A 69,836-nucleotide genomic window follows, 5' to 3' on the forward strand; every position below is an offset into this window, starting at 1 on the left:
TGGCAACATTGGTCAACGTGGGATCCATGGAGGATGTCCTAATGCACAAGGTGCATCTCAATTAATAGGTGAGGTAATGCTATAGATGTGGATCTTCAGAGCATTGGTTTAAGCACTAAAATGCGAGTGGAAAAACAAAAGCTGCACAATGCAAGGTGTATAAAAGATATAAGAGAGCATGAGGCTCATCTCGCAGCCGAAGGAGATGATGGAGATGACAATGACGTCAATCTCATCATTACAGACTTCAAATCTGGCAAGGAAAACAACAATGTTGATGCAGCAGATTTTGATTAAATAGTCTTTCATTTTCCAAGAATTATGTAATGACAATTGTGCCTTAATGAATAAATGACATTTGGTTTTAACTCTTTCTCACTAGAATATGATGTCTAGGAAAGTAATTGAGATGTGGTACTTAAGAGAGCCTCGCTCCACCAACATCTCTCTCTACTTCCCTGGTCAGATTTGATTGGAGTTACCAAACGGATTGAGTGACTACGATTTGTCTAAGTTTGATTTTTATTATGGATTAGACTTTGGAAACTTTGATGTAATCATTGGCTATTAATAAAGTGTCGATTCTTTTACTTAATGTCTTGGACATACCTTATTTAATTCGAACTTTGTTACATATATAAGAGCCAATGGTTTTCATGTGGAAACACATTATGAGAATGGACAGAGTTCCTTTGCATTACCTCTAATGACTACGGACATAAACGAGTATTAGAGAAACTTATGTGTCACTCTAGTGGGTTGTATGCAACCACTATTCGAGTTACTGAATCCAACCATGTCATGAGAGACAACTTATGGGATTCTGACACATATAGGTTTTGGCATGACCTTTTGGGACACCCAAGTCGTGACATGATGATCCGTGTATTAAAAGACTTCATACGGACATCCATTTTTAGAACGAAGAAAAGTAAGAACCAAGAATTGGTTCGAGGAGCTGCACATACGCCTCATGGCGCCATGATTGTGCAAGACCGGCCACACATGTCCAGCGTCGCCTACCCCCTGCGGCAAATACATGGCATTGACGCCATAAACTCCTCTCTCTACTTCTCAAGTCCATTTTGACATTGTGGCTTAACCAAAACTTTCATTGGTTGATTATAAGGCCCATGTTTCATTCTGTAAAGCCTGTTCTTTAGGATTAAGACCATCCTATGCAAAGGAGATTGAGGAAATAATTCCATTCTTACAAAGAATCTAAGGAAATTCTGTGGATTAGATCAACCAACTTGCGGACCGTATAGATGTTTTATGGTGTTGGTTGATACGCAAACACGCTGGTCACGTGTTGTGCCACTATCCACTCGTAATGCTGCTTATACTACACTCCTAGCACATAACATATGGCTACGGGCTCACTACCCAGATCATCCCATTCAGTCAATTTGACTTGATAATGCTAGAGAGTTTACATCAAAAAATTTTGATGACTTTTGCATATCATTGGGTATTGATATCAAGTATCATATTCCCATGTACACACCCAATTGGTCTGGCGAAAAAGCCACCATTAAAAGACTACGATGGTAGCCCGGACTTTGGTAATGCGCACCAATATTTCAGCTTGGGTTATGCAATATCGCATGCAGCTATGCTAATTCGTCTACGACTCATAGCAGTCACTCAACTTTTATTTGCGTTACAGCTAGTGACTGGGTTCGAGTCTAATATCTCGTACTTATGCATATTTGAGTGTGCGGTTTATGTGCCAATTGCGCCGCCACAGCGCATCAACATGAGTCATTGCAACGAAAGCATATATATATTTGTGTTGGACATAGGCCTTGACAGGCGATCTTTATTTCACTGGACTTGCGAATTGTCACTTTGATGAGACAGTCTTCCCATCGTTAGGGGGAGATTAGAACGTCAATGTTCAACAGGAACGACAGGAATTGTCGTGGTCTGTCCCCACTATGTCTCATCTTGATCCCCTAAAAGTGACGAGATCACATATACCTTCTGCAAACATGCCTACAAGGATTGATGTCCCCATAGGAGGACATGGTGCCACCCAGAGAAGATGGGTACGACACCACCACCATGGATGGTGGGATGGTGACGCCACAAGGTGGCATAATGGCGTCATAGGCCATGGGTTCCGCTAGAGAGCGTAGGAGACCCATAGGTTCGATGGATTCTCGCCCTAAGAAGAGAGCGAGTTTGGCACAACTTGATCCATTGATCATTGATACTCAAAATCCGTCTCATGAGAATATTTTGGATTGTGGTTATGTCCAAGAGACATCGTTGGGGGACGCCTCAATGTTAGAACCAATTCCTGAGAATATAGAGATCTCTACGAACTACACTAGTGTACATGAGGACGTGGAATTGTTGAGAACAATGACATCGAACCTTACTCCGTTGAAGAATGCCAAAGTAGAGAAAATTGGCCTAAATGGAAAGATGCGATCCAGGCTGAATTGGATTCACTAACGAAGAGGAAGGATTTCGGGCCTGAGATGCCAACACCTCCTAACATAAAACCTGTTGACATTAATAGGTCTTCGTTAGATAGCGTGACGAGAAAAAGAGATGGTAATCTCACCTTATGGCGCAAGGTTTCTCACAACGCCCTGGAATCGACTACGAGAAGACATATTCTCTTGTAATGGATGTCATTGCACTCCACTACCTTGTCAGTTTGGTAGTTTCCTAATAACTGAACATGCAGCTTATGAATGTGGTCACTACGAATCTTTATGGGGATCCAAATACGGAATATAATGAAGGTTCTTGTGAACTTCATTTACCCAAGTCAATTTGCTCTAGACCATGGAGCGCGTTTGCAACAAGATTGAAACACTCACTAAAGTGACTACTTGATTGGGAAGGGATATGATGAACTATGCCCACGCGTTTCCATGACAAGTTCCGGATTTGCAATTGTCGCGGTTTATGTTGATAAACATAATTGGAACCCTTGTGAGTTAAGGAAAACCGCTGAACACCTGAAATCCAAGTTTGAGAGGAAGGACCTTGGGAGAACACGGTTTTGTATACCGTGTCAATAGATGCTTAGGCATTTTGATAAAGTCAAAGATGCACTCCCATGGTGGTCCGTAGTCTTGGCCCTAAAAGGGATCCGTTTCGTCTCAGGGATGATGACGAAGATGTGTTAATTGCAGAACTGCTTACTTATGTACAATAGGCGCATTATTGTACTTAGCACAATACAAGACCGGACACCTCAATTATTATGAACTTGTTGGCTAGATATAGCCCCGCGCCAACGCAACGCCATTGGATTGGCATAAAGACACGATACTTGAGAGGTACGATTGATCTGGGCTTGTTCTATCCCTATAGAGAGAAAAGAAATAACGGAAGTATGGGATCGGACTCCACAAGGCAAAACGCCACCTTTCGTGCTCCTCCTCCCCTCCATCAAAATGACAACGATGTCTTGATGGGTTTTGCTGATGCAGGGTATCTCTCTGACCCTCACAAAGGTCGCTCCCAAATGGGTTATGTCTTTACCATGGGAAGCACTGCGATATCTTGGAGGTCTACAAAGCAGACCCTTGTTGCTACTTCCTCAAATCATGCAGAGATTATTGCTCTACATGAAGCCGTGCGAGAATGCATATGGCTAAGGTCCATAGTTAGACACATTCGAGGAACTTGTGGTTTGAAGTCTACCACAGATGAACCTACATGCATTTATGAAGATAATGCAGCTTGTATTGAGCAAATGAAATTAGGTTTCATCAAGGGCGACAACACCAAGCATATATCGCCTAAGTACTTTTACAATCAGCAACAACAAGCACTTCTAAATATTGAGGTGAATCAGATCCGATCAGAGGATAATGTAGCGGACTTATTTACTAAGTCATTACCTAAATCCACCTTCGAGAAACATGTGAGAAGCATCGGATTAAGAAAGTTATCTAAGCTCCCATGATTGTAGCAATCAGGGGGAGATAATGACATCAGGGGGAGGTATGATGTCTACATGTTCGATCTCGAAGAGTGAAGGACGTGTTGTGCTCTTTTTGTCCTTCGACCAGGGTTATTTTTGTCCCACAGGGTTTTTGTTACCTGGCAAGGTTTTTAACGAGGCAACGATCAAAGCGTCATCACCAAGTTTGAGCGGCACAAGGGGGAGTGTTGAAGGATGTCGACATAATGTGTGCCTCTACAAACTAGGGTTTAGAGTTGTAATAGGAATGTGTTCTAGGTATTCAATTGTAATCGGATTCTATTACCTTTTAGGTACCTTGTAACTCCCTATTTAAAGGGCTCCTATTATCAATAATATACACAATTCCATTCTCCTACAACACCTATTTATCTTTTATCTTTTCCTTTATTACAAAGGAGTAGCTCCCAAAACTATCACAGCTCTCAAAACCTCCTGCAAAGAAGTAGATCGAGAGGCTTGAGAATTCTTATATACCATTGTGCATGTACGACTTGAGAATTTTCAATATGAGATTTTATTTTCGATCAGTACACCCTCTAGGAAAATTCTACAATGTGTTAACGTATGATATGCATACAATTGCCTTAAAAGTAGTTAAATGAGTCCTCAAAATAGTAATATTAGTCCTTAAAGTGGTAACATGAGTCCTTAAAGTGGTAAATTTTTTTAGTTTACATATGAGTCCTCAAAATAGTAATATTAGTCCTCAAAGTTGTAACATGAGTCCTTAAAGTGGTAAAAATAGTTGATGTATGAGAAATGTAAACATACCATAGCTTTACCCCTCTCTTTAACCTGTGGGTGAGGATAAAAGTTCAAACAGCGCAAAGCAATCAAAAAGTTTTGGTTTGGTTCAATTTTTTTTGTTCAAAAGTTGAAGTGTGGTTTACGTGTACTCACGAACTAACAGTTCGCATCGATTTGGTTTAATTCTTTTCACCACTTGTATATTACTTAAGAAAAAGAAAAGAACGAAAAAAACAAAACAAAGAAGACTTTGCTAGAGAAATTTGTAGTTTTTGAGAAAAGGTTATTATTGCAACATTGGGAAACTACAATTAAAAGGTTTTTATGTTGACTTCTTAGGTGTAGACATAGCTGAAAACTACACCACAAATATCATTTAATTTCCGTGATTTAGAAAAGTAAGAGAAGTATGTGCGAAATGGGGAAAGTTCTATAGTACATACCGGTAGTATGTCATATCCACATTTATAAATGTGACAATAAATTTGTTGTCATTGTGTTAACGAGAGTTTTATTTTGTGTCATCTTAGTTCTATTAATGATAATTACACCACCTATGACCTTGTTACATATTTTTAAACAGATTTATTGTCAATATTGTAATTTTGGTTTAATTATAAGTAAATAGTGCAAACGAATGTGGTAATTTTGATTTATACAAATTGTAATATTTGTTCAAATAAATGTAAAATCAGTGTATAGTGAACATCACAGTATTATAGCTTGCATATCATTTTCATAGCTTACCTAAAAGAAATTTAAATTCATTTCTTCATAGTTTGCATATATAAGTTTTAAAAATTATAAGTTTCAGCATTGACTTAGTTTGTTGGAGTTAAAATGAGAGGATAATATTGGCTTGAAAGTAACTAAATTTTGATACATGCTTTTGCAAGAGGTTCACTGAGTATGACGCAGTCGATGATCTACAAAGAGGTTGGACCTCTGTGGCTTTTAGATTTGATTAAAGCAGAGTGCTGTTAGGATATTCAATAGGGCAGCTCTTTGGAGTGTTTGTAGTCCCATATTGTATTCAAGTTTATATATGAGAATTTTATTTTGATAAAAAAAAATGTTATATAAATTAGTTTTAAAATTAAACTACCTTTTTTTTTTTTTGAGAAAATAAGAAATTCCATTAATTCAAAAGATTACAATGATGGGGATAACACCGTAAAATCCCAACTACTTCAACTAGAGAAAATGACCTACTCATACCCCTACTATAGAACCGGCAGTTACATATACCATGAGCCGATAGGGGGCTCAACTCTAACCATATGAATCGTGATTTCTTCCAGGCTACAATCAATCAACTTTTTTCAGGAGTCCCGATACATCCTTCCAGCCAAACTCAAGAAGAGACTAATCCCCTTCCACACCATATACCAATATCGCCAGTTTACGTGCAGGGACATCTCCCCATTACATTGACAACAAGAAAACATCGAAATTAAAACAGCTAGTCCCTGGAGATGACACTATAACAATGGCACAACCAATAGGGAAGACCACCAAAACCCTCGCTAAAAGGAGGAGGGACTTATTAAAACTAACCAAAAACCAAAACATAAAAACCTAATAAAAAAAAGTACTAAGCTATGTTGAACCACTTCCATCTTCCTCACCATTGACAACAAACCGCCTGTAAGCCACCAAGAGTGTAGCCAAATGAGCGCGCCCCACCGAAGACACCCAAGCCATGTACCCTGCCATGACAAGCTTGGGATCTCAGGCCACCACCATCCTCCTTGGCTAAACTCATTACAGACCCATTGTGCAAATCCATCCCAAATTGACCTGAAACCAAACAAGCTTCCATCAATTTGGGAATCCCTTTCAAAAACTCAAACCTCCACCCAGCCACACGCCTCAGAAAAGAGATCAGTGCCATACAATCCATGGCCAGCCGCCGCCACAATCTGGTCACTGGCCACCTTCCTATTACCGATAGCCAAACACCCTTCACCAACGTCTGCGCCGCTGCCTGAGATAGATGAAAAAGCATACACAGCCAAGACCACCTAAAACCAGAGAAAAAGAAGAATCCTAAAGCCCCAGAACCCGTCCAGCAACACCCACCACTCGTCGACGAGGCAGGAAGCCGCCGTCAACGCGAGAGCGCTGCTGGACATGCCACAACGCCAGTCTATGTCTTTCCAACCCTAGATCTCTCTCGCCTGTTTTCTCGGAGCAAAAATTGACAAGAAAGATAACACAAAGTAAAATTAAACTACCTTAAGACTGTATATCCCTATTAATAGGTCAAAACATAACAAACCAAACATTAGAGGTTTGGCATAAGGTTTGACCATAATATTTCGATATAACAATAATCACCCAAACCAATTCAAGTTACATACATGTGATACAACCAATAGTCTTCCCTGTGACCAAATCGGGTCTTGTGTGCGTGGGAATAGGTCGATTCATACACAACCCACAATGATTTGGTATTGTGTAAACTTATGGACTATTTATGGAATTATACGATACACTGTATCTCTAACATAACTACATATGTCGATATACAATTAAGTGTAGGGTTCTACCTAAAATACCTCGTTGTTATTAGTAGTGAATCACCGAATTTTTCATATATAAAATCATTTTTTTAACAACCAACAATATCATATGTAGGATAATGTTATTACTCTGTATCTCTAACTTAACTACATATGTCGATATACAATTAAGTGTAGGGTTCTACCTAAACTACCTCATTGTTATTTTTTTGAAATAGAAGTTGAAATTCATTAGATCAACAGCCAAAAGGCTATAGTCTACAAAGCTTACATAAGAAGGCCAAAGCAACAGATCGACTGCCCTATCTAAGCTATAGCAAACTATTACAATCTCTGGGACGCTCACTGTTTAGCAAGCATATACAAGAATGATCAAACCTCGCCTTCTACGGAAAAGAAATCATTCAACTAGTCCTCACTTGCCAGGCACGCAATTGTGGTACAAACAAGAAACTAGAAACGTCATAGAAGACTTATAGAAGCTTCACCAAACTCACACAGGCTTGAAAGAAACCTCTCATCACTAAGACATAGGGCCCAATAGCACAAGTTTAAGCCCAGGCTCGAAAGCCCAAGCCTAAACCCAAACCGTCACCCTAGCCCGCATTAGCCAACCTGCTGCTGCCACTGACCTTCTGTCCGGCGGCCGACCGGTCCACCACAACATCAGATCCGGCAGAAAAATCCAAGCAGAGACCGCCAAAGGATCGAGCAATCCCTTACAGCAGCACACTCCCTACGCAGCCGGCCGGAAACAAAGAGAGCGGCCTCAAATCTGGCCGCCAACAGCACTCAAAGACCTCCGAGATCTGGTCCACCCACAGCCCAAAGCCGTCGCCAAAAACCCAGCCACGAACGCCGACTCCTTCGCCCACCGAAACGCTAGCTCAGAAGCCAACAGCGAGGCCGACTCTACTCGAGGTGGGGAGAGACTTCCGTCGTCGCTGGTCTCGAACTCTAGGGTTCGCTAGGTACTCTTTTTATTATAGTTATCACCCAATCACACACACTGGTTGATTCTTAAATTCCAACAGTAACTACCTCATTGTTATTAGTAGTGAATCACCCAATTTTTTATAGGGATATTGACCCAATACCCTAATTTAGGCTAATATACTCTCACTTACTCCACTAAGAGTTTTTTATTCCCATTTATCCCATTTACCCACTCAATTAAACTCAAACTCATCGATCTCTCTCTTCTCTCTCAGATCCCAGTCTCTCTCTCCCCCTCTCTCCCCCTCTCTCTCTCCCCTCAGCGCCGTCATCGAGGCCCAGCCACCGAAATCGCGCCGTCGTCGAGGCCCAGCCACCGGAATCGCGCCGTCGTCGAAGAGTCACAAATCTTCCAGCTCCCACTTCAATCCAGCAGTAGTATGGACATAATCAATCAAGTACTGCAAGCCCTTAACCGGAAAGTACGAATCAGCCGCCGCTATCGCCACCTCATTCACCGCCGGCAGCTGTGAAGTCACATCTTGCACCGTCGTGTCCGATAAAATCTCCGGCACATCACTGAACACCCCAATCTTATCCGCCCCTCCCCCACCCGCCGTCGACATGTTCCGAGCAAACCCGAATCCCGCCGGTGACGAAAGCAGAGCATTTGAAATCTTTCGATTTTGAGCAAACCCGCCAAAGCCTGAAACTTTATTATCCAAACTGAAGAACTACTTTTGGGTGAGAAAATGATAGATTGGTATTTGGGGAAGGAGAAGGTACCGAAACGACATCGTCGTCGTGGAGAATGGGAGAGATGCAGGGATGGTGGCATGGTGCTGCTTTCGCCGAGCTACGATGCTCGCTCTGGACGAAAGGCCTCGCCAGTAAGCCATGGGAGGCGTATAGTACTCTCGAATTGGGTGGGTGAAAAATTGAATCTTTAAACCCTAATAATATGATTATTGTGGCAAATCTTCCGACTCTCGAAGGGGGCAATAATATGTTTTATGTTTACTGGGAGACAATAATATATCTATTGCTGCTAATACTATGATTATTGAGGAGCAGTAAAATGTTTATTGGGAGACAATAGTATGATTATTGGATGACAATAATATGTTTATTGGGAAATAATAAGATTATTGGGGGGCAATAATAAGATTATTTATTTAGATAAACCTATTAAAACTTTCAAAATTAAAAACATCTTCATTTTTCACTAATTATTTATCCCTAATAAACTTGTTATTTGGGGACAATAATATGATTATTGGGGGGAAATAATATGGTTACTAGGTATTATTAGAGGGCAATAAATCCAGACGTCGCCGGATTCCGGTCACCGGAGTCCACGGCCGGCCACTGGTCACCGGAGTCCGGCAAGGTCTCCGATGACTTCTCTCTCTAAGAGACAAAGAAGGAGAGGGTAAAAATGTCCCAAAAATAAATAAAAAGAAATAAAAAAATAATTAATTGGGTATTTGGGAAATGATCTCTTTGAGTTTTTTTTTTTTTGAGTAATGCCACAGGGGCGAAATAATATATTCATCACAAGCCAGAATAGGCTGTTACATACCCTTCCGCTGTCATTTAAGGACATAGACAGACAAGAAGCTAGTGGTAGTACCCACAAGTGGTACGTACATATAGTCCTACTCATTATACATTCAATACGTAGAACTAGCGGATATCCTCCTTCAGTACTACTCCATAGACGCTAGAGAGACATTCGGTGCACATCAGTGCTTAGGTTCCTAAATACAAGGAATTTATTGTAAAAGACAAGCTAAAACATAGTAAAGACCAAGGGAAACCCCTAGCCCAAAATAGCAGGCCCAAAGCATCCAAATGAATAGCCCAAACTCCAGAGCCCATCAAGCTGGATTGGCCCCAGCCCATCACCCTCGACGACATGTCGTACGCCACAAGCTTAGCCCTCCTGATGACATGTCACACTCCACAAGCCCAGCAGCACAATTCGACCCGCTCAGCCACGACCCGTGCCGCTCCGATCTACGCCGTCGCAAACCGCCACGCCTCACGTCGCCACAGCTCACACCTAAATCATGCAACCATAACTCGCGCCGACCTGAATCACGCCGTCCGGAATCCCACTGGTTGTGATCAGCACACCCACGCCGCTGGTTGAGATGCAGCCAGAAACAAGCCAAGCCGTCCGGAAACATTCGAAGCGCAAACATCCATGAACAACTTCGGACCAAATCGGATCAGATACCCGTCCGGCAGCAAACCCAAGACGACGGCAAAGCCGGAGCCAGCACCGGTCGGGGCGCCGCCGGACGAGATTGAATAGTGAAGCGGAAAAAGACCGGTCTTAGGGTTTTTGGGTCTTAGGGAACTGCAAATAAAATTGAATATCTCTTAGAGTGTTTGGGTAAATGGGCAATCTCTTAAAGTGTTTGGGTAAGTGGGCAATTTTTATCCTAAAATTGTGTAAATGGTCATTATCCCTTCCCTTTTTTATAATATCATTTTTTTAACAACCAACAATATCATATGTGGGATAATGTTAGGGTGTGGCTATTGCCACCCTAGTAACTACTTTGTTCACCCTACAACTTTCTGATTTATTAAAAGACTAAAATACCCTAATATAAAATTACAATAAAAGACAATTTCTTATTAAAACACGTTCTTAATATTTCCATTCATCGTTAAACCCTAACTCTTTATTTTTTTTTCATCATCTTCAATCATTCTCATGCTATACTAGCAAGCTTTATGCCTCAAAATTTATCATATTAATGTTAGTGGAGTCTGAAAACACCTACTTGGATCCTGAAAATGAGGTAATCGCGTTGTTTGATAACACCATATGGTTTGAAATTTGAAAAATAATGTAGGGTGGGGTGAACAAAGTAGACTTGAAATCTAAAAAATATATGTAGGGTGAGAAAAGAAAGTACGGTGAACAAAATAGTTAGTAGGGTGGCTTGAAAAGGGGTATTTTGGGTATTGCAAATGCGAACAAAGTAAACTAGAAATTAAAAAAATAAATGTAGGGTGAGAAGAGAAAATATGATGAACAAAGTAGTTAGTAGGGTGGCAATAGCCGCACCCTAATGTTATTATGCCATGTAGATATATCATCATTCATTTGTCAATATTCTGGATGCCCTAGCTAGCTCATGTTTTTGTTCTTCGTCTTAACTAGAAAAGGCAACCGCGCGATGCCGCGGGAATTGGATTTGTTAGTTGTTAACAATTTTTTATGTAGTGCTTAGTTGTTAAACAATTCTTTTTGTAATTCTGATAAAAAATGTAATAGAACATTTGTTGAAATTTACAAATACAAAACAAAATTGTTCTCTCATTAAAAAAAAATAATTATAAAAAAATTTAAAAAAAAAATGAAAAGATATGTCAAAATTGAAAAAAAAAAAAAAAAAAAGACAGATTGTAATTTTAGTTAAATGTTGGGGGCTAAACCGTCATTCCATTGTTACATGAACAATGATAAACAGTGGATCCATCTTTAGTATTATGTATAATTATGATCTAATTTGGTATTAGAAAATATACGCGATTAGTTCAAATGCCATAATCCATCAAACTTTTGATCATACAAATTTAGCATTACAATTATTAGCGTCTTGGCACACTTTCACGCGCCTCCGATTGTTTTTCTTGTTCTTCGTTTCTTTTTCTACAAGAAATAAAAATTAGCTGAAATAAATGTTTTCACTCAGCTCCCAAAAGTTTTCGACCAACCGTTTACAATAAAACATCACTTCGCATCAATAAAATCCCCACAATTTATGGGGGCTCATTTGCCAACTTCCACACAGTATACACAAGCATAATGAAGATGCAGGCCATTAAAGTGTATGCCCCATATAAAATGTGGCAACTAACACAATTATTTAGAGGAGCCTTCGGGTCGCCCTAATGGAATGCTTGGACAGCCCCGTGAACCATGATTATTAATTGTACCATCAGACACGAATGAGTGTCGAACAAAATTAAGGCACAGATGATCCTTATTTGGTTGGCGGTTCGCCAAAATGTAATATATAATTTTCTTCATTACCAGCAACTGCCAAGTGCCAACCAATATGGAGACGTGAGCAAAGTTAATTACCTTGTTGGCTCTTTACATATACAAGTATTTTCCCAAGCGTTTGTCCACTTGTCAATTCATTGTTTCTTGTTTTTCTAACATTCAAAAACAGGTAGCCTTAGTATTAAGGCTATAACTTAAATTGTTCGATTTTTAGCTTTAGTATTGTCTGATTTTTTAGTTTTCAGAGATTAATCTAAGGCCTCATTTGGTTCGAGGAAAGAAAATAAAATAAATTCCCTACTCTTTCCACGGGCATGGGAAATTGCAAGTCCCATCAATTTTCATTTCCAGTGTTTGGAAAATGCCATGAATATGGTCATATATTTTCGTAATAAATGTAGGAAAGGGAAAGTGAATCCTAGGGTGGGTGGGGGGAACCATTTACCATCCTATATTTATTTCCTTTGGAGGGAAATTATTACATGGTCCCGGACCATAGTACACGTGGTGATCTCGGATGATATTATTGGCCCATGTGACTCGTAATGATTTCTGATTGGTCTCTTAAATTAATTTTTCTTTTATTTTTTAACCTCTCTGCATGATTCCCACCACATTCAAGTGAGATTATTAGTTGGAACTACCACATGGCAGTGCCACGCGGTACCCCTTTGGGAACTATTTTCCTTTCTTTTATCATATCAAACACAGGAAATGAATGAATAATTTTTCTTTCCCAAGACCTTGATTCCGCGAAACAAACATGGCCTAAGGGTTATATTATGTTAGGGTCATTTTGGTTCCTAGGCAGTGGTCCAATTTTGACGTAGCCTTTCTGAGTGGATTATTCTATAATGTTACCTACATTTGCTAATATAATAGACTGACGTCCTTTCCTACCTAAAAAAAAAAAAAAAAAAAGCTTAGAACAGTTATAAAAGTAGTTAATTACTAATTGCTACACGTCGGATTTTGTTTTTATTTAAATCAAAATTTTAAAATCTCAAATTTTGATGAAGTTTTTCCTGAATTTAAAGCCTATATTTATAATAGTGGAGATTGAATTAAGATTAATACGATTTCCATGTTGATTATGAGTCCAGAAGAAGAAGAAGGAAAAAAATCTTGAACAAGCCAATTAGCAAAATTGAAAATACAAACAAAAATTTGCGCATCCAGGGAATCGAACCCTGGTCAGTACCGTGGGAGGGTACTATGATACCACTACACCAGATGCGCTTGTTTAACCTGCAACGCTTAAAAATAATATAAGTACTTAATCTCCCTGTATATTATAGATTTAGTTTTCTAGTTTTTTCGAAGATTTCAAGAAGCTGTACGGGTTAGCTATGCTACAATGAGAATCCTGTCGATCTCACTATTAGTAGCTGAACCAATCCTTTATTTCTATAGGAGATAATTTGATTTAAGTGCAAAACTCACAACCCATATTGGATGTAGTCCGGATGAATTTTTTTGTTAATCGAAGTCCTATTTATTTCTACATGCAGTAGATATAACATCCTCTACTAACTTACAGAATTGATCTTGTGGTTCTGTCTAGAATGATGTACTTTTCGAGTTTAAGAGTTTTTCACTATTGCTGGACAACTGGTGCAAAATCCAAATGGAATGAAATGGAATTCATATATTCCCTTTATAACCTTGGAATCAAACTCCTTTGTAGTTTGACTTAGAATCTGTACTAGATAGTTCCCCCTTCCCCTTAATGTGATTCAACTTTGACCTCCAAAAGACATTTTGGAACACCAAAAATGCAAACTTCAAATATTGCAGTATAGCTAGAACGGCTTACTATGCTACAACGATCTTGTATAAATGTCTTCATGGAAAAGAGCACTCTCTGTCAACTGAAAAGGTATATGTACCAGGATGACCACAAGCTCCCAGGTTAGTTAACTCGGTTCAAATTTGGTGACCAGGTAAACACTGCTGTATAACTGACTAGAAGGGTGATCATACAGTAGATCTCTGCAAATGCATTTTGCTTCCATCAACACATTGACAACTACTAACTTGAGCAAAATATGACAGAATTCTTCGAAATGTATCTTGTCATCCTCCAAGCAACTCGTAAGCTTTGTTTAAAATATAAACCAGAACAGTAGAATCATGAATACTTGGTAAAAGAAATTATTCTTTGGTCCAATAAGCCCTGACTCAAGACTAATTCACCTTGTATTACAAATTTACAATTCAGGAAAATACTCTGACTAGTTCGGACAGCCTAATCCAAACTTTGAACTGAACCATAAAAGATGAGTATAAATCTATCAAGAGGCAGTGATTTTGATAATGTGTTCGACTCTATCTGCAATTTGATATTGAAAAACATAAAATTGTGGTATATTCAATCCTCTACTTTCTTTATTGAATTTGAAATTTCTGATTTACAAATGTCAGCCTTGAAGCAGTTTGTGGACCATTGAAATGTTCATGTTACAGATTTATTTTTTCTCGGGAAGCTTCTCTAGCAACTCTGGTATCACATCAAAAATATCACCTACAAGTCCATAGTCAGCTACCTGTAATGCATATCAAAGAATTTATTAGACTGGCAAATATCAAGAGAGAGAAAATCCATTGAACATGTCATATATTTTCCGCAAATACTTCTACATAAGAACACTACATGCCAAGAAGGGTTGCAGAGTGTAAAATCCTAGAGCCCATAATTTTTAAGAATAGTTTTCTGTTTTGTTATTTCTTTTTGGCAGCTGAGGTAGCAAAATTGCTTGAAATGGCTCTTTCATCTTTAAGCATAAAGGACCAAAATTCTTGCCTTTTTGTCATAACCTTCAGATCTGAGAGGTTAAGTGTACTAATTATTAACAACAGTGACAATTATGAAATAGAAAGAGGAGAAAATCAAGTCATCACCTGAAATATGGGTGCATCTGCATCTTTGTTCACAGCAACAATGTACTTGGAATCTCGCATGCCTGCCAAGTGTTGAATGGCTCCTGAAACACCAAAGGCCATGTACAACTCTGGGGCAACTATCTTTCCAGTTTGGCCAACCTAACAGACAAAACCAATCACATTATAAGACCAGGGGAAGAAAAACAAGAATGCCAGAACATATGACTAATTAGAACAATCACAATAGAGAGCATGAACCATTGTAAACATTTACATAGGAATTTCAGATCCTCAAGATATTGCAAGTGGTTAAGATTGATTAATCCAATTTATGTGTGTGTGTGTGTGTGTTGGGAGATATGGAGAATGAGTTCAGAAGGTGGACATTTGATTGCACAAGAGGTCCACTATTCCCTGTATATGAAGTTAAGAAATAAAATATAGTGCATATTATTATGATGGAAGCCCCAATGACTTTACATAGGACCTATCCACTTTTCTCAATGTGATGGTCAGCTGTATATGTGTCTCTGTGTTTTCTGGTATACAATCACAAACTGAAAAAATGATAAAGTTCCACTAAAATTATATTCCTTTGTTTTTTAATTTTTAACCCTCTAAACTCTGATGGAAGATGGGGACTCAAGTACTCAACAAGCTTTCTGGCTGGGATGGAGCAGCTGAAGAATTTCTCAATCAGTGTTGCAGAATGTCAACTAGCAGCGGAAAACTTTGAAACAGTTTAAAAAATATATACACAAAAATTGAATGAGAACATTAACTATGCCATGCTATTACATGTATAGAAGTATATATATGTTTTACAGTTGAGGAAAAAAAAAACAATATACACATTACCTGCAGGTCATTAGGAACATATCCTGCATCAACAGCAGCACGGGTAGCTCCAACTAAGCAAAAGAAAAGAAGAAAATGTTAAGACTTTCTTATGCATATTGCAACAACAGCATATGACCATAAAATATAAATTCAAGAACGAGAAGTTTAGATATCTTCTGATGTGTGAAATTATAGTATTATCAGAGGTCAACTGCATATCATATTCAAAGACATGAAGATGTGGGGAAGCATGGGTCATCATAAGCAAACAAACACAACATATACAAACACAAGGCAACAACAATAAGAATAAAACAGATACTGCAAATGTAGTAAACAACTGAGAAAACGTTTACAATGACATTACCAGCTGCACCAAGTTTTTCTGCAAGCTTTTCTATCATTTTGAAGTTTTCAGCACTTTTTAGCGCACGCCCACCAGTAATCACAACACGGGCATTTCCAAGATCAGGGCGCTCTATATCCTGGGATGTGTGCTTAACATATCGAGATTTGCCAACAGAATCTGCAAATGAGATACAAAACCATGTCAAGAGATGGCGTCTGATAAATGAGAATACCCAAGAGACTGTTAATCATGTAACACTAAACTATCCAGGGAAAATTTCAGAGACAGACAAAGAGGCAATCACATCAATTAAGTTAAACTTCAAAGTAGTGGCCACTAGATACTTCATTCATTGGTAACTGACAAACGGACCTTCACCAAAGGTGGAGAGATCAACCTGGGAGATGGAAGCTTCATTAGATTTTGAATCAGATGTGATGGGAGAAACCGGAAAGGATGTTGCTCTAATGGTCAACAGACAAGGGCCAACACCAGTGTATCGAACAGTACAAAGTGCATTTCCAGCATATATTGGCCTGCAATACGAATATGTAATCTTACTTCTAGTCAGATATACTCCACAGTAAACGCAAATACACAGTAAGGAGTCAACTGAGATCATCCAAAGCATGAGCAGGAAACTAACCCTATAGCATCTTGCCAAAAGTGAAACAAGTTATTACAACTAAAATGTATTTCATGATGTGTTTGCTTCTGATTTAGGTAACTCCATGCTTTGATAGGGAAATCCATCAGTCTCTAACTATTCAGCACTGGGTTTGATTAATTCAAGAAAACTTTTGTACCCAAATCACAAGGATTAAGAGTAAAAGTACCCGATTTTTGTGTACAATAAGAACATGTGTAAGAGTTCCCTGTGTTTATCTAACTAAAAAGGATCAAATATTGGGCACAGTTATGGGCTTATTTGCTAATGAATCTAACATTCAATTCTTTGACCTTAATGTGGACTGGATGGATACTTTAGCTCAAGTAAGTTATTAAGCTTTTTGTTGCCTAATATAGTGACTATGTTGTTTGTTGATGTGGATCCAGTGGCTTTGAATAATTTTACTTTCTTTAAATAAAAAACACCAAACAATTTATACTCGGATCTGGAGTAGACGTCTGCACGATCAGAACTGTCCATTTTTAGGTCCTCTTTCAAGAATCATCCTTGCCAAAAATCAGCCAAATTGGAAATGGTTTAGCTTGTCCATTTCAGTTTTTTTTTTTTGTCAGGTGGAAGGAAAAAATAAGGTAGATTATTTGATTTGTATAGGTTGGCTTTATGTGACAGAGGATGTGATCAGGATTGGTATAACTGTATTTGTTTGAATAGTTTTGATAACAAAACCATTTCCAATCTAGTGACTTTATGCAGGGATTATCCTTGCACGCAGAGGGACATAAAGCATGAACAGTTCCGATCATTGAACTACGTTACAGAGTGGTCGCGGATGGTGGATGTCTGTATTTTTATTTGCAAACGTCCACTAGAGACCTGTCCTCACCTTTTCTACATTATGAGTAAAGAGACTACATCAAACACCTGAAAAACAAAATACCTGACAAATAGATGAGGCTCGGAGATTCCAGTCACATCCGTGATTGGAGAAACATCCAAAAGAGCAGCTGCCCGTGGCATTATGTTCTTCCCAAATGATCCTGAAGTTGTGATCACATGTGAGTACCCGCCTTTCTGCTGAACCAACTGCACTAGTTTAGCCCAAGGTTCTGCCAGAGGATGACTAAACTCATCAGAATCAGCCACAAGCACCTGTATAGAACAATTTCATTTTCGATTACCCCCCGATAATCTTAGGAATTGCTAACCAATTTGCAAAACAGAAAAAACACAACCTAACAAAATCAATCACCAAACTTGATCATGCCAGAAACAACATATCTATGCCAATTTCAATTAACATAAGTTGCTTATTATACCTGAGCCACTGAAGGGTCGCACGAAGCCGCTTGTGCGGCGGCCTCATGGAGGCCAGGGCCGGACCCAGCCAACAGCAATGAAATGGAGTTGTCCTTGCTTAGAGACTTGGCTGCCTTTACTGCGCTCACGGATTGGATTTTGAGAGAGCTACCTTCATGTTCAGCTAAAACCAGCGTGCTAATCTATTCGATTATTTGAAGAAGAAGAAAAAAAAAATTAGAATGCGATATATGAAACGAAACGTTGAAGGATGAAAATTTGTGTAGCGATGAGAGTGAACTTACGGATCGAGAATTGAAGGTTGAAGCGAAGGTTTGGGATGTGAAGGAAGGAATGATTCGTTTCCTGAAAGCTCTGAGGGCTGCTCCAGTTGCCATTGCTCTCCTGTGTTTTTGAGGATAGTGATGAACTGATGATGGAGTTTGAATAATGTAGGCAACTTTGATTTTAGTTTTTATTTTATTTTATCAATAAATGGTGATTTGAAAAAGAAAAAAATGGGATTCAAAATTCCTATTCTCAATATTTGCCTTCAATTATTTTTTACAAAAAATCAGAATATTATCCATGGACACAAACTGTTTTTGTTTTTCCTATTATTTTTGGACTTTTAAAATTTTGCTTGCAGAAATGGACGTGTTTTGATGTGAACCGAACTGCCCGTAATTTTTTTTAGAAGAAATCAAATTCATTAATAAACTGAAATGATTACAACTCATTGGAATGGTCGATTGTGGTTACGATACCACGACGCACATTGCATTCAAGATCCGTAGTTACGGATTTGTCACTAATAGCGACAACCATGAGCTGAATGAGCCCAACCCCTAACGAAAATTTACACTCAAAACCATGAGCTACAATAACAGGTAACAAATCCTGAGTGTAACAATACAACCTCGCCGCCAATATTAATACAAACCAATTTACCCTCTCAAACACTGTGTCCAAATACTGCTAGACCACCTGCAAGACTAAATAATCATCACGTTAACAACTATAAGGCATCAAAAGTAGAGCACATAGTTACCAGGAATAACACCACAAAAATGGCACAGCGACAAGACCAAAACTCCTAAATCCTACCTCAATTAAGTAGGGACTTATAGAGCCTAACTAAACAAAGTACTAATAAAAATATAAAAACCCTAACAACAACCAAAACAATGTTGTCGGGACCTAAAAAGTGGATCTAACACGAAATCAAACACAATTAAAAAGGATCTATATAGAAAATAGGACCTAGGTTTTTCTCTCTAGCGAGAAAAACTTCTAAGGCCGTCTGCGTCCTCGTCTGTGAAGATCAGTTCTGTCCGGTGGCACCCGGACGTCTTGGCTGGCCTCTGGCCTCGCCGACGTACTGCGGTCTGCTGTCGGACGGGATATTGATGCTACTGCCCAGGGTTTTCATGGGAGAAAGGTTTTCCGCTTGAGGCTTCGGTATGATGGTTTTGGTGCAGGTCTCTGGGTGTCGTCTCTGGTTCACGGTGGCAGGTGCTTCGTCGTGGGTTTCCAGGACCGGCGTGAGACGTTTGGATCGTGGAGCCTATGATCTGGTGCGCTACATCGTCGTCAGTTTCGTAGTGGTGCGGACCTGGTTTCCAGGGTCGAGGTGGCGTAGTTCCATGGCAGCATAGCGGTACGAGTTGCGGAGGCTGAGGCAGCAAGGGATGTGGCGGTACGATGGTGGCGCGGTGGCGGCGAGGTTGAGCGGCAGTGCTATCTCCTGGTGTGAGAGAGAGATGACGTTTGGGCTTAAATCAATCCAGTACTGATGGGCCTTGAGTTGGGCTAGGGTTTTGGCTTTGGCCCACCACTATGTTATTTAGTTTTGTCTATTTTACAATTATTGTTCCGTTTTTCCGGGACAGTCTAGGCACTTTTGTGCATCTAGTTTTAGTATTGGGTCTTGGTCTTGTCAACTTAATTCTCAGTGTTTCTAGTTGTACACCAATTGAGGTCTCTAGGCGACTAGATTTACTGTTTCCAAGTTAGGTTGGGAGGGCCGGGTCTTTCTAGCGCCTCCGGCGTAGTATCAAAGGGGGATCCCGCTATGTCTACGATGTATTCAATGTCAAATGAGTGACATAGTTTTTATGTACCACTGTGGGTACTAACACATCTTATTGTCTGTCTTAGATGGCAGCGGAAGGGTATGTAAGGGCCATTCTGGCTTTTGATCAATATATTGGCTTTGCCTTCTTTCAAAAAAATGTTGTCGGGACCTACAATCCTGTCCTAAATGGTCGCCACTGAACTGCCACTAACCATCGTCTATGAAAAGGTATCGACATCATCGATCTCCCTAGCATCATATTTAGTCGACAATTGGCTTTCTAAACAAACCTGAAGGGTCACCACCAAACCAACCCAATCCCAAACCTCCTTCCCTGCCAGCCATCATGCCCATCCCCTAAATCTGCCTTGAACCTCCATCTCCAACTATCCAATTCCCCACTGGCAAGCCATGCCACCTGTTTGGCTCCAATTTTGCTGCAGCTGGTCAACAGTCTCATTTCTTGCGCGGGCGTGCCAGCACCGTTCGGGTGCGGTCGTCGGGGGTGTCCATTGACCTGACTTCTATCGAGCGATTGTAGACGAGGAGAGCACCAACCTCGTCGTGGGATTCTTTGTGCCTCGTGGTGAGGACTTTGCTGAAGTTTCTTCTTGTTAACACAATCGATACTCAATATTGTAGATCGAGCAGAGCGACATCACCGGGAAGTGTTGAGATCTTGCTAAAGCGTGACTTTAGCTTGGCTGGGTTGCTAGGGCGTTACCATTGCTTGGCTGGTTCTGTAACCGTTGTGGTCGCGGCACTACCGTCGGCTCCCGAGGAGACTAGGACCGAAGCACGTTGACAGAGGGTTTGGTGGCACTGAAAGTCGGCTTCTGAGAAGACTAGGACTAGGAGTGTGATCACCGGTAAGAGAAAGAGAAAGAGATGGAGAGGAGTTGCTCTTAGAGAGGTTTGCTCTAGAGAGAACTTAGATCATCTTAGAGATGTTGTTGTTGTTGTGAATGTGTTTGTGTTGGTGTTTGGTCGTGGTACTACAATCGGCTCCCGAGGAGACTAGGACCGAAGCACGTTGACAGAGGGTTTGGTGGCACTGAAAGTCGGCTTCTGAGAAGACTAGGACTAGGAGTGTGATCACCGCTAAGAGAAAGAGAAGGAGAGGAGTTGCTCTTAGAGAGGTTTGCTCTAGAGAGAACTTAGATCATCTTAGAGATGTTTTGATGTTGTGTTAGAATGAGAGGAGAATGTGTTTATATAGGGAAGAAAAAGAAGAGTGAAATGATGAGTGGAAGAAAAATAATGAAAGTAGATCTAAGTTCACTTGTAAAATATGGAAAAGATAGAGAAAAGATGAAATGAAAGCAAAGCATGAAGGTGCAGCAACATGGAAGTGGTGATGATCTATTAAAGAGATTGTAGAAGAAAAATATATCCAAGGAAAAAGAGAAAAGCATCTAGCTTTCTTCATGTGGGTAGGAAACATGAACATGTGAATATTGAGCTGGTTTTAGGTCAGTTTCAGCCCCTTTATTCCTTCAATTATTTCTCCAACAAGACTTCATTATATGCCTTCGACTTCTTCATATGAAATGTTCCACTATGAGTGTAGATCATCCTGAAAAATGTTCAGATTTTTATTCCATGTGGTTTGGCCGAAAATGCTGCTGGACCTCTTACAGGTCCAGTTTTCCAGTTTTGCTTCTGTAGAAAATTGGGCTGATTGTTTGAAGGCCTTCCACTCAAAAAAAGCTCTTGCACTCTTCATAAGAAATGATCCTTGGGCTGTCTAGAATGGATCTGGAAAGTTTTAGCACATTTAGATTTCATTTGGTTAGTCTGCCACCCCTCCTTCCTTGTCTAGCTCGGTTTTTCCTAGCCGAAGTAGGAAAATATGCTAAAGTTGACTTGTCATACTTCCATAGTAGGCTTTATTTAGCCTCTAAATATATATTTCGAGCTTGTCGACAATATATAGCTTGAGCCACTGACATTGGCTCAATTTCTCCAAGACACGCTTTGTCAGGCCAAAATGCTTATTTTGGGTCCAAACATTGCCCCCCAGACCTCGAAGTCAAAGGTCTTCGTCTTGACTGAAGAGGTCTTGAATCAACACTCCTCTTATAATGTCGTTGCTCCAAAGCCACTTGTATTGGCTTGACTAAAATTACTTGAACAGTAGCCTCTCTCCCTCTTAATTATACATAGTGAGCATACATATATTAATCGCCAGTCTTCCTTCGCGAACCATCCTTTGCGAGGCCATGTAATTAAAACCACTTCGCTGCCAACAATTCGCAACCCAGCTTTCGCCACAATTATTGGCAAAAATATTGATTTGACCTCCTCCACTGCTAATACCATACTAGGCATATTAAATGCCTCTTGTATATGTGCCCAGACCAATACCAATGGTCTCTTAAGTATATTAGCAAGTTCCAGCCACTATTAGGCAAGAACACAATTTTTTGCATCCTCCGCGACGCACAAATTTGAAACTCTTTTTGTATTTTTGTATTTTTTTTTTTTTAAATTTTAATAAGACATTGTGAATCAAGGTTTAGACATGCGGCCCAAGTATAGTCGTCTAGACACAAATTTTCTTTCAAATCCTTTGGGCAACCTTACTGAAATGGCCAGGTGGGGGAGGGCGAACAAGAGAAGTAGAATCCATTTTGGCATGAGCTACTCCCACATAGTGGTTTAGGCCCATTTGCATGCACTTCTGGATTCAAGAACCTGTCATGAACGTTGTCCCCTTTCTAGACACCATTTCACATAAGCTATACTTACTAAGATGTGAAAGGTCATAAGTGTGAAGACAGTTCAACAAGTGTTAATAAAAGCTGCCCTTAACCTTAAGGGACCTGAACTAGGCACCAATAAGGAGTTTAGGCCAATATTAACAAAAGAGACTTCACCTATTCCGTTATGATTCACAACACCTTACCAAATTCAACTTTTTTTTTTTTTTAATGAAAAGAAAACGAAAAAGTAACAGAAAAATAAAAGCAAAGAAAGAAAGAAGCTAGCAACACCATGTTTGGCTAACCTCTAGAAGACCACGGGGGAGGCCATCTATGCTTCATTCCAAGCTCCGATGTATCAAAATTTGTAGGGTAAAAATTCCTCCTGTGAGAGCTTGTAGGAAAAGAACAAAGATACTTCTCGTTGAAGAATTTGGAGGAATTTGGCTCGTGAGAGGGGTAGTCTTGCCCCCCAAGTATCCTTGTTGGTTGGTGAAGCATGATCTTCAATTGCAATTGAGGAGATGAAGATGAGTATAGATCGGCTTTGTTACCAACTACCATATCATAGAACATGGTGTCTTCAGGATTAGCCACAGATTGGCCATTATAGACGACCACTTGCTGGTCTGAATTCTCCATATCAAGAGCTTCACTTGCTGGATAATTGTAAACAAGAGTTAACTTGTATTGATGATACTCAAATTTACAGTTGCGAAGGACAACTTGGCCACTAGAATAATTGTTCTGGCCATTCATGCAACGTGGGTTGTAGATGTGCCCTCCACATATATCAAAGCCACCGCTTGGCCTTGAAGAATATATGAAGAACTTCAAGTTGAATTGATTAATAAAGCCACAAATTGGCTTCTGTAGACCACAAATTAATTGATAATTAAGTTGGCCCTGATTTTGATCACCTTCCCCATGACGTCTAGTAGCAGAGTCACAATTAAAATGATCATGAACTTGCTTCTTTTGATCAAAGGGATGATCATGGGCCATATCTTGCCCCCCATGCATCTGATCAGTGGCCACGTATTTGGCTTGATCAATGGAGAAATCACATATTTGTTCAGAGACAATTTTCTTGTCAGAAGAACAATCTTGTTGATGACCTTCTCCATGCACAGCCTCTGTGTAAGGCTGTGACTCACCAGTGAGACCCTTAGGTTGATTGCCACCTATAGGCAAGTTAGTCTCAGAAATGACCTCTTCGCGAGCAGCTTCTTGATGTTCCAATTCGCCTTGCTGCGAATTAGCCAAGATGGAACCTTCCTCGCGTAAGGTTGTGAACTCAGATGTGATGTTCGCGGCATGTTGAGTGGTCTGTTTGTCGCTGCTCAAGAAAGGCTTATAGAATTGTTCTCTAGCTTCTCGAGCGTTCTGCTCAATTTCTTGGTCCCAATCGCGAAACCTCTGCTTTGTTTTTGCGATCAAACTGGCCATGTCCCTGGCTCGCTTTTCTTTATGCCTCTCGACGTTGGCCATGATGATGGCCAGCTGTTCCTCAATGCTTGCCCCCTCTGGGATGGGAATAGGCATAAACTCATCATTAATGGCAGTATCGCCAGTGGTGGCAACATTGACCATCTATTCACTTTAGGAATTTCTTTTGGTAAAGATTTTCCTCTGGCATCCCAATGATGGTGAACACAAAAAGACTCTGGTGTAGTCCCACTAGGCGTGCCAAAATGTTTGTTTTGAAGCTCGGTGGTTGAATGTGCTTCAGGAGAAAAACTTCTACAGTAAGTCCCACTGGGCGTGCCAAAATGTTTGTTTTGAAGCCCGGTGGTTGAATGCCTTCAAGAGAAAAAAAAATTCTAACCTGGTCCCATTGGGCGTGCCAAAATGTTTGTTTTGAAGCCCGATGGTTGAATATGCTTCAAAAAAAAAAATTCTAACCTTGTCCCACTGGGCGTGCCAAAATGTTTGGCTCCAATTTTGCTGCAGCTGGTCAACAGTCTCTTTTCTTGCACGGGCGTGCCAGCACCGTTCGGGTGCGGTCGTCGGGGGTGTCCCTTGACCTGACTTCTATCGAGCGATTGTAGACGAGGAGAGCACCAACCTCGTCGTGGGATTCTTTGTGCCTCGTGGTGAGGACTTTGCTGAAGTTTCTTCTTGTTAACACAATCGATACTCAATATTGTAGATCAAGCAGAGCGACATCATCGGGAAGTGTTGAGATCTTGCTAAAGCGTGACTTTAGCTTGGCTGGGTTGCTAGGGCGTTACCCTTGCTTGGCTGGTTCTGTAACCGTTGTGGTCGCGGCACTACCGTCGGCTCCCGAGGAGACTAGAACCGAAGCACGTTGACAGAGGGTTTGGTGGCACTGAAAGTCGGCTTCTGAGAAGACTAGGACTAGGAGTGTGATCACCGTTAAGAGAAAGAGAAGGAGAGGAGTTGCTCTTAGAGAGGTTTGCTCTAGAGAGAACTTAGATCATCTTAGAGATGTTTTGATGTTGTGTTAGAATGAGAGGAGAAGGTGTTTATATAGGGAAGAAAAAGAAGAGTGAAATGATGAGTGGAAGAAAAATAATGAAAGTAGATCTAAGTTCACTTGTAAAATATGGAAAAGATAGAGAAAAGATGAAATGAAAGCAAAGCATGAAGGTGCAGCAACATGGAAGTGGTGATGATCTATTAAAGAGATTGTAGAAGAAAAATATATCCAAGGAAAAAGAGAAAAGCATCTAGCTTTCTTCATGTGGGTAGGAAACATGAACATGTGAATATTGAGCTGGTTTTAGGTCAGTTTCTGCCCCTTTATTCCTTCAATTATTTCTCCAACAAGACTTCATTATATACCTTCGACTTCTTCATATGAAATGTTCCACTATGAGTGTAGATCATCCTGACAAATTTTCAGATTTTTATTCCATGTGGTTGGGCCGAAAATGCTGCTGGACCTCTTACAGGTCCAGTTTTCCAGTTTTGCTTCTGTAGAAAATTGGGCTGATTGTTTGAAGGCCTTCCACTCAAAAAAAGCTCTTGCACTCTTCATAAGAAATGATCCTTGGGCTGTCTAGAATGGATCTGGAAAGTTTTAGCACATTTCGATTTCATTTGGTTAGTCTGCCACCCCTCCTTCCTTGTCTAGCTCGGTTTTTCCTAGCCGAAGTAGGAAAATATGCTAAAGTTGACTTGTCATACTTCCATAGTAGGCTTTATTTAGCCTCTAAATATATATTTCGAGCTTGTCGACAATATATAGCTTGAGCCACTGACATTGGCTCAATTTCTCCAAGACACGCCTTGTCAGGCCAAAATGCTTATTTTGGGTCCAAACACCACCACCCAAAACCCGTATGCAAAGCCTTGGCCCACCACCATAACCGTCATCACCAAAATCTGACGCAAGAAACCACTGTCCCACCCTCCCCCGGCGTGAAGCTCCACAACCATGTCTAGAAGTCGGGTGTAGAGATCACAGTCACAATTTTTTTCCCTCCTCCTCTACCAAACTAAAGCATCCTCTAGAAGTTGCGCCGTCACCGCCACTTAAAAAAAAAAATCCATCTGTCGTAGTTACACATCTCCAAATCAATAGAACCACCAACCACTCGTCCAACAACATTCATAATGCATCAGTGAAGCATACAGCTTGTGCCAATGTTAGGGCACTGTCGAACAAGAACCACTAAGGTTCAAAAACCCTAAGAGCTTCGATAAAAGAGAAGCAAAATTATTTAAACTGCGCGCCCTTAATTAGACTCATGTTACCAATGAGAGAATTAGCTACGAAAATTCTTGTATTAAGCTGTATAAGTTTTGTAGTTAAGTAAAACATATCAGTTAAATTCACTTTATCTCCTTGAATTTTACACTCAAAATCGTTTGTGCCCCCGTATTTCTAATTTGATCACATGTCCTCTTGTATTCTCCAATTTAATCAATCATAGCCAACTTTTAACAAATCCATCAATTTCTTCATGAATTATTGATGTAGTGAGCCTATTTAAGCAAGTTTTTGCTAGTGTATTACCCAAAAAAAAAAACACAAACATTATTTACACATTATCAATGCTGAAAGTGGACTCAAGTGGACTCGCCACATCAACAAATTATGAAAAGTTGAAGAATTAATTGACAGATGGTTATTGGTCGACCAGATTGAATTTATGTTAGGGCTAGATCAGGAAACAATTCCAAAATTCCTAATTTCCTATCCCATGTAATATATAAAATAGTCAACCGATAACGTGCACGCCTGAACTAGCGCAATTGTCATCGAAAAAAAAAGCGCAATTAAAAAATGAAAATGACCAAAATAGGACCACACTTTATTCCCCACCGTACGCTTAGGCCACTCAAAGGTTGCGATTTACATTAACTAATTAAAAATGACTGAGCGGGTCCCGCATACGAGAGAGAGTGTGAGATAGTTTCTTGTATTTGTACTTAGCTGCACCGCGGCGCACCAGATCACTAAAAAGCCGCGAAGTCGGGGAGCAGAAACGAAACGTGAAACTCGTAGGCAGCTCTCCTCTTCACTCTCTCTCTCTTTCTCTCAATCCGATCGCTCCGGAGTTGAGCTCGTCGGAAAATTCACCGCAGCCATGCTTTCCTCCGGCAAGATCAAGTCGGTCGATTTCTACAGGTCAGATCTCTCGCACTTCCTTCCTTCGCTCCATTTTACTCTGCTTAAGCTCTTCCTGTATAATCTGGAATTGTGAATCTGGTTCACTCTTGATTTGTGCTGAGGGTTTGGCGTAATTGAATGGCTTGGATGCGTGGATGAGATTTAGTGAAATGCTAGGAATAATCGTATTCAGAATTGATGATTTATGTAATAATCGGACTCTGAGATTGGTTGAATAATTTTCATGGTGAATGTTAGAATCGTGGATATTTTGTGTTAGCGTGAGATGAATTAGAGTAGAAATGGAACATCATAGAGTCGGAGGGTAAAGTATACGAAGTTGAATTTTGTCAATCGTTTTGGGAAATGGAATGGCATTTCATGTTAGGGTTCATCAGACTACTCTGCCGAAGAATAAGGAAGGATTACTAGATTTTGTACAGGTTCTTAGTGTAAGCATTCAGAGTTGATGTAATCCCGATTCTTTTATGTTCCTGTTGGATAGAAGTCAGAGACAGAGGAAATAAAACCGGAAATGCTAGGGAAATGAAAATAATTTAAAGTACAATATAAGTATCCGAAGCCAATTCGAAATGGTTGAAAAAAGCAATTCCAGTCATAAATAGCGGTTTAAGAACACTTCCAAGTTTTGTGGGCAAGGAATTGGGCAGATTTTCTTAGTGCTTCATGAGCAGTTAAAATTTTGAACAATGTGTAACAAGAAATAGAGTTCAGATTTAGGGTGAAAGGAGAAGAAAAAAGTAGGTATATAAATAAACCTGGGATAAATTTTAGTCTGTAATATTTGACTCACTCCTGATACTTTAAGAATTATATATTTATGCTACCGCTTGTCCTATATACAGGAAAATTCCAAGAGATTTGACGGAAGCATCATTATCAGGTGCAGGATTGTCTATAGTAGCAGCTCTTGCCATGATGTTTTTATTTGGAATGGTAAGTGGCTCATATCTATTTAATTGGTTTCTTATGGCTTCATAGTACTCAAATTCAACCAAATGGGCATTTAGTGGCCTTATTTTAGATTGATGTTTAGTCTCACGTTCTGTATACATATCTTTCTGTCAATTTCCTTTGCTTTTCTCTTTTGACAGTTTTTTTCTTTCCTTTATTCAACTTTTCTATATTCCTGTAGTTGACGTACATTATTAAATTTATAGTTACCATCTTTTTTTTTTTTTTTTTTTTCGGTTTTCTGTTTTTAGTATCTGGTAGAATGCTTGTTATGTAGTGTAATTGTAATGACATTTCTTTTATGTCCTGAAGTCTGATGGAATCTAGAATGGTCACTTTGCAGGAACTGAATAATTATTTGACCTTCAGCACCTCTACATCTGTTATTGTTGACAGAAGTACTGATGGGGATTTCTTACGCATTGAGTTTAATATCAGGTATAGCTTGCATTAATGTTTTATATCTTTTTGAAGTTTTTAAGTCCATCTTCGAGGTATAATATGTGCATATATGGATTTATAATTATTGTTGATCAGTTGTAGCTTTCAAGACTTTAGAACATTCCTGAAAATTTGTCCTTGATGTCGGGCATCTTTGAAGTTTAATTTGTCCTTGATGTCAGTTTTGAAAGTCTACACTCTTCAGGCAGTATGTAGTACACCATATACTATCATTTCATATATATATGTGCGCTTAATATTGTGTGCTGAACTCAATGGATTCTAGTTTTGATGTGATACTACCACCCATATTTAATGTGTACTTCTAGTATTATACAGTAAATGGAAGCAAATATCATCCTTGAGAGTCATATAGCATAGTAAATTATGGACAAGTTGTTGCAGAAGCCAAGTTCAAAGTATAGAAAATAACTAAATAAGCATATTCTCTTTGGCACATTATGACGGAGTTAGGTGTCATGAATTATGTCTTCTAGTATATCTGTTCGATTTTTAATTTTTTTTATTCTTTTCTTTCAAGAATTAATGTACCACTATAAGGGGATACTTTGTAGGCTCTGAAAGTGTTTTATTAGTGAAGGCTCTTATACTTTCTCATCGTGTGTGAAGAATGGGTTGAATTGGAGTCATTCATAGGCATCTTTGGTATGAAGCTGAAGGTGACATCTTATTTTCCAATACACCTTTTGTGCAATGCCAAAGGCTGGAATGAGTCTGGATCTCTCTTTTATTTCGTTATTCTCTTGTCCTACATTACAAGCGATAACTGGGTTTTCTATTTTAATTTCTCTCAAATGATTCCTTAAATTCATTACTGGGAACTCAAAAATGCATTATTTATCTTGCTTGAAAGAGGGAATTAGATTAGGCAAGCATAAAGACATAAGGGTTATCTATTAACTATGGAACACTTTGCCACTTCACTTTTCGGATGCAAGTTTCTCAAAGGAAGCACTGTGCATTTCCCTTTTGATAATTGTTTAGGCAGTATCAACTTACATATGCTTCTCTATCTCCATCATCCCTTCCCCTCTCTCTTGTTTCTTGGCTGCTTCACTAATTTAGCTCAATTTTCATGTAGTTTTCCTGCACTATCATGTGAATTTGCATCCCTTGACGTCAGTGATGTGTTGGGAACAGTAAGTTTTTCTCTCATATTGTTCCATTGTGTAACCTTTTTTTTTTTTTAAATTATATATTCTGTTAACTTTTGCCCCCTAGTGCTAGTAATCTTTGTTAGTCATCTTTATACTCTTTTAGTATCCATCAGGCCTGAATTTGCGTCATCTTATTTTCAGAACAGATTGAATATAACAAAAACCATTCGCAAGTTCTCTATAGGTCCAGATCTGAGACCCACCGGCTCTGAGTTTCAGTCTGGTCCTGTTTTACATAACATTAAGCATGGGGATGAAGGTGATGAGTATTCTGGTGATGGTTCTGTTTCACTAACTGCTCATAATTTTGAAAGATTTACTCAACAGTAAGTTGACCAGCTTCCTTCCAAACCTTTGATACGTGCCTCTAATGTTGAATATATCACTCGTTATCTTGCAAAATGATGTCTTACCTAATTTTTTATTGAAAAATTCTTTTTGCAGTCATCCTATTCTGGTTGTCAATTTTCATGCTCCCTGGTGCTACTGGAGCAATCGCCTGGTAAGTTAATTAGCATCATATATCCCTCACATGTCATACTATGAAACTTTTGAGTTAAACCATGAATTGCTGGCTTATGGGTGATTAGTGTGGGCTTTAAATATTGGCAGATAATCACCATTTGTGATGGTTATGATCATCAATTTCTATTGGTTATGGTATAATGTGGAATTTTTTGAATCTATTGGGTGGCAGGAAATTTAAGTCTGCCAAGGATCAGATTCATCTATTTTGGAAGACTTGTTATAGTTTTACTTCAGGATCGTTATCGTTTGATGTAAATAAATTGTTAAAGCTGCAATATTTGCAAACTATTTTTTTTTCTTTTTTTCTTTCCCCTTCTTTGCTATGCTGATTTTTTGGTCATTTCATACCACTGATAATGTGTGTGCTCGTGGGCTACCCACCTTATGATTATTTCCAAGATCCTTGTGTTATTGTAAGTCCATATATTGTTTTCATGGAACTGTTCTATATTTAGGATATAGTGTGTTGGTGTAACTGTTTGGTTGATGTAATTATCTCATAGCTTGTCCTTGTTTTCAGGATAGTTTTTTTTTTCCTGTTTTAATTTTGTTTGTTCTTGTTTAATGTTATCACCTTTGCTTCAGAAACCTTCATGGGAGAAGGCTGCCAAAATAATGCGAGAAAGGTACATCGCTCTGCAAATTCTTTCTTCCCAATAATATGAAATTTTGAAATGGTGCACTGTCATATTCTGTTGTAGTACATGATATCCAGAGTTTAATGTCAACATTCTCTCTCTCTCTCTCTCTCTCTCTCTCTCTCTCTCTCTCTCTCTCATCTCTCGTTGGCAGATATGATCCAGAAATAGATGGGCGTATTCTTTTGGCAAAGGTGGATTGCACTGAAGAAGGTGACTTGTGTAGGAGGTATATTTTATACTAGTCATTCCTACTTTTTCCACTTGGATTGTTTTTTCTTATTAAAGCCTGATAAGGTTATTCTAATTTTCATCAAGAGAAAATGCTATTACCATTCTTATGATTGTAAAAAGAAATCTAATAGTTGATTATAGATTTATACTACTTTGAGGAGCACACGATTTTATTCTCTGTCGTATGCATTTTTATATGGTATTCTTTTATGTATGCTACAATTAAGTAATGCTATTTTAAATATCTTGGAAAAGAACCACCATTGATTATCCAGCTAGCCTTTGATGTGCCATCTCAAGTAGCAAACCTTATTTTTGCTTGGTATTGCCTATATAAAACTTTAGTTTACCTTCTTGCTTGATCTAGTACCCATCTTACTAGTTTTGCTATTAACCTACGTCTCCTCATTGTTCAGGAATCATATTCAAGGATATCCATCGATTCGTATTTTTCGAAAAGGAAGTGATCTAAGGTAAATATTTCAAAGTCTTGCAACCTCTTGTCTTCTTTTTGAACCAATATTTGTGTATGTATTCGATTTAGAGTTGTTGTGTTATCACCTATGTTCTTGGAGTCCTATAACTTCTTTTTCTAAATGGAAGAAAAGCCAGTCGAATGATTGTAAAAGAATTACCCCTATAATAATTTGAGTTGCAACTCATCTATGATTTTAATTTTATATTTTCATTCTTTGAGTTTTTATTATCTGTTTTTTTCAATTTGATCTTCACCTGACTTCTGTCTGCATTTTATGCGACTTGATAAGACAGTGCCTGAGATTTGTATTCCTTCTCTGTGGTCTTAGGTTTCATTTGGATAGGTGGATTTAAAATGAATGAAGGATTTGGATTTGCCTTGGATTAAAATATTTGCATCAATTTCTAAAAGATGAGATAAAGATGGAGTTTTGATATTTCTTTTGTCATGAATAGAAATTAAAGTTCAGCATGTAGTGAAATTTAAGAATAACACTTTTTGCTTGAGTATATGAATCCATGATATTTTATATAGTAAATATTAAATTCATATGAGAGTTGTTTTGCCATAAAAAGTTAGTATTTTTAAAATTTTACTAAACTATGTATAAGAAAAATTCAGATTCAAACACATCCAAATCCAGCGTTGGAGACAAATAGGTCTTATATAAGATCTCTGGTGCTTCAGAAGCAAGGTTGTGGGCATAGTTTGACAAGCTCTATAAGATAGTTTGACAAGCTCTATAAGATGATGACATTACGTTAAAGACCCCCTCCCCCTTCCTCTCTCTCCCCATTAACAAGGGTTTCTCCGTTCTATAACACCACAGCCCCAACATCCCCCCTTCCTCCCGTGGGGGGACCACGACTGTGTTTTACATATTAATCTCCTTTTATCAAACTCATTATCTGGTATTCTCTATCACAGGGAGGACCATGGGCACCATGAGCATGAATCTTATTACGGAGATCGAGATACAGATAGCTTGGTCAAGGTATAAGACTTCCTGAGTTTCAATTAGCCTTACTGTAACCCATGTTTAACTCTGACTTCGAACTAGTTAATACTTCTGGGCCAATTTATATTGCAAATGCATTGATCTGAAGTTTGCATTCTTGCAGACAATGGAAGCTTTGGTTGCACCTATCCCCTTGGAGTCTCAAAAGCTGGCGTTAGGTGGTAACAATGAGACTGAGAATGCAAAAAGACCAGCACCATTGACAGGAGGATGTAGAATTGAAGGATATGTGCGTGTAAAGAAGGTAACCTTCCAATAGACAATGAATTCAATAGGACATTGGACATGTTTGCTTTTATAGTCATATGAAAATTTTATTGCATGGTAGTTTTCCTTTCTTTTTTCCCCGATTCCTGAAGCTTGCCTGAAGGGTGCTTCACATGCTTGGAGTTCTATGAATAAAGAAAACTGACAAGGGCAGTCTCAACAACTTTTGTTTGCATCTTTGGCTCCAAAAGCATTCCTTGAGGTGCTTCACACGCTTGCAATAATAAAGAGATACTAAGGCCAGTTTTGAGTTTGCAATCTAGGCTGCTAGTTCAGTGCACACACAAGTGGCCCCTGCACTTAAAATCACATGTGCAATCATGACAGCCCCAGATGACCTTGGAATCTTCATGGCCATTTGGCATCTAAGATGCAGTTTTGTGTAATTATTAGTACCTCCTTAGGCTTACAAAAAGGGAAAAAGAAAAAGTACCTCCTTCATTCTATTATATCCTTACTCATCACTTCTAGTCATTGTTTGACCTGTAAATTGAGCTTTGAATGCAACTCTTAGCTATTGTTGTTATTATGTTTTCTTTTATCTTTTGGGCCAAGATTTGGCTGTCATTCTTCAGTTGGAATTGAATATGAGTTTCGCTGGACTGTGCAGGTTCCTGGAAGCCTTATCATTTCAGCTCATTCAGGAACTCATTCCTTTGATGCCTCTCAAATGAACATGTCTCACTACATATCACATCTTTCATTCGGTAGGACAATTGCTCCTAAGGTGATGAGTGATGTGAAGCGATTGATACCTTATCTTGGTCGAAGCCATGAAAGGTTGAATGGACGATCTTTTATAAATCACCGTGATATAGGAGCTAATGTCACAGTAAGTTCATTATGAAACATGATTCTACCTATTTGGCATTATGTTTGCTTCTCTAATATTCTTGTGTTCATGGCATGTCAATGAAGTGCTGAATGAAATCAGCTATATCTAGTGTGCAGGGTATATTAGTTATTTTTGTCCTTCTATGGATTGTACATGATGTTACACATGATATTTCATTCTGGAATTTCTCCCTGGTCCAAAGCCTTCAAAACTCTGAATACGTTTACTCTTTTTGAATTTCATCTGCCACAAAGTCCGTGAACACCGGTTATTGTTTTACAAGCAAATAGAGTATTACTAATGTTTCTTTGGCTTGTGAAGGAGTCCTAATGTTCCAGCACTTCATAATTACATCTTCTGGTTTGTATTTTGCAGATAGAGCATTATCTTCAGATAGTTAAAACGGAAGTCATAACAGGAAGATCTCACAAATTAATCGAGGAATATGAGTACACTGCCCACAGCAGTTTGATAGAGAGTCTGAACATCCCTGTTGCAAAATTCCATTTTGAGCTCTCCCCCATGCAGGTTTGACAACACACAGTTCAGTATATGTGCACAAGATGATGCTACTCTTTGATTCTCATCTAATTCTTTTCACCTTCTATAACCAGGTTTTAGTAACAGAAAATGAGAAATCCTTTTCGCATTTTATCACAAATGTGTGCGCTATTATTGGAGGCGTTTTCACGGTTGGTATCTTGTATTTGTGGCTCTTTGCTTCTTACATAATGCCTTTTTTTTTTCTGAACAAATTCTCTACAAAATGCCTACTAATTTATTCTTGCATTTGGATTCCAGGTAGCAGGAATATTGGATTCAATTCTGCACAACACCCTTAGGCTGGTTAAAAAGATTGAACTAGGCAAAAACTTTTGATACATTGGTCAAATTTCTTGAAGTGTACAACGAATTCTTTATTTGCCTCACCTAATTTAGTGAAGGGATCTGTACTATTGACAAATATTTCAATAGAGAGGTGCAACAAAGCATGAAAAGTGCCACATTTTGCAGTTAAGAGGTTTCAATACGAGTTCCATGTAGATTTATATGCCTCTTAACCCATGGAATATGTATTTTAGTTTCTATATTTTATTATTTTATCATAAGAACTTGGAAGAGGAAAAATTTGGTTATCAGTGAAATGCATGGTTAATTAGATGTTAACCAGAGTCATCTGAGTTGGCCAAGGGTGGTATAATTTGATTTCAGACTCATATACATTCAAAGATTATGCTTGATCAATGGTTGAAATCGACAATTTGAGAACATATCATTATGCGATTACTTGTACAAGAACCTACGAATACAAAGAAATACGCGTACTCATTTCCTTATAATCTCGAGTTATGAAGCAGGATTTGCAGGTACCCTACCATTTCATATCAGAAAGAGATGCATACAAAAATAATAGAATCTTGCATCCACACTGTATAAACCAATTTATTTCTTTGTGTAGTTACATTATTGTTCTCTGTGCTGGGTTCTCACAAGCGTACTAAAGCATATTTTACAGTCTGCTCGTTTCTCAACAACAAACGAATACATATGAAACACCAATCCTAAGCCAGTTGAATATATAAACTGAGCTCAAGGAAATTAAAATAACAAAAACATAAAAAAAAAAATAGAAAAAAGAGAACTGTTTAAAGGACTCGAACAAGCAGTGAGGTAAGTTAGAATAATAAAAATGATGAATAGGCAGCAGCAACTGCTCCAATGGATCCAATTAAACTGATGAAAATTGAAGAAGCACCGCTAGGAGGAGGAGGGATTTGATCACTTTCGGGAGCTGGAGTGGGGTTGATCTGGAGCGTCCCTGGTGAAGGGGGAGGTGGAGAGGCTTCGCCAGAAGGTGCAGGAGATGGAGTAGTTGCATTGCTTGTTTGGTTCCTGTCTGCCAAGACAATCACAACAATCTTCTCATTTTTGAGACAGTTATCTTTGTTCCCACTCATGAAGTAGAATGGCCCAGACTGGTTGAACGTGTAGGTCGAGTGGCCATCGGTATATTTCTCAGCTGTTGGAGCATCAGTATTGCAATTTGTGTAGTCATCCTGGCTGACGCGAAGCACTGAGTCTTGGCCAGGAGAATAGCTGAACACTGCAGTTATCGGTGAGATAAAATCAATTACTAAATTTACTTAACCAAGGAGCATGCTGTTGTGGTGGTACCGTAATCACCTCTAGCAAGAGGAAGAGTAAGAGTATTCTTATATCCTAAATTGTACGATTGAGTAGTTAGTCACATTACCAGAAAGTTTAATTGCTTGATATGATCTAACACTTGCAAAACACATGATAAAAAGCGCAAAATGACTTTCTACGAGTGTTAATAACATCGTCCTGTAACTAAGGTTATATACGCAATGCAAAATCGCCACCTTCGGACTATTAGAATATAACTAATATGATTGTTTTCGATTATCATATATAGTGGGGACTTGAAATGGGATCATGGGAGCTCTAATTAGAGCTAAAAATTTGGGGGCATGAGCGAGTTGGACTCTATATATTAAATTTCAACTGATTAATGTAAACCAACAACTTACCTAAGGAGTCACCAATTTGAAATCTGTTGGTCTCTGCCCATTGACTAAAATGAGTTGATGCATCAGGAACAGTCCAAGCTAGTGTAAACTCATTTGCACCACTCTTCTGCAGTAACAGCGATAGACAAAGAAGACCCAATATAGGAAATGCAATGCTTTTGTTATATGCTCTTAGAATATTAGAGTTGGCCATTGAAGAAAATGAACAAATGGGTATTGAAAACGGAACGCTTGTATATTTTGATCCTCTGAAACTGCGGAAACCTGATGAGGATGAAGCAAATTTGGGGTGACATGAATGGTGCGGCGACCAGGGTTTTTGTAGGCAAAGTTGCATGGGAACTTTACAAGCTGCGTCAGTGAAGCTTTTACAACTTTTCCTTATTCTTTCTTAGCTTCGTTCCCGTGCAAAGCATATGTGCACTTTTTACATTATAATTGCAAAGCTCAGGTTGTTCTACTCTGGAACTTTTTGGAACTTTTATGTAACTTGTTCTGTGGGTTTATACTTTGCTTTGAGTAGTATTATCAAGAATATTCATGGCTTCTGCTCTAGGTTTAACAGCTAATAACATAATGAAATGTTCAGTACTCATGCATTCACAAAGCCCAATGAAGAAGCAAATCTGATTTAATTGGTAGCTTGTATTTCCGGGTTGATCTCCTTTTTCTCTTCCATTTCTCCTGCCCTGCCTCTCTCTCTCTCTCTCTCTCTCTCATTCGCACATTATGCTTTCAATTTGCAGGGGAACCATCTTGTGATCGATAATAATCTGAACTGGCACTAATTAATTAGCTATAGAACATCTGATCAATTTCCTATCCTAAAGCCTAGCGTTACAGAACAAAAATTTTCATTATATGAGAGCTTTGCTCCTCTGCAATGTAACTGTTAGAATCATGCTCATGTTTTAACTTTTAAGTAGTTATACTCACCTAAAGGACACCGTGAAGACTGTTTATTAAATGCTTACAAATATCTTAAATGCTAACAGTTTCGTCTCTGTTTGTTTCTGACCAGAACAACAAGAGAGGAAGACGTTTCTTCTTATGTGATGACTTGGACCAACTCATAATCCACCTAAAGCGACCAAATCCAAGCCATACTAGCTCACACAAATGCATTGACTTTGACCCATTCCCTCCCTCTCTGTTCCACCTACAAAGCCTCTCTACCATTCAAGTCAAGTTTCTGCAATACTAGGCCAAACTAAAACAAAAGCTAAAATCCAATGAAAAATAATAAAAAAAATAAAAAAATAGTAAATTTACGGAACAACGGTAAAAAACCAAAGACAATGGAAACCCAAGTAATGGTTAATTGGTTTTGGCTTCCCTCGCCGTACAATTAGAGGCAAAAGAAATGTAGGGTGATTTATGTGTGTAATAAATAGATGACATGAAAAATTTAGACAGTGAAGTAAGTGAAAAATAACGTTAAAAACAAAGTAAAAAGTGAAAACCAATCTTTGTGTGGGGTTTTCAGGTGTGGTGCCCATGGAGATCGTCGTCGTCTCATTACGACTTTGACAGTGTGTCAAACACCACCATCATCCCCACACCGCCATAAAAAAAAAAAAAAAAAAAAAAAACACAGAGGAAAAGGCAAAAAGGAGGAGTCTTTGTCTTTCTTAGTTGTCTTTGTGGGGTTTGTTTTGGTCAGGCCAACCACCTCATCTGGGTGGTTTAGTTTTTTTCTGGGTTTTTGTTGATCTTGCTCTGGGTGGTGGTTTAGGGCCTCAAAGGGTTTTGGAAAACAAGAAAAAAGATAGTAACTTTGAGGCATTGGATTATTGGAATGTGGGGGAGCTCTGGAACTCCTGCTGATTCTTTCTATGAGGTCCGCCCTGAGTGTACTGATGTACCCAAAAGCCGGTTCAAGATCAAGGTGTCTCTTTCTTTCTCTTCTTTAACTTTTTTGTGATTGATATTTAGTAATTCATGAAGCCTCTGTTATTTAATGTTTGGTATTGATGTTAAGGATACCCAGTATCCTACTTTAGATCAGTTTCCAATTTGGGTCCAGGATATTGCTTAATGCCTCAGATTTGATTGTGGGCTGTGCTAGATTTTTCGATAAAGATCATGGCTTTAGTATTAGTATGGATCACACAGTGATGTGCGTTGGGGAATTTCTGTTGAAACCCGATTGTGCTTTTGACATGTTGGTTGATGTTTGATGCACATTGTTGAATTTTGGAAGGACTGATATGATTATTCGGTTGATAAGAATCACAGTTCATTTGCAGAAACATTTAAACCTGTATGTTATATTCATAATTTGCAAGCATTTGAGGGCTAATATTATTACTTGCCTTAAACTCCAGTATTTCATCATCTTTTGTTTGCAAGTTTCTGAAATTTGGGCATTTTATCTCCTTCTCCCTCATATATCGGTTATGTCGGGAATGCTAGTTTTGGAGAATTAGAGTACCAAAAGTACCAAACCAATTCTGTATCATGGATCCTGGGGTTTGTACATGGGTTGTTTATTGTCAGGCTTCGTGTATGGCATGAGGACTGTGATTATACATTTAGGCAAGCATGGTATTTAATAGTTGGGAAGTAGTCATCTTTGGTGATTTCAGTCTGATTTATAATCTTCCAATATGGGCAATTTTACTTTTAACCCGCTCCTATGAAACAGTATGCCTAGAGATTTTTATTTCAAGGCAATGAAGTCGAGTGTAATAATGCTATTGTTGGTGCGAGCTTCTTGCTTCCAGAGCAGATATGTATTTTATGTACACTCATATATAGTGGGAGGATCCTTTTGGGTCTTATTTCTTCTGATTAGCTTACTTGGGGTTGTAGATCTCTAATTCCGGCTCGAAAACACATATCTAATTTTTCTTATCTTTAAATGTTGTTTCTGAAATTGGTGGGGGCATCAAAGTCAGCAACGATAAGATTTGAAAAGAATCGGTACCGACTCTTAGAACTGGCAGAGTATAACAATTCATTTTGGTATACATACTGGATAGTGTGAGATAGATTGTGCTGGATATCTAATAATTCAATTTCCCAGTTAGGATTTCTCTTTTCAATGGGAGAAGTTTAGCTTGATTTTAGTGATGCATTGTGTATGCTATAATAGAAATGTATGCAATTGTAACAGCTCCTTTGTCATGATTTGGATTACTATATGCCATTCTGCGTTTCTTCCATTTTCAGCTCCTTTTATTTGCTTATGTAGGCAGGTAAGACTCTAAGTTCAAGGAAATGGCAGGCCGCATTTTCTCCAGAAGGTTATCTGGATATAGGCAAGACTTTGAGTCGAATCCATCGCGGGGTGAGTTTGTTATTATGATTCAATAGTACTACTAAGTATGCTTACTTGTTTATTCTCGGTAGGATTCACATTTGCCAGTGTAGCCGTTGAATATTTTTTTTCTTTTTTCTTTTTTTGATAGAGAATTTGACTCACCTGTTTTCTGTTTTACTTACTGCCATGTTTAGCCCTTAGCCTGCATGTATGAAAAGGGATATGTAGAAATCAGGCTAAATTTTTACTGAGACTGTGCCATTCTTTAATGATAAGTCAGGTTAACTATTATTCTTTTTTAACAAAAATTTGACACATAATGACATAAATGCTTCCTTTCTGACCTTCCAATTCTTTTCGTCTGGTAGTAGTTTCTCTTTCTCCATTTAGTTGATATATAGATCTTTTATTTCATATGGTTTTCTTAAAAGATATACAATTTAAGAGGCTAATTTTTCCATACTATTTTGCCCATCAGGGTATCCATCCGTCAATTAGAGGAGAAGTTTGGGAATTTCTACTTGGTTGTTATCACCCGAATAGCACATTTGAAGAAAGAGAGCAGCTCCGGCAACGTCGAAGGTCTTTATTGTTATATGCCTGGAGTTACTGAAACTTGTTATATATTTATTTTAAGCTTGTTAAACTTTCCTTGTGGGTGGCACACCAGGAAATGACAAGGAAGGACTAATGAGATACTTATTTCCAAGTTATAATTACAAATGCTCTGATCCCTTAGCTTTGTGATTGTATGGTATCTTTTTGGAAACAAATTATCAATATCATGAACTTAAGGGCTATATAATATATAACATACCCAGTTGACTACATTTAGTTGACTGTTTGGGAACGTGGAGATGTTTCTAATAAGACAAGGATCCAGAAGATTTGTATACGTTTCCAATTATTGAACTATATGGCAGGCTGATATGGCGGTATGACACCCACAAGGATATCCACACGTTTGGAATCATTCTTAAGGAATCCTATGTGGATAAAATTTTAAGATACAAATTTTGTACTGTTCACCTCTCGAAGAATTGACTAATTGAGTATAATTTGGTATGAATTCTGCTTTGCATGTTTTACTTTCAGGATAGACTATGCTAGGTGGAAGGAAGATTGCCGCCAAATGTTTCCTGTTGTTGGAAGTGGTAGGTTCATCACTGCCCCTGTAATCACTGATGATGGCCAGCCCATTCAGGATCCAATAGTACTTATGCAAATAAATCCAGATAAGGGACAGGCTTTATCTTCACAGGAAAATGGTAAAGCCAATGGTAATACCACAAATCCTGCTAGTGCTTTGGAACCAGTGAAGGATAAGAAAATAATCCAGTGGCTGCGTACCTTGCATCAAATAGGTTAGTGAGATGTACATTATTTATATTCTAAGGAACTTTTCTTAATTTCCGTTTCCACAAAATTTACACAAGGTGTTTTTCTTTCATCGCTTTGCTGTTTTCAACATTTCTTCACATACGCTGATAAATGTAACTTGTGGCATTGGTATTACAACTCTTTACATCAGCTACGCCCTGTAGGTGACACATACTGATGATACCTGATGAATTATAGATTTCTCAAAATTATGTTTACAGATTTGGTAAATTGGTTTTCATTTGGCTGCGTATATATGCCAGGGCTTGACGTAATTCGCACTGACAGGACGCTAGTGTTTTACGAGAAGCAAGAAAACTTATCAAAACTTTGGGATATTCTAGCTGTTTATGCCTGGATAGATACAGATGTCGGCTACTGTCAAGGTTGTTAATTTATGAATCATTAGCTTGCTACTGAATCTCCAGTATCATGATTAGAATGTTGGTTATGTTGATTTTTGGTGCTCGTCCCTACACACTTGGAATTGAAAACAATTTCATTTGATTTTTGCCACAAAATGGTGGTTGTAAATGCTGAATATTATCTCCATGCTGAGCAGGAATGAGTGATCTTTGCTCCCCCATGATTATCCTTCTTGATGATGAAGCAGATGCATTTTGGTGTTTTGAACGTTTGATGCGCAGACTGGTAAAGTTTTGAACTGAATCTCTGGATTTATACATTCATTCTGGTATTATATCAAACCAGTAGCATAGCACCTGGTGATTACCTAACATGCTTTCAGTCAATTTTAAAGTATGACCTGCTCTTTACTTAGTGAGGCACGCGCATGTGTGTATAAGTGATTCCACATGCCTTTTCTCCATGTTTGTCTCGGGAAAAGGGTCAGCTAGGTTATTGTTTCCTGAAATTACCTGAGGAGATTTGCAATTTTCAATCAATATGTTTGATTGAAAGTAGCTATAACATTTATCTTTCCATTTGAACTTTAAATAGTTTTCCCCTCAACCTGCCAAATTATTTACTGTTGTTTTTGTTTATTAAATTGGATTCCAGTTTCTTATGACGTCTGTTATTTGAAATTTAAAGCGAGGAAATTTCAGATGTACCGATAACTCTGTTGGGGTGGAGGAACAACTAAATAATTTGGCTGCAATCACTCAAGTCATTGATCCGAAACTTCATCAGCACTTAGGTATTGACTGGAAATTGCTTCGCATTTGGTACTACGCTTAACTGTCATAGTTCAGCAGATAAAGCTTATCTCCTTCCTAAGCTAATGTATTACACTAAATGATGAATAATTCATAAGTCTCTGTCACATATCAAAGCGGTGAACTATCATAGGTTGAAAGTGTTAACTTTCTTCATTAGTTCTGGTCATCTGCTGACCATTGATTTTAAAATTTATGCTCCACCAGTGTTACTTTATCAGAATTTGATATCAACTCGTGGATATTGATACAACATTTGGAGAGACTGAATCTTTTGCTCACTGGGGAGTTGGTTATTAAAATTGCCTCTTCTTGCGTATTCCATATTTTTCTTGTGCATCTCAAGAATAGATAGTAACAGAAATGCTCAATTTTTATTACAGAGACGCTAGGTGGAGGAGATTATTTATTCGCTTTTCGGATGCTTATGGTTTTGTTTCGTCGGGAATTCTCTTTTTGTGATTCTTTATACCTTTGGGAGGTGAGAACGCATTTCTCTTGTACATTTATGCTGTTTTCTCTAAGGAAATGTTAATAGCGCTCCGTTGCTCTCCTCTTCACTTATAGTCTATGGAAATAAAAAATATTAATTTTCAGAGTGCAGAATGATTTTCTAGGAATTCCAAAAGCAGCTGTCTTTCTTTAATGGTCTTTGAATATTTTAATTTTCTGCATTATATGTTGAGGTGCTTTTAGGAAATCCTTGTAACTATTTAGGGAAGCCAGTTTATCGAAACTTCCCTCCACTTCTAGATTCCTTAGATTTTAAATTTCTGCATTATCATTTGTATTGGGCAATCTTTTCCAAGTTGAAGATAACAAAATTAGTACTTCAATTGGCAAGTGCTTAGGAGAAAAGAATTTAGGAATTATCGCAGGATCGGTAAGGATCCTAGACCTAGGCTGATACCATGTAGAAATTGATTTCCCTTGATTAATCTTAGCTATTACATTCTATACATTATATAGCTATGAGTATTGACAGTTACATGAATCAATAATATTACATTAAGAACAGTATCAAAACTGATGCATAATCCTAGGAAATGGTAAACTAGCTGTAGACAAACTATTCAATGGAGGAGATTATGGGAGTGATTGGAGGAGGAGATTGATTCTCTTTAACACATTTTATATTGAAACCAATAACTTGGGAAATAACTGGATCAGGTTGAAGTTTGAATGGAGGCAAGACTTCATTTTAATATTACATCGTTCACGAAAAATAAAAGGAAATACTGTATTTGTCATCATATCACTGTTATATACATAACGTGTAGGTATATGTGTGCGTGTGTGTGTGTGTGCATATGGTCTATGCATGATGATGAAACTAGCGTGCATCTGTTTTCCTGCATTGTAAGCTTCATATCTTTTTTTGCTTTAGTAATAATTGGTCTCAATTGAACTTTTAACAGATGATGTGGGCTCTTGAGTATGACCCTGACTTGTACGGTGTGTATGAAGATTCTGATACTGATAATGAAAGGGCTGAGGGATCTGGATCTTCTAAAGGGAAAGCAAAGTCAAAACGTCATTGTGGGAAGTATGAGAGGGAAAATATGAAAGTAAAAGGTTCAGAAGCACCGCTCCCAATATCCGTTTTCCTTGTTGCCAGTGTCTTAAAAGATAAGAGCTCAAAACTACTGACAGAAGCTCGGGGTCTCGATGATGTTGTTAAGGTTAGATTATGAGTTGATGATTTGCAATGCTTTAGAAACCTTCAATTTGCTGCTTAATTTGACAATGGCAGTACATAAATTAAGCAGAAATCATAGGGGAAAGTAAGTCACAGCCGGGTGATGAATTAATCATTCACTCACTTATTAAGGACCCATCCTAAATTAGCGATTTGGATGGCATGTCTTAAAGTTGTCTAGAAAAAGAAGAACAAAGAACGTGAGTGAAATGATAGTAAGCAATCCCCATAGCCTTCGGTCCTGGTATCTAAACAAGGAGTCACGGGCTGGGAGGCCTTATAGTTGAATGAAGTTTGATTTGACATCTGAGGAGTGAAAAATAAAACTTGAGCAGTGAGTCAGTTGATCAGCCATTCTTCTAACTACTTTCCTTGAAATATTGGATATCATCAGCAGTATTTAAACATGTTTTGGAGCAAAATTAGATGCTATAGTTTTATCTTCAAATGATCAGTATTTGTTTCTAAAGCCCTAAACAAGAAATGCCACACAATTTTCTCAAGCACTCAGCAGTGGTCAAGCATTTTTGATGCTAATTGTCCAATAAATGAGTAGAGTTTTCAATTCTGGAGATTAACTTTATCTTATTTACTTTTACCCGTCTGTTGACTCTCTCTCGCAGATATTGAATGACATAACTGGAAATTTAGATGCCAAAAAAGCTTGCAGTGGGGCAATGAAACTTCACAAGAAATATCTAAGAAAGGTACTGCATTTTTTTAAGCACTCTTGTATATGGTGTGGCAATACTAATAAATTTCAGGCATGTGTTCATCTCTGTATTTGTTATGCACGGTACGAGCTGATGTGAAAGTTCCTGTTACTATCACTTAAACTGATCATTCTACGTTGATACTGCAGGCTAAGAAAACATAGCATCAGCGTCCACATGAAATTTTGGCAATTCAAGAAGGAATGTTCCTTGCATTATTTTATTTGATTTGTCAAGAGATAATTATTTTTTCCCAGTCTTGGTTTAGAGTTTACAGAGCTGCAAAGTTGGTCCAACCTCAAAATATTCCCACAAAAGCAAGTGTTGTTAAATTAATCCCAATTATTTGTATATCGATAACATTCTTTATAGGCCTATAGTTTGTACACCATAAACAGGGCCTATGTTTTGTATAATCTTATGTTGTATGTAATGATCGTTATTATGAGAGGAGAAAAAGATGATGCTTATTCAATGCTCAAAGAAAAGAAAATACAAAGCTGAATGTTTGCAAAGTACTCATATTTTGGCTTTTTTTGGCAAAGAATTAATATTTTGTTTTGACTTTTCAAGTGATGAGAGCTAGGGTTAGGGTTTTCTTCTCTACACACCATTCTCAAGCATCCATGACTGTTCAACCATAGTTGACAGAGCCTCTGTTCGCTATTGTCGAGAAGGGGAAAAACTCATTTGGTCTTGTCGGCGCTGCCGCAACACTATGCTGTGGATTGTCTTCTGTGGGCGACAGGGAAGAAAAGGGTGGATCCCAAGGTGTTTATGGAAACCATGGCCTCGATCTTGGGTTATCAAAATTGGTTGTCCATCAGAGAGCAGAGCAATCGTTTTGTTTTTCTAGTTTGCGGTGTAGAAGAGGTTGTGAAAGTGGCCTATCGTTTTCTGTTAACTTTGCTTTGACCATCTTGGATTATGATGGTCAGGCTACAATTGATTCAATTCCAATCTGGGGATCGACTTAGCGGACGTTGACGACCTACGGAGCAGTGGCTATGGTCGCATCAACTCTGGCTCGGTATCTGCAGTTGGATAAGCTCAGAATTCGGCGCAACGTCCCTTAGGTCTCATCCCCTATGCAGCAGACCTTCCCACCCCAGGTTTTTGAATTCACTGCGGGGGTGATGACGACCATCAGATTCTGTTACGAACATCTGGTTGGCTTTTGTTGGGTTGGTGGCATGCTGGAGCACCCAAAAGTGGGCTGTGCAGGGCCGCCGGAGATAGAAGAGGCTGTGTTGTACAAAAATCCTAACCCTAACCCTAACCCTAGGGTTAAGGTTTTTGAGAAAAATGTTGTTGCGCCAGTTCAGACTGGTTCGTCCTCTTTGGTTGCGGGCCGGGCTGCTGGCCCAAGCTCAGGTGCCCTCTCCTTTCATGGCGGTGCCCAACACCTTTACCTTGTCGATTCCAGGGATCTCGGTGGAGGAATTGGCGCTTCCACTCCCAGTCTGATGTACTGAGGTCGTCCCTGCTGCTACTCTCTCTGTAGTGCTTTTGTTGCATTAGTCACTTATAGTAAACGGACAAGGTATGAGAAACCTTCTTATCCGAAAGCGGTGTGCTTTGATTCTAATTAAAGAACAAAAATGGTGTGTTGGAGGTATCTCCTAGCAAGGAAGGGAGGGTTGGTCGCCCTCCTGGTAGTTAGGGGAGGCCATGGAGGTTGTGGCTGTTTGGAATCATGAATAATATTGGGGAAGCTCTGTTTAGAGGCTTCCCTGATAGTGTCAGATTACTTTTCTTACTTGGAGCTTTCACTCTAAGGTTGCATTATGTGAGATTAATCTAGCTAGGGTCTCTTACTTTAGGTTTTTCTGTCATGACTCAATTTTGTCATAACCCGGTTGTTTGGGTACGTGGGTCATTTTGTAATTTTTTTGTTCTTTACTATAAAAGGATTGACACCCCTTATTTGATTAAAATAAAATAAAAATAAATAAATAAATAAAAAAACTCAAAACATAAGAAATTACGATACTCACAGAAATTGCATAAAACTTATGAAATACATGTATGAGAATGAGTTTGGGTCTCACGTAAATATCAGGAATCGATTCCTGAATATTTAGGAGCTTGATAACTGTACATACCACCTATATTACATACCGCCAAGCATAATCAACGACCTTATAGGTGGGCCCCGCGGCATGGCTAGTCCCGCCTACAACATGCATCCGGTAGTCCGACACCCGAGCTACCTCGCTATGGTGGAGGTTGGCCGGTACCTTGCTAGGAGGCCACCCTCCCATGCTCTCCAAGAGGCTTCAAGAGAAGCAATATGTACATTGTATCCCACATCGGAAATATAGAATAGATGGGGACTTCCCTTAGCTATAAAGGGAAGTCCTCCCCTTCTTAGAAGGGATGGATCCATGATCCCCACACTTGTATCACTACAAAGGTCACTTGACCTCACTCATAGTAAAATATCTAAGTGGACGTAGCCTTGCCCCAAGTGCAAGGTGAACCACTATACATCCGGTGTCATCTCTCTCTCTCTCCCCATCATGCTCCTTAGTTACCGTATTCTTCAGTAGAAACATTGGCGCTAGAAGGAGGGTCCCTAAGTTTGGGTAACGAGCCTCCGACCTTGAGCAAGAGTCATGGATGGGTACCAAGAGTCATGTACGGGTACCACAGGTCATCGGGTACATGGGTACATGCAAGACACCCCACCTCCCTCCCCAAGCCTCCAACGAGCCATCCGGTACTTGATCCATCCGGTACTACGAGCCATCCTGTACTCTAGCCATCCGGTACTATGATCCATCCGGTACTTGAGCCATTGGGTACATGAGTCACCTTCTACTTCCAAGCTCCACTCCTCCGGGACTCATGAGTAGGCAGGTACGCACAGGACCCCGTACCCTTACTTCTACAACCAAGGTCCACTTTCAAAAGTTCCCGTCCGGGACTCTTTGAGAAGACCCCGCTTTTGGTCCTCTTCCAATATCCTCATCACTACCTTGGTCAACGAACCATCTATCCGGCACTTTGGATACCCGCACCGTCTGGGACCTCTTTGATTTCTAATCCTCCCGGTATCTCATCAACATCTCGGTGACGGTCACCGCTGCAAGTAGCCAAGCTTCTCAACTCGTCCGCGTACCAGTAACCAACCCCGGAGACCGATGCATTTGTCTCTTCACCCGCATCACTCATCCATGTCTTCGGCAACATCCTCCATTCTCGGTGACTTACCAGAATGGAACCAAATTTGAATCCTGGTAATCTCTCCACCTCTCCGTGACCCAACTTGAATGCTCCCAGCACCCCAACTTCCCGGTCCCTCTTTCAAGCAGCGATGATCTTCCAGCGACCCACCACTCGGTCTCGGTCTCGGTACTGGTAGCAATCTCAGAAGCATCTCTCGGTGACTCACCAGTAACTCCATCACCCCACGGCTAGCTCCCGCCCGGTAACTAACCACGAGTCTCAGCGGAACACCCCTCTCGGCATCAATTTTGCCACTCGGCATCGGTACTTTGCGAGTCTTTAGCGTGGTGGTTTCACCGGTACTTTGCTTAATGCATCCTCAGCGGTATCTAAAAAAAAACAACAAACTCTGGGCACCGGGGGACTTGTTTGGACACCCAATCCGTCCGGGACTGGTTTGGAACACCTTCATTGGCCATCACAACATCTGCAGGGCTCTTGCCTTCACCGGTACCCCTGCCATCATCGGGTACCTGCTGGCCTCCTTCACCCACTACTCTCCGGGAATCAGACACGTCCGGGGTTTCAAAAAAAAAAAACAGAGAACTTCTCTCGGCACCCAAGAATCTCGGATCATCACCGGTACCTTCATCAGCAGCTCATCCCGATAGCAGCTTCGTTTTTCGATGTCGACTTTGCTCCCCGGCAACACTTTCAGCTCCCGGCAACGGCAACTCACATCCCACCTGAGCCTCCGGTAACACCACAACCATCATCCTGGTCGCTCCCACTTACAGGATCACAGGACCCGCTCGCACCCCTCTGGGTCACCAGGAGTTTTCCCTTTCCTACTCACCTTCTTGGTCGAAGCCTCCGGTATTATCAATATCTTCTCCCGGCACTCAGAGCTTCACCTCCCGGTATCTCATCGGCATTCTCTACCGTCCTCAGCCCACTATACCTCTCAGCGGTGAGATCGTAACCCCATGCATATTACAACCACCAAGAGTCCCAGAGCAGTTTCGAACACGACCCCGATCAAGGAGCCCTCTTTTCGGCACTCCGAGTACTTATACACTTTTCCGGGACCTCTCTGATTTCTTCACCTCCGGGAACATCATCATCTTACCGCAAATAATGGTTAGTCCGGTACTCAGACAATTGCTCTAAGCACCCGAGAAGCTGATTTGGACACCTACCCAGAGAGCATAGGCCACCGTTGATCACCCGAGCAGGTTTTCGACTCGACACGCCAACTCCAATGCAACAACCATCCGGGATCCATGGATTTTACCCAACCCAGAATCTTCTCTGTCCGGGTACTCTGCCTCGTGAGTTGCCGGAACTGTGCATCGCTCCCAGCAGTACACTTCTACGAACAAGCAAAACCAAGCAGCATGGTCCCTATCCATCCGGGAACCACCTATGGCAAATCCCGGTGACCTCCCCAGAAATTCCTTTATCTCGGCGAACCTCACATCTTGCCGACCCCACACTGCAGCACTGGTACCCGGAGAAAGCCTCCGGTACCCTTTGCCAATATCCTATCCCGGCACTCAGAGCTTCGACTCCCGGTATCTAACTGGCATTCTCTAGCTTTCCAAAGGGTAAGCTCGATATTTGGCTCTACGGTCTCACCCATGCCCATGACAGCAACCGGGATTCAAAAAAAAAAAAAGAGCTAGCGGGCACTTGGAAGGCTGGTACTCAACCTCCCGGCACCACCCACCCCGGCACTCTCATCGGTACCTTCTCTCAATTCGCCGAGATTCACAGGCTCTGAGACTCGAAGAATCACCACTGAACGAGATCATCATCTGTGCGCAGCACCGCTCGTTTAAAGTACTACCGCTAGCTCGACTCATGCTTGAAGTAGCTTTGGTGGATAGAATCACAGCCGCCGGGAACTATCACATTAGAGACCAAGACGGCACCCAAATCATATCCGGACACCCATGCTTCATCTAAGCAATTAAACCATCTCGCAGCAGTAACTGAGCTTCCGGAACCCGTACCAGCAAGTCAGCAACTTATCATCTTTTGACGACCTCAGTTCCCGTTGATCACCTGGTTCTCTAACAAGGTTCTACGGTACGGCACAGCCCAACCTGCACCTGTCTCTATATGCGAGTTTGGGATCGGGTACCTGCACATATCCTTCCGGGACCTCCTTCTCCGGGACATCCAAAAAAAAAAAAAAAAAAAAAACCCCCCAAGCTTCCGGCACCAGCAGTTTTGGATTCCAAGTTCACCTGCAAATCTGCTCCAGTAGTTCCCAGCTCTTGCTATCGGTATCCCACCCCTGTAGCTCGTCCCACCCCGGTGCCTCCAAGTTCATCTTCCCGGTGTCGCCTGCATAAACACCTACTGGGTACCGGCCCGGTGTGCTCGTTCTGGCAAAACACTTCTTCAAATGTGTATCTCCCAGCAAGATAAGTATTTCAACTCGTACTACTCGTTCTGGCTATCATAATTGACACACATGATACCATGCATACTTGTGATGTTTTCCTTTACCAATAATCTGCCATTATACTAAACTGATGCCACGTATCACATAGCATGGGAACACTTGTCTTGGTGCACATGCAATTCCACCATACAAATCTCTGAACATATATATCTATACATACACGTGCCTATGTGATAGAACCCGTTGAATAGCATAATCATGGTGGTGACCAACATGATTTCTGTCCTATGTATTCATTCATGCTTTAAGACAATGGCACTTCGTGCATATATGTTGCACATGTCTATCTAAATTCAATATTCATGTATCACTTGCTAACAAGCACTAAAGCATACCTGCAAATGACATAGCTGCTAAGCCTACTAGTCATATTTTCATTGAATGCATGATCTACTATGCCTTACTTCAATGAAGGTCACATGCTTCTATTTACACAATTGAACTCCTATATGAGCTACTGTCTATCAACAACTTCTAAGGAGTAATATATACAATTATATGTACCTCACGTACACACGGTACACTCACAACTTTTTACTATATCCATTGTTGGATTCACGCCACCGTGCAATTAGACATGTATCTGCTTACTCTTCCATCAAAGAGCGAAAAGGTTTAAATGTGGAGGTAGCCAATCAACTCGGCCACACATGCTTTATTTTAATCATCTTAATGCTATACTCTGCCATTTCAGTGATGCATGCAAAAGTCATCCAAAAAGCCAACAAATTATACAAGCATATCATATTTAAACTAGCCAGCTAATCTAAATAGATAAAGTCGCTAATCACTTGTTTATTCTTGAAAAGTCACACTCACTCAACCGGGCACCTCCTTATACGAACAAAGTCAAGCGGACTATTGATCATTATTTGTCGACCACATGGAGCATCATGTTTGGACCACTCCAACATGATTTGGTACTAGGGTCAATCCCAATTTTCAACCTCCCCAATCGGCAAAAGATAAGTTCTCATTTACACTTTTAAATTTGAGCTAATGCAATTATTTACATGCTTCAAATAACGGATTCTATAATCTAAGCATGCCTACGATTTGTGATAGTCTCGATATCATATCTATTACGACTATGTATTAATGTCAAGCTTTAATTCAATTGCAATCCAATTAAATTGCTACATATACATATGTGACACTCACTAAAATAAATGCAACATGCATCTCATAAACCCTCGCCCCGAGCACGGTACCCCCAAGGGGTAAGTCAAGGTCATATCATTACACAAATCCTCTCCAATCGGCGAGGTACCCCAATGGGGTTGCAAGGTCAATGCCATCATTCTACCCGGGGCTACGCCACCGGGTACCGAAAGCCAAAGCCACCGGACACCCCAACAAGGTTACGATGCTCAAAGTCATAAGTCTACCCGGGGCCACGCCACCGGGTAAAGGAGGCCTACTGGCCCTCATTCAACCCCATTGGGTTAAGGAGGCTCAAACCCTCATTAATCCCACCAGGATCACAGGCTCACTCACCTCATCGGGTACATGAGGCCTCGGGCCTATCTACTCCACTAGGTATACGAGTCAGCCCGACCCTCATCGGGTACCGGAGGCCCAATGCCAGACACCCTCATCGGGTACCGGAGGCCCAAGGCCATAATACCCTATTGGGTACGAGACACCTAGCTCTCAATTAAATCCTCTACTCGAGCGAGGTATCCCAACGGGATCACTAAAGGGTAGCTCCCTTACCAAAGCCAAGGTCCAGTCCCTTGCATTCAAATCCTTGCCCCGGGCGAGGTACCATCAAGCCCTCATGCTACCCCATCGGGTACGAGAGGCATGAAGCCCTCATTCTACCCTTCCGGGTATCAGAGGCATGAAGCCCTCATGCTACCCTATCGGGTACGAGAGGCATCAAGCCCTCATGCTACCCTATCGGGTACTAGAGGCATCAAGCCCTCATGCTACCCCATCGGGTACGAGAGGCATCAAGCCCTCACTCTACCCTATCGGGTACTAGAGGCATCAAGCCCTCACTCTATCCTATCGGGTACTAGAGGCATCAAGCCCTCATGCTACCCTATCGGGTACGAGAGGCATGAAGCCCTCATGCTACCCTATCGGGTACGAGAGGCATGAAGCCCTCATGCTACCCCATCGGGTACGAGAGGCATGAAGCCCTCATGCTACCCTTCCGGGTATCAGAGGCATGAAGCCCTCATGCTACCCCATCGGGTACGAGAGGCATCAAGCCCTCATGCTACCCTTCCGGGTATCAGAGGCATGAAGCCCTCATGCTACCCCATCGGGTACGAGAGGCATCAAGCCCTTATGCTACCCTTCCGGGTATCAGAGGCATGAAGCCCTCATGCTACCCTATCGGGTATGAGAGGCATCAAGCCCTCATGCTACCCTTTCAGGTATCAGAGGCATGAAGCCCTCATGCTACCCCATCGGGTACGAGAGGCATCAAGCCCTCATGCTACCCTTCCGGGTATCAGAGGCATGAAGCCCTCATGCTACCCCATCGGGTACGAGAGGCATCAAGCCCTCATGCTACCCTTTCGGGTATCAGAGGCATGAAGCCCTCATGCTACCCCATCGGGTACGAGAGGCATCAAGCCCTCATGCTACCCTTCCGGGTATCAGAGGCATGAAGCCCTCATGCTACCCTATCGGGTACGAGAGGCATCAAGCCCTCATGCTACCCTATCGGGTACTAGAGGCACCAAGTCCTCATTCTACCCTTCCGGGTACTAGAGGCACCAAGTCCTCACTCTACCCTTCCGGGTATCAGAGGCCCAAGTCCTCACTCTACCCTTCCGGGTATCAGAGGCTCAAGTCCTCAATCTACCCTTCCGGGTATCAGAGACCCAAATCCTCATTCTACCCCATCGGGCACCATAGGCTCAAGCCCGCACCTCCCGAGCATTCTCTATACTTGGGGGACTTATTCATACCACTTATCACAAGTGGAGGTAGTACCCGACCGGGACTATCATTGAGCTTCACGCTCATACTTTCGTGTTATGGTCTATTAATGGAAATATTGAAATTTTTCACCTATTGTTGATCGCAACAATTAAATTTCTTTTACATCCCATTAATAAGACCATAGAACAAAACTCTCACAACCTATCACCCGCTCAACATGAGCGAGCTCAATTCGTACATTCCTGTTACACATGAGCCAAACAACTGGGTTATGGCTTATACGTTTGGGTTAAGTAAGTTAGAGTTCCTTCCTCTAACCTATACTTGGGGGACTATCATGGTCACGCCATAGTCTCGCTAGTATTGTCAATGGTTACTTCGATACCGGAGCTTCATTCTTAGCCTTACCGGCTTCGTCTACCGTAGCCTAAATCCAAATACCTGTTTTACTACGTGACTTGGGGGACTCGGCGAGTAACAACACTCCCGGTCCTAACATGTGTTCATCATATGCATACAACGTATACATATCATTATGTACATATCAGTGTATTCACCACACATCTATGCATCATATGCACTTTGTATGATATCACAACCACATACATTTTCGACTTATACCTCGTACGTCAAACATTACATAATATGTGCATACACACATTGTGTAACATGCATCTCACATAAACATTCATGCACCTCGATGCATTTGACTCAAATGTCACTTAGATTGCCCTAGCGCAATCAGTATGTATTTTGTACACTCTTATCTTATTTGCAGGTACTAGCGTGATGAGGGCCCCATGGCACCAACCTACCCGTAGAGTCCCTTCTTACTTGCGGAGTTGGGGGACTAGTATGGGTATGGCGTTCAACAAGGTCGTCACTCATACTTGGCGGCATCACATTTAAACTCCCCAACCAAGAAGCGCCTCTTACTCGGGGACTTGGGGACTTGTACATACCACCTATATTACATACCGCCAAGCATAATCAACGACCTCATAGGGGGGCCCCGCGGCATGGCTAGTCCCGCCTACAACATGCATCCGGTAGTCCGACACCCGAGCTACCGAGCTATGGTGGAGGTCGGCCGGTACCTTGCTAGGAGGCCACCCTCCCATGCTCTCCAAGAGGCTTCAAGAGAAGCAATATGTACATTGTATCCCACATCGGAAATATAGAATAGATGGGGACTTCCCTTAGCTATAAAGGGAAGTCCTCCCCTTCTTAGAAGGGATGGATCCATGATCCCCACACTTGTATCACTACAAAGGTCACTTGACCTCACTCATAGTAAAATATCTAAGTGGACGTAGCCTTGCCCCAAGTGCAAGGTGAACCACTATACATCCGGTGTCATCTCTCTCTCTCTCCCCATCATGCTTCTTAGTTACCGTATTCTTCAGTAGAAACAATAACCAAAAGGGGAGTAGGTATTAGAAATGAATCCATCGGAGTGAAATTTTTCTACCAAAAATATCCTTGGATATTTTCATTAACTCAAATATATCTATCTCCTCTATTTACATAGATTTTTTGTTTATCATGATCATCATCATCATCATTGTCATTATTTATTTTTTTAACATACCAACTACATATATATACACCGTAAAAGAACAAACCTTTCATATATGTGACTAGATTTAGCTTCATTTTTTTTTTTGAACAACTTCAAGACAAGATTGTCGACACAATTTGAAAATGGCGGTTCTTTTTAGGATACACTGACATGTTTCAAGCCTTACACTAGGTAGTTAGACAATTTGAAGATGTCAATTAGGGTACCAACCTTCCAAGTTTCAACAATTTGATGGTAAAGGCAACCATAAGCAGCACATTGCTCGTATCATCAAGACATGTGATAGTGTACGTTGGCACAAATAGAGACCATTTTCTAAAGCAATTCTTTTGTTCACTCCAAGAGACAGTATTCGAATGGTTAATAAATTTGGAGTCTGAATTCATTAATAGTTGGGAGCAAATTGAAAAAAAAGTTATTGAATTTTACTTTGAAACGACTCGTTCATGGACAAATGAATTGAATGTTCACTCTAATTTTACTTTTTTCTGCTTTTCCCGATGAGTAAAGTGGTGGCAAATGTGTGTTCATTTTTATTTTCTTTATGGTAGGCTATTAGCGATGACACTTGTATCAGTGAAGCTATGTCTGGTTTTAACTTACATTTTTATGGAAGGCTTTTGTCGACTGATAATTCGTCATCATTTGTTTTTAATAAGAGGTTCTTAATGACAATCCATTCTTCTGCAAAAGTGTGTATGGTATTATTTTGTTTTGGGATAATGACAATTTACACAATTTTGGGATTAATTAACCCCACTTACCCAAACACTCTAAGAGATTGCCCACTTACACAATACTTTATATATATTTTGCCCTAATACCCAATTAAATATTTTTTTATTACTTTTTATTTATTTTTAGGATAATTTTGCCCTTTCCTTTGTCTTTCATAGAGAGAGAAGTCATCGGAGACCTTGCCGGACTCCGGTCACCAGTCGCCGGAATCCGGACACCAGTCGTCGGAATCCGGTCACCGGTCGCCGGAATCCGGTCATCGATCGCCGGAAGTTCTCAAAAAGCTCGTATGAGATCTCATAAGTCACGGGAGAATAGTATTGTGCCCCAATAATATTATTATTGACCCCCAGTAGCCCCTAATAATATGATTATTGCCCCCCAGTAGAACATTACTACCCCCTAATAATATGATTATTGCCCCCAGTAGAAACATTACTGGCCCCCAATAATATAATTATTGCCCCCCAGTAATATGATTATTGCCCCCAGTAGAAACATTATTGGCCCCTAATAATATAATTATTACCCCCAGTAATATGATTATTGCCCCCAGTAGAAACACTATTGCCCCTCAATAATGTTATTATTGCCAAGTCAATTTTGAAAAGTTTGCTGGGCAAGTAAAAAAATTACCAAACCAAGCATATAACAAGTATACAACAACATGTGTGTGTGTGTGTGTGAGAGAGAGAGAGAGAGTGAAGGCCGCAAGTCATGACTGATCACACAAACTGACAAACCCATGTGGTCATTATCAATATGAGATCAATATGAGGCACAGGTGTACCACATAGTTAAAAGATGCAAATATTTGCTGGCTTGGATTTTTGAAATTCCTTCTAATGCTAGCCCTTGTTCGTACAACATCTTATTGGACTGGTCATGGTGCGACTTTTTTCATATATCTCACAGTTCTATCTAGAACTGAGAAGAAGATGCCCAAATTTCGAATCTGTATTTGTATCTATCTTCAATTTCGGGATCGTAACATTCAAGTACTCTAATTCCTCTAATCAATTCTCTAATTACTGCACACCCAAGAAAGATGGTGAGGCTAACAGTCGGAGGAGGAGGAGGACTCGTCGTCGTAAGAGAGAGCGGTGCGGAGGCGGAGGCCTCAGCTGCCACCGCATCATGATTTGCTTTAGCCGCACTATCTACGGGACTCGAACCCAGACTCAAACTCCGGCTGCCGCTCCAGCGTTACTCTCGTTTCGCTCCGACTCGGAAGCACACGCCGCAACTCTCCTGAAATCGTTTGTTCGACTCCGACGAGAAGAGAGAGCGTGCAGATCGGAGAGGGATGTGAGAGAGAGAGAGATAGAGAGAGAGTCTAAGACGAATTGAGAGAAAGAGAGAGAAATCGGTGAGGGGGGAGGAGAGAGAGAATAAATCGAAGAGGGGAGGGGGGGGGGAGAGAGAGTCTGAGAGAGAGATGAGTGTAATTTATTAATTAAAATGAGGGCAATACTGTCAATGGATGTTAGATTGGGTAAATGGGAGTAAAAAACTCTTAGTGGAGTAAGTGGGCAATTTTTACTCAAAAATTGTGTAAATGGTCATTATCCCTTTTGTTTTTTATGTGATGCAGTCCTTTTTCTTATTTAAATTTGACATTGCTTTGCCATATGTTATCTCCAACTCGACAATTCAAACATTTTGGAACTTAATTACATTACAAACATTAGAGTTGTAGCCTATGAAAATCCAAAAAATGCTAGTAACAAAACGACCCAAGTGAATCCATCCTCATGAGTTATATAATCACTGCAAGTAACTAAAATTTTGTACAAATTTTTCATAGCGTCTGTTTTCACTAGTTACAATCTCCTCGTCGGCATATGGGACTCGACTTGGTAGCTAGCAAGCATCACTCACGTATGATTCTTTTTGTGCCTGACTGCATAAACATCGTTCCTGTTGCAGCAGAGATAGGACACCGATGATGGTATCTATGTGAGGAAAAATATCAATTAATTAATTAATTAAAACTGACCTTCCTAGCTAGCTACAACAAAATTCAATTAAGAGCACTGTTACACTCGCTACATATTACTTTACCAAATGATGCGGGAGTGTTTCATATATTTATTCAAATTTGGATCCATTATGGACCTCATTTATTTCTAACAAGTAAGATACTACCTTACACACAGACAGAACACATCATCACATCATTTGGCAAATAAGCTTAATTTGGTGAGTCTATCATTGTATTACCAGAATCAACAACCTTTGCCGATCATCCATCAGTGGAAGCGGTCTGTCATGAACACAAAACTCGCAATTACAACGAACAAGATGAGGAGGATATTACTACGGGCCTGATGCTCTGCGCCGCTCTTGGGGAATTCCCTAGGAAGTGAGCACTCCTCTCCATTGAACAGAACTTTTGATGGGAAACCTTGACCCCCCTTTATATTAATATCATGAAAGTGTGTCTTCTTAAAAGAAATAACCGACTGCTGCTTTCCAGGTACCCGAGGGTCGTTATTATTGGTCGCATTTTTCATTTCTATCAAGTAGTTCAAACCTTTCAGACCCTGAAACAAGATGGTGTTTTTGACCTTGTCCATTTTCGTCCCATTGAATGAGTACACATTTTCATAGTCTTCAAAAGCCTTGTTCATTTCTACTGCCGTGAACCAATCTTGAAATGGTTCATTCCCCCAGTTAAAGAGAGTTAGACGAGCAGTCCATCCACTCTGGTAGTCCGAGTCAATGTGCCAATTGAGACTAACTCCACAGTTGTCTCCGCATGGAAGCTTTTTGGGTATGTCCATGTGTTTGATTTTGGCCCAAGCTTTCGCCTTTTCAGTTCTGTTGGCAAAAGGCACAAGCAATGCTTCTCCCGGTAGAGGCATTGCTTTGGCTTTTACGTCGCAGTGAGGTAGCTTACTTTCCTGGCAGCCACAGGCGCAAGTGTTGCATGGCACCACCGACTCGCTGAAGTAGGCTGAAAATGACACGCAGCAACGAGGCACCTTTGGCTTGGTTATGTTGCAAACCTGTTGGAAAAACCATTAATTTTCAGAACAATACATGCAACCAATGCTGCATTTCATGTTATACTGATCATCTAATTAGAAGTGCTTCATTTATATATTCTTGTGCAACGACACATCATTTGGTAAACAAATTTGGTGATATATATTCAATGCGCACGCGTACATACCACTTGCCAACTTGCAATTGCAGAAGTTGTAGACTGAAGCCCGCTCGGGTCAGGAAACTGAGTTGGTTCGATTCTGATTGGAGGTCCACATACGTAATTAGGGTTCACCGGCCCATAAATGCTCCACTTCTGGGGTGGAGTGAGAGAGGTTCTATTGTCATCAGGCGGAAGCTTGAAGACTTGGAGCTGGAACATTGCCTGTGATTGGGTCTCGTTCATGATTGTCGGCAAGATGGTTCCGTTTCTACAGCACTTGGGCAGCTTTCCGACCTTCTCGTCATCCTTCATAGTCGGTGGGAGGTCGGTGATGGTAGGCTTCTTTTCACAATTCATGACCTTAGAGAAGTCCATGTCCTTGTAAATCTTTCCAGCCTGGCCGTAGAGGCACTCGGATGGGTCCCTCTTGTGAGTATAGGCCCCTCTCATTGTCTGAATGAACTCATTCTTCTGCCATTCCCAAGTCAAATTCCAGTGGTCAAGACGGCCGAGTGGGTGCAGGTTGTCGATGGTGACTTGGGCCAGATAGTTGTTTGAATAGGAATCCATTACATCGTATATGAAGGAGAGATCACCATTCTGTTTAGGCAGGAATTTGGTGCCTTTTTCGTCTTTCAACTTGAACTTTGGGTCTGGTTGACAACAAACGAACATGCTTGACTTCCCTGCTCAGATCGCCATCAAACACAACATATAAATCATCAATCACTTTCAACAAATCCATATTCTCAACGGCACGGTTTAATAGCTGACTTATGAACGTATGATATAAATCATAAAACACAAAATCAAAAAGCAAGATAATTTTTTAACACACGCCCAAATCATATCTGAGCGCTGACTCAATCCATTGGGTGTTTGTTGAAAAGAATTATCTTGCTTCTTCGATCACCAAAGTTGTATTATTAGGTTTGCATGCACATGTGATTGACATGAGTGAAAGTACGTACCTCGTATACGAGGTGCAGGGCACTTATATCCATCGTTGACGAGGCGAATGGTCTTGGGCATGGGTATTGCCTTGGCCGGGAGGCCGAACTGGGTTCCCTTCAATTTAATCCTTGCCTGAATCTGATTGACATCCCCGGCCGTATCGATGGAGTTCTTCAAGTTGGTTTGAGGGTTTCCTTGAAAGTAAGTCCCGTTTTTCCCAACGGAGGCAGGGAAATCACCACCGTCCACCATCACAGCCCCGTCTGCCGACACCAATATCTCTCGATGCTGAAACCCTATGTACATCTTCCACGCCTTGAGCTCCGAGGACCCGGCGTTCAAGATGCTGGCCTCCGACTTGAACGCCCAGGCCTGTGCCGACACGTTCTTCTTGTGCGGATATTCTTTCTCGCGCGAGATGAACGTGTAGGTCAAGAAGATGCCATCGCAGTCATCTTGCTCCGGCGGAGGGGCTGGCTTGTCGCCGTCCCCTCCGTCATCGCCGCCGTCTGCTTGACCGTAACTAACTTCTATCCTAGAAGCAAACACCCCCAAAAACAATAGAATCAACAAGCTCCACGGGATCTTCATGCTCGAACTTGTTTCCATTGTTTTGAGATGTATTGGAAACTCTCTATGTTATTTCTGTTTTTCGGAAAACAATCTTATTCAGGGTTGTGGCTAATTGGATATCAGAAACAGAAATAATGATTTATCACGGGCCGCGCGAGAACGCGGCGAGTGAGAAGGCCGTGGAGGTCTGTGTAAAACCCCGCAGGAAAGAGAGATGGGACGGTATAAATTTTTGAAGGGAGAAAGACACTGGAAGATTGGGTCAAGCTCAATTCTCTTCCGCTAGTTTTAGCGGGAGCTTCGGTTTGCTTGTAATTTTCGCAGCCTTGTTTTAAAGCCAAAGTGCTGGTTAATTTATGGTAGAATTTGTAGGAAAAACCAAGACGTAAATAGCATGGACACGAAAGACTGTTATCAAACGACGACCCTTATTCGTGTGTGTGTTGACTGTTTGTTAACGAGTTTGTTGCTGAGTACAAAAAAAGAAATTTCTGTTTTGGGGGCCTTCAGCTGGTTTGAGCTGGCAAAACTGTTCCATAAAACGACATAGTCTTGCTTCTAAGTTCTAACCATTGGTGCCACTGCTACCTGGCTACGCTATGGTGCATGTGGTAAAATAAACAAACCTTATGCTAGTAATTAAAAAAATGATGAAAAAAAATAGTAGACAAAAAAAACAAAGAGCAAAGTCTTGCTTGTGACCATATATTGTCATGTATTTCGTGTCATTTCTAGTTTCCTTGGTTGACTCGATCTGAATTCTGTCTGAATTCTGTCTGAATTCAGACAAAAATTGATGCTAACATACCCAAGGGTTGTAATTTTCATATTGAACAAAAGAAGTCATTTTGGGTTTTTAATTTGAAAAATGCTAGAGATCCCAAAAATTTATACCAAAATAGGATCCCAAATGACATGGCGCATGCCATATTGTCACCCTATAATTTCCACATGGGTATATGTTCTTTGCAAAATTATATTTCTCTTAAGTAAAAAGAAAAACAGTCTTTTGATAAAAAAAAATAAAATAAAAAAAAGTGTTCAGGTATTTAATAGTAGCTGCAAATCTCAAACTTTCTTCATTATATCCCACTAATTAAGTCACCATCACCAGACCTTTGCTGGTATCACTTGCTTTAGAAAATGACTCAGATTCCGATTTGTATTCTTTGAAGCTAGTTTCTTTCTCATTCTCACAATCAAGAATCTTAACTCTATATGGATATGTCTTATTTATAATTGTGTACATTGTGTTCAAAGAGGTGAGAAAAGCTTAGAAGTTCTTCAATTTAGATCAAGTGAGGTTTTTGATACTATCACTTTTTCTTTAAAGAAAAAGAGGAATCAGAAAGAGAGTCAATCACCACCAAGCATCAATTTTTTGATGCGCAAGTCTGGGGCGACAAAACATCTCATGATCTTTCTTGTTTGATTACACTACTATTCATATGAATCTATGAACACAAAGAAGTAGACTCCGTAACACAAATAAAGAAGATGAGAAGTTGCACCAAATATAAAATGGAATCCAAATGGAGAAGCTGCATCACAAATGGATGCTGGCGACTTGCAATTGTAGGAGTTGTTGGTACGTGTTATCAGTATTCGGATTGTTGGGATTTGAGTGTTTGTTTGTAGAGTTTAATTCATTTTCTTCCTCTGTTTTGGTAATATTAGGGTTTTAATTCAAAATATTATATTAGTTTCTCAAATAAATTAATTTTTATTTACACATTGAAAATTAACAAGTCAATAGAGATTACTTGGCAGCTGCCACGTCATTTGGGATTCATATTTGGTATAAGTTTTTGGGGTCTCTAGCATTTTTATATTTGTATTTGAATTTTGGGTATGTAATTTTCATATTGAACAACCCAAAATGACTTGGAAAATGCTTAAGATCCCAAAAAATTATACAAAAAATCTATACCAAATGATTTGGCATGTGCCACATCATCATCTCAATCTTAATACTTTCCAGCTTGGCTTTCTATTTAAATTCTTTTAGATCTAAAATAAAATTTTGTCTTTTCAAAAAAAAAAAAGATAAAATTTTGTATTTCCTTTCAGAAAAGATAAAATTTTGTATTTTATTTTATTTTAATATTTTGTTTATAAAAAAACTGATGGTATTGATGAATACGTCTTAACTGTGCTACCTATGGATTTTCTGGGCATGTTATCATGGTGACTTAATTGGATTTTCTGGGCATGTTATCAACTTATCAAGGTAAATTCTGAGCAAGCCCACTTCCATTGTTTCTCATAACAAGGTTATACAGATCCTAATGACTCAATTAGATATGCCTCGACCATTATTGAATAATGCAAAGGTGCTTGTGCTTTGTATATTTTGGATACAAAGAGCATTTTGCCGGAGCACCCCAAATCTGGCTTTTTTGACCTCTGCTCACTGAATTTGGGACCGCTCCCTCCTTAGTTGTCGTAATCTTGTTCTGTCAACTCCATTGGAAAGTAGACATCCAGGGGTTTTCAATAATATACAACACGTTCCATAGTTCCAACCAAGTCCAAAGATATGGCCTTCCGAATTCAACAGACATGTAATGGCAAATTCTAGATTCACCTTTAGCTACTCAAATAGCAATATCTGAAGTTACAGGTGCCCAATGGCAGTGATTCCAATTGGTAATTAAACTAGACACTTGCATCTTTGCATCCATATAATATTATCTCCCATATTCCATTGGAGTCTTAAACTGTGTTGCTCCAAAAGCAACTGGTCTTCAAGAAGCAGAGCACTTCCTCTGTTTTCTGTCAAATCACTGTATTGTCCTAGATATGATTACTTGGGAAAGTTCATAGCAAAGAAAATTGTACAACAAGTAAGAGAAATAGAGAAGGAGAAGCTGCATGTCTCTACATCCGTGAGGACTTTTGAGGCAAGCAACAAGCAACAAGATGATTAGCCTTGCTGAGAAAAGTAGATGTTCTGCAATTTAGAATACGCTTGGTTTTGGTAGAACCTTGATTATGAGTCTTCTGATTACGCTAAGTTAATCTCATCATGTTTTTTAATTAGATAAGGAAGTTATTTTATTATTGTAATTATTATATTTTTAGGTTAATTTGAAAATGAAAATAATTAGATATGCTGAAAATTATAACTGAAAGTGATGACGTGGTAGATGCCACGCAGGACACCATGTAATTTGGTATTAGTTTTTTGTATAACTTTTTAGTGTATGTAGCACTACTCAAATGACTTCTATTGTTTAACGGGTTTCTTTTATTACAAAACATACAAAAGTTAAACGTCATCAAAGAACTCTGTTAGGGTTCTGATGGAAAGCATAATGGATGTTAGGTTTTGTCCTTGAGCCTCGAGGCCTTCGAGGAACATTGTTGGCGCTTTTATACAACGCCTACCACCAAGCTCGTTTGTTTACTTATATCTTTTCTCTAGTAACAGTGGTGGCTTGGCCCTACACATCGTCTGGGTGAGGTTGATGGAATCAGTGATGATGATGGAGGATTATGGCACACCATTGGAGCTAGGGGTGGGCGCGGGTCGGTGTTAGGCCAAAATCGCAACCAAACCGCTTCATTCGGTTGTGCTATATTTAAAACCGCAACCGCATTTTAAAAACCTACACCGCTTACTTCGGTTACACCGTTTTGCGGTGCGGTGCGGATCGGTTTCGGTTGTGTTCGACTTTCTATTTTTTCGCATATTGTCGACCAAAGTCGACAAATTTAGCTGTCCTCAAATGAGTAACCATTACTATCAAAATATCAACAAAATAAACCACTATAATCTGTTCAGTAAATTAAGTAATGAACATTTCAAATAACCTGTTCATGACATCAACATCTCAAGTTCTCAACTAGACAAATAACATTAACACTGTCAAACCTGCATATCAACTATCAAACATTCAAACATCAACAATTTGCTCCAACTGTTCAACATTTCAAACCAAAAAGCAATTTCCAAAACTAAATCAACACTACAAAAAACAACCTGTTTCCAAACCAAATAGCTAACATGCAGCACAAACATAAATTATGTAGTAAATCAAAGTTCCAACAGCAATAAATCAAAGTTCCAGCAGCACAAACATCAAGTTCAAACTTCAAAGTACCAAACATAAATTTAAAGTTATTACAAACCATAATTAAACAACATAAAGGCAGTAACATCAAGTTCCAAGTACAAAACAATCAGCTTCCCTTGCAGCAGCTTCACTTGTAGCAGTTGGTACAAAAGTTCCCTTGCAGCAGCTTCACTTCTAGGCATTATCAAATGTTCAAAACACCCATTAATACCATTATCAAACACTGAAAGTTTCAGTCTTTATCAATCATTATCACACACTCATTGTCAAAATCGAAGAAGCAAAACCAAGTACAGGAAAACAAACTGAAACCAAAAGCAGTCGAACCAAAATCAAAAGCATTTCTGAAACAAGTACAGGAAAACAAACTGAAACCAAAAGCAATTGAACCAAAATCAAAAGCATTTCTCAAACAAAGAAACTGATGCTCTACTAAATTTGTCAAATTGATGCTCTCATGGTCAAAATCGAAGAAGCAAGGGAGTTCCACCTACCGAAAGCCCGAAACAGAAACAGAAATTCAAAATCTAAGCAAGCAAGTGTCCCTACCGAGGCCATCCAGAGACGAGATCAGACGACGTCCTCGGCGACGTTAGTGGGCGTCCTTGGTCGGAGATCGACTGCGTCCTCTGTCGGAGATCGACAGCGTCCTCGTTCGGCGTTCAACGAAGTTCAACGTTCTGAGAACTGAGAAAGTGAGAAGTGAAAAACTGAAGAAGAAGAAGAAGAGCGGCTGTCGAGAGAGAGAGAGTGGTCAAGGTCGAGAGAGATGTGTTAGACTTGAAATGGGGCTGACTAAGTCAGCTAGGGTTAGAGAATAGAGAGAGTAATCTAGTGCATAAGAGAGTATGTGTAACCTGTTTTGCACCAATAACAAATCGACAACCATTTAAAAATAATATTAATTTAAATAAAATAACATTTATTTTATTAAATATTAAATATTCGGGCGGTCCGGTTTTTTCCGGTCGGTTCACAAGGTAAACCCGGTCCTGAACCGAAAAATTCCGGTTCGGTGCGGTCAAGTCAATTTTTTCCCCCTGTTTCATCCGGTTCGGTCCCCGAGCCGCATTTCCGGGCCGGTTCGGCCGGTTTTTGGCCTCCGGTTCGGTTTCTGCCCAGCCCTATTTGGAGCGGCAAGGATGCTAATCGCTCTCCTTGTTTGTGACGGTTCTAGTTCCAGTTCCAGAGAAACTATATCTAGGTTTTGGCGGCAGATTTGACTTAAAACTGGTAATAAGTTCTTCATAGACGCTAATTGATTTTTTGAAAGAAAAGAGATTTTATTTCTAAATACGATAATGATCGTACATGAGGGCATCCAATACAAACTCTAGAGCATGACCAAACCAATCAAGATGGATGTTTGAATCAAAACTATAACTAGCTAGACGATGAGCAACCCTGTTAGCTTGCCTAGGAGTAAAACCAACTGTAACATCTCCCACTACACCTACAAGTCCTTTGATATCATGAATCAAAGCACCGAGCTCAGACAAATCCTCAGTCAAAGAATTAATGGCCTGAACTGCCACTAAACAATCAGTTTCCACGACCACCTTCGTGACATTCATAGCGTGTAGGAATTCTAACCCATACTTCAAGGCTAAAAGTTCAGCGTGTAATGGAGAGATCACAGACTCAGCTCTGTAGGAAAAGGCAGCAATAAAATCCCCGTGATCATTCCTAAGAACTCCCCCTGTACCGCCATACTGAATCGACGGTAGGAACGCACCATCAACATTCAGTTTTAGGGTACCAGTCGCTGGAGGAAACCATCGTTTTTGACCCGTAGGTCCTCGCCGATCAAGAGATGCAGTAGCCTGATTGACCTGGGAATACTCCTCAAACCAAGCGATAGAAGAGGCCACGATGCTAGGACCGGTCTTAGAGCAATCTCTCCACAGCTTGTCATTCCTATTCTTCCAAATATTCCAAAGCAACACAAGCAATTTATCAAAGCAATCTGATGCCATCGAGTTAACCCGTTCTAAAAACCAATCCTTCCAAGATAATGAGGAAACAGGAATGATAAAGGATTAGGAAACCGGAATGATAAAGGGAGGAGCTCCCACTATCTCTCTAGCCAAACTACAGTGGCAAAATAGGTGTTCCACTGTGTCCACACTCCACACCACTAGAGCAGACAACACACTGTAAGTCCCCATTATAACCCTTCAAAGATAATGCAGCACGGGTAGGCAGGAGATTATGGACTGCTCTCCACCCGAAAATAGCCACCTTACTAGGGACTTTAGCCTTCCACAAGGCTCTCCAAACCGGACCATAAAGATCCCCATGAGAAGGAGAGGCAAACACAATTCCAATAGAGAAGTCTCGTGCTATTGTATACGCTGATATCATAGACGCTAATTGATATTTTGCATGGCCATGGGGTTACGATCTTGGGGCCTGGTATAGGTTTGTGTCAAAGTTCGTGGCAAGAAACGGCAACGCGAGTCTTCGACAATGAGTGGAGACCGGGTGCTGCTGAAGAAAGTTTGGAGCTCAGGCCACCATATATCTACCTCTTTATTGTCGTAATTGGCAACTCCCATGGTGTTTTCTATAGGCTTTGAGAGGGTTCATTGGCTAATCTCTTTTGCCAGTGGATGGAGGCTTGCCCCAGATATTCTGCTCTAGGTCAAATTCTATCTCTTCCATTCAACAATGTTGTTTGGTTGGTTGAAGGCTCCGGTCGAGGACGGTGTTGCTTGGACTAGGGTTTTGTTTGGGATTAAAAGGCCAATGCTGCACTTAAGGCAGTGTTTGGATTAAAAGGCCAATTCTGCACCATCTACCTCTGGTTCCGCCTCTATAGGCATTACTTTCAAATACTCTGCGACGGTGCTAACCTCGCAATTTCTTTATGCCTTTTGTCTTCCTCCCTAACTAATCTGTATATTCTATATCCTCAATGGGCTTTCGTTTTCTGTTTTTATTAGATTCACTCCCGATTTTGATTGTCTATGAGCTATCATCTTCCTCATCTTAACTTCTTCATCGCCTTCATCACACAGAACAGCACCGATCTCTTGGGTTGAAATATTTCACGAACCCATTGTTCCTGCCTCTAGGACTTGATCGCAACCAAATTGGGTTTTGGAAAATTGAAGCAAAATCATCTGCATTAGACTAGATTGCAGCAGCTCCTAAAGGAATAATACAACAATACAATAGATGGATAGATGGAAGGAAATACAGCCATATGTCTTAACACAATGGGGTCTGATATTAAACCAACACAATGGTCAAATGTTAACTGTTCATTTTGAGACCTACAAAACATGATGGAGATATCACGGTCATTTTTATAGTTTTCTAAAAGTAAACGATAACCCTTCTGAGCAGTTATATTCATTGTTTTCATCAGTAAAATCTGCAGCAAAGAAATTCTGAGATGAGCTTTCTAAATTTCTTACCTCCTTAACCCTCTGTGTTATATGTTATGTTAACCATGTGTGTGCATAATAACCATTACACTACGTAGTAATTGTATTTTACATGTACAAAGTACATTAAATCGATCAAGTGGCAGCAATCTCTTCGACAATACTGATTTCTTCAACAAACTGGGCTTTTGGCTCCAAGTCAATGAACTGGTTAGACTTGCTAGCAAGATGTGCAATGCTAACCCTCCCTTGACGTTTGATATAGTCTGCCACGGCTTGCATCTCTTCTTGGGAGATGTATATGTATTTCCCTCTGTCATCCATGACACCAGAAAGTTGCCCTAATACCAAAGCAAACAAATTTTCTCAGTAAGGGGCAACAATAACAACAACAAAAAAGCATTTCCACCATCTGAAGGAAGTCACTTTTCATTCTGTGAAACAATTATATGGGGAAATGAAATTGCACATACCCATACTTTCCAGAGAGTTAATCCGGTTGATGCATTCCTGCATGAACCATATGTTGTGTAGCAAAATTAGGAAGCCAAACCAGGCATAATGAAAGACAATGTGGGACTAAGAAACCAAAAGAGCAATTTCTATATGTAATAGATTGCATAAAGAAAACATGTCTTATATGAAAAGAGCAACAATCAGTTGATTAATCACTTTAAAAAAGAAAAACAAATCAATATAAACTTAACTAAATAAATTTGGAATAAAAGTTTGGGCAGTACACTTTGCACCTCCAAGTGTTTTGGAATATATGACATTTGTTTTTGTCTCATTTTGCACACCGTTGTTAAAAAAAGTCACGATTGAATCTTTCAGATAACTAAAAGTAATCTTCAACCCCAACTGCAGGATGTAGGATATGGAATGTTGACAAAGACCATTTCCAATTAATTTGCAGGAACCATTTTAATGTTGACATAAAATGCTGGACATAAGTGAGGGAATTTGGTTTTGTACATAAAGTTAAAAAAGTGATCCTGTCAAATTAAGCAATTAAGAAACATCTCTACTCTTCCTGACATTTATTATGAAATTGAGACTTTTTGAATAATGGGTGCAAGGTGCAATAACACCTTGCACCCTACACTTGGGGGATGCAGTGTCACTAACCCTAGGAATTTATTTACTGATGTTTATTAATTTACCGTTTATTTAGATGTCATTCAAGCAAAACAAATAGAGAGATTACCTGAGTCCGTAACTTAAATTCAGCAGCAAGATCTTCCAAGGGAACACATTTATGTTTCTGCAAACGACAGAACCACAAATTAAAAAACCATAACGCCCCACAAGACTCACTTTGTTAACTAGTTAATTCCTCTGATTAATGAAGTCTCATACAAGTAATAAAATGACAAAAACAAATGTTAAAAACATTAACGATCCCAAACAGTGAAGCTATCTTAAGGGAAAAAAATTGGTCATTCAGGGATCAGCTTATGCTCCAATCGAGTTCAACCAAAACAGAGTCAGCTCATCTGAGCTTGGCTCACCTAATCTGAACTAGGACTAGAAAAGTCTAGCAAATAAGCTTAAGACCAGGTTGACCTTGTCTCAATGATCTGGGACAAGTTAGAAAACTACAATTCCAGCTCAGTTGCAAATTTTCATCCCTAGTTTTCATGTGAACCCAATAAACAGAATCTTCAAATGAGTTTAACAGATACAGTATCAAAACCTACCTTTATGTATTCCACAAAATTAGAAAGCAAATTCTGATGTCCATCTTGCACTTCATTCTCAGTAGTACCTTCAGCATCTACAGAAAATTCTCCTTTCCACTTTTCGAGCTCTAATGCAGCAGCTTCCTCCTCCCTAGCCTTCTGAGCCTTGGCTTCTTCTTCCTATAAAATAATGGATGTAACT

At 40.0% G+C, this 69,836-nt stretch overlaps 6 protein-coding genes and 2 non-coding genes across 11 annotated transcripts in view; 2 read left to right on the forward strand and 6 right to left on the reverse strand.

The window, feature by feature from the left end:
- Window positions 1-13,361: 13,361 nt before the first annotated feature.
- TRNAG-CCC (transfer RNA glycine (anticodon CCC)) lies at window positions 13,362-13,432 on the reverse strand. The gene has a single exon. It is a non-coding gene; the product is annotated as a tRNA-Gly (tRNA).
- An 899-nt stretch (window positions 13,433-14,331) lies between these two features.
- On the reverse strand, window positions 14,332-18,640 carry LOC133731964 (electron transfer flavoprotein subunit alpha, mitochondrial). The gene is made up of 8 exons (XM_062159414.1): window positions 18,498-18,640; window positions 18,213-18,395; window positions 17,834-18,045; window positions 16,638-16,801; window positions 16,284-16,442; window positions 15,935-15,987; window positions 15,095-15,235; window positions 14,332-14,739 (listed from the first exon to the last, which is right to left on the reverse strand). The coding sequence occupies exons 1-8, from the start codon at window positions 18,588-18,590 to the stop codon at window positions 14,662-14,664; spliced, it is 1,083 nt and encodes a 360-aa protein (XP_062015398.1). The 5' UTR covers window positions 18,591-18,640; the 3' UTR covers window positions 14,332-14,661.
- An 8,750-nt stretch (window positions 18,641-27,390) lies between these two features.
- Window positions 27,391-35,309, forward strand: LOC133734583 (protein disulfide-isomerase 5-3-like). The gene is made up of 15 exons (XM_062162204.1): window positions 27,391-27,574; window positions 28,423-28,513; window positions 28,875-28,969; window positions 30,075-30,132; window positions 30,292-30,476; window positions 30,595-30,652; window positions 31,264-31,304; window positions 31,471-31,545; window positions 31,967-32,023; window positions 32,956-33,022; window positions 33,150-33,290; window positions 33,924-34,145; window positions 34,524-34,676; window positions 34,763-34,840; window positions 34,950-35,309. The coding sequence occupies exons 1-15, from the start codon at window positions 27,534-27,536 to the stop codon at window positions 35,025-35,027; spliced, it is 1,440 nt and encodes a 479-aa protein (XP_062018188.1). The 5' UTR covers window positions 27,391-27,533; the 3' UTR covers window positions 35,028-35,309.
- Window positions 35,310-35,546: 237 nt separating this feature from the next.
- On the reverse strand, window positions 35,547-36,996 carry LOC133732339 (early nodulin-like protein 9). The gene is made up of 2 exons (XM_062159868.1): window positions 36,701-36,996; window positions 35,547-36,252 (listed from the first exon to the last, which is right to left on the reverse strand). Exons 1-2 carry the CDS (start codon window positions 36,891-36,893, stop codon window positions 35,825-35,827), a joined length of 621 nt encoding a protein of 206 aa, XP_062015852.1. The 5' UTR covers window positions 36,894-36,996; the 3' UTR covers window positions 35,547-35,824.
- A 1,176-nt stretch (window positions 36,997-38,172) lies between these two features.
- On the forward strand, window positions 38,173-45,457 carry LOC133734584 (rab GTPase-activating protein 22-like). Its single transcript, XM_062162205.1, has 11 exons — window positions 38,173-38,588; window positions 39,897-39,992; window positions 40,444-40,547; window positions 41,061-41,329; window positions 41,609-41,731; window positions 41,908-41,996; window positions 42,399-42,504; window positions 42,907-43,004; window positions 43,942-44,205; window positions 44,846-44,929; window positions 45,085-45,457. The coding sequence occupies exons 1-11, from the start codon at window positions 38,499-38,501 to the stop codon at window positions 45,097-45,099; spliced, it is 1,338 nt and encodes a 445-aa protein (XP_062018189.1). The 5' UTR covers window positions 38,173-38,498; the 3' UTR covers window positions 45,100-45,457.
- A 12,084-nt stretch (window positions 45,458-57,541) lies between these two features.
- Window positions 57,542-60,797, reverse strand: LOC133734587 (COBRA-like protein 10). 2 transcript variants are annotated; one of them, XM_062162207.1, is made up of 4 exons: window positions 59,926-60,797; window positions 58,979-59,640; window positions 58,024-58,811; window positions 57,542-57,755 (listed from the first exon to the last, which is right to left on the reverse strand). In XM_062162207.1, exons 1-3 carry the CDS (start codon window positions 60,515-60,517, stop codon window positions 58,053-58,055), a joined length of 2,013 nt encoding a protein of 670 aa, XP_062018191.1. In that variant the 5' UTR covers window positions 60,518-60,797; the 3' UTR covers window positions 57,542-57,755; window positions 58,024-58,052. The 2 variants fall into 2 exon arrangements, with proteins under 2 accessions (XP_062018191.1, XP_062018190.1); XM_062162206.1 differs by having other exon boundaries at window positions 57,542-57,720; window positions 59,926-60,796.
- Window positions 60,798-61,822: 1,025 nt separating this feature from the next.
- LOC133734952 (small nucleolar RNA U31b) lies at window positions 61,823-61,905 on the reverse strand. Its single transcript, XR_009858697.1, has one exon. It is a non-coding gene; the product is annotated as a small nucleolar RNA U31b (small nucleolar RNA).
- A 5,864-nt stretch (window positions 61,906-67,769) lies between these two features.
- Window positions 67,770-69,836, reverse strand: part of LOC133734588 (DDRGK domain-containing protein 1) — a 3,724-nt gene continuing 1,657 nt past the window's right edge. For all 3 annotated transcript variants that reach the window (XM_062162210.1, XM_062162209.1, XM_062162208.1), the window contains exons 6-9: window positions 69,653-69,814; window positions 69,160-69,216; window positions 68,426-68,462; window positions 67,770-68,293 (exon numbers count right to left, since the gene is read on the reverse strand). In XM_062162210.1, the coding sequence (XP_062018194.1) occupies window positions 68,088-68,293; window positions 68,426-68,462; window positions 69,160-69,216; window positions 69,653-69,814 (462 nt within the window). In that variant the 3' untranslated portion in view covers window positions 67,770-68,087. The remainder of the gene's footprint in view (window positions 68,294-68,425; window positions 68,463-69,159; window positions 69,217-69,652; window positions 69,815-69,836) is intronic.

The sequence above is a fragment of the Rosa rugosa genome, chromosome 2 (genome assembly GCF_958449725.1).
Source record: "Rosa rugosa chromosome 2, drRosRugo1.1, whole genome shotgun sequence".
NCBI lineage: Eukaryota > Viridiplantae > Streptophyta > Magnoliopsida > Rosales > Rosaceae > Rosa > Rosa rugosa.

What these genes read in the sequence shown, in the direction of transcription:
- LOC133731964 (XM_062159414.1), bottom strand. Translation starts at nt 18,590, where the DNA reads ATGGCAACTGGAGCAGCCCTCAGAGCTTTCAGGAAACGAATCATTCCT. An exon ending in GAGCCTCATCTATTTGTCAG is followed by an intron (nt 16,802 to 17,833) that starts GTATTTTGTTTT and finishes TTCGTATTGCAG; the next exon opens with GCCAATATATGCTGGAAATG. An exon ending in CAGATGCACCCATATTTCAG is followed by an intron (nt 14,740 to 15,094) that starts GTGATGACTTGA and finishes TATGCATTACAG; the next exon opens with GTAGCTGACTATGGACTTGT.
- LOC133734583 (XM_062162204.1), top strand. Translation starts at nt 27,534, where the DNA reads ATGCTTTCCTCCGGCAAGATCAAGTCGGTCGATTTCTACAG. An exon ending in CGCATTGAGTTTAATATCAG is followed by an intron (nt 28,970 to 30,074) that starts GTATAGCTTGCA and finishes ATTTTCATGTAG; the next exon opens with TTTTCCTGCACTATCATGTG. An exon ending in TCAGTGATGTGTTGGGAACA is followed by an intron (nt 30,133 to 30,291) that starts GTAAGTTTTTCT and finishes TCTTATTTTCAG; the next exon opens with AACAGATTGAATATAACAAA.
- LOC133732339 (XM_062159868.1), bottom strand. Translation starts at nt 36,893, where the DNA reads ATGGCCAACTCTAATATTCTAAGAGCATATAACAAAAGCATTGCATTT. An exon ending in TCAAATTGGTGACTCCTTAG is followed by an intron (nt 36,253 to 36,700) that starts GTAAGTTGTTGG and finishes CGATAACTGCAG; the next exon opens with TGTTCAGCTATTCTCCTGGC.
- LOC133734584 (XM_062162205.1), top strand. Translation starts at nt 38,499, where the DNA reads ATGTGGGGGAGCTCTGGAACTCCTGCTGATTCTTTCTATGAGGTCCGC. An exon ending in CAGCTCCGGCAACGTCGAAG is followed by an intron (nt 40,548 to 41,060) that starts GTCTTTATTGTT and finishes TTTTACTTTCAG; the next exon opens with GATAGACTATGCTAGGTGGA. An exon ending in ATTCTTTATACCTTTGGGAG is followed by an intron (nt 43,005 to 43,941) that starts GTGAGAACGCAT and finishes AACTTTTAACAG; the next exon opens with ATGATGTGGGCTCTTGAGTA.
- LOC133734587 (XM_062162207.1), bottom strand. Translation starts at nt 60,517, where the DNA reads ATGGAAACAAGTTCGAGCATGAAGATCCCGTGGAGCTTGTTGATTCTA. An exon ending in CCCTGCACCTCGTATACGAG is followed by an intron (nt 59,641 to 59,925) that starts GTACGTACTTTC and finishes CGATCTGAGCAG; the next exon opens with GGAAGTCAAGCATGTTCGTT. An exon ending in CAATTGCAAGTTGGCAAGTG is followed by an intron (nt 58,812 to 58,978) that starts GTATGTACGCGT and finishes TTTTTCCAACAG; the next exon opens with GTTTGCAACATAACCAAGCC.